The sequence below is a fragment of the Neolamprologus brichardi genome, chromosome 7 (assembly GCF_056152115.1).
Source record: "Neolamprologus brichardi isolate AB-2024 chromosome 7, ASM5615211v1, whole genome shotgun sequence".
NCBI lineage: Eukaryota > Metazoa > Chordata > Actinopteri > Cichliformes > Cichlidae > Neolamprologus > Neolamprologus brichardi.
This window is the reverse complement of record NC_142110.1, coordinates 58421705-58482652: the sequence shown is the minus strand read 5'-3', so window position 1 is coordinate 58482652 and position 60948 is coordinate 58421705. Positions and strand designations below refer to the sequence as shown.

Sequence of the window (60948 nt, the reverse complement as noted above, 5' to 3'; positions counted from 1 at the left end):
AAAACCATTTTATCTCTGTTACTTTTATTGCATTACTTTAATTAAGTTTGTATAATTTTTAATGATTATCATTAAAAACATTATGGCGTATTATCAACTTTTATTGATCCCTGGGGGAAATGTACAAGCTACCCAGCAGTGTATGAAGCAAATCAAAGTAGCAACATTAAAAGGATTACACTGATAAATGGGCATGTCCTGTATAATTAAGTGACAGGATTATTTGGGGGTTGCTCATTGTGCAGTAATGTGAGCCTTTTTGAATGCCTCACCTGTAATCAGGTTTCACAAGGTGACAAAATATAAACAGATCTTTAAGCTAAAAGATGAAAGTCCACCTATTTGTGTGAGTGTTTAGTGTGTGGGCAGATCTCTGTGTAGGGATGGGTCGGTGTGAGGAGGTGTGGCTTTTTTACTATTCTATCTCAATTTTCCCCAAGTGCTGTTCATTCACATAGGTTGCTTCCATTAAACACACAAGGTCACAGAGATGAGTGGACGAATAGGAGACCTGAGCCCAAAGCAGGCTGAGATTTTAGCCGAGGTAAGACATTTACAATTAACGTTATGCAGATATATATGTTCAGTTGAATGGTTTAATTGTTCTTATCTATCAAATTGTTGTATCTGTGGGCTTGAGGTAGTGTCATATGCAGTAAATCATTGACATTGGTCTTTGGTCTCATCAAAATTGGTTGATGTTATGCTGTGAGTTTACTGGGATGTATCTTTTTTTTTTTCCACACAACGAAACACACCACTTTATGTTAATGTCTTGTCTTGTAACATAAATTTAGGGTGGTTGGTTAAGCCTAGAGGAAAGTTTAACTATTCTCTTTTTGAATAAATTGAAACTACAAATAAATTTTTTAAAAAAATCATTTTGTAGCTTGAACTGATGCGGCCAAGTTAGTACTTTTTGGGCCATTAACAGTCTTTATTATGCGCTAGGTATCTCCTGGTTGTAGTTTCATATATTTGTATGACCAACATATATTTGATTGCCTGTTATTGCACACTGTTATGTACAGACATGAGAGTGGTATCAAACCTCTCTTACTTTGCAATAAAGCGACCAAGTCTAATTCTGCAAATGTAAAACTGTTCCTTAAATATTAAAATAACTTTGTCTTCTCTCTGGTTCTCTCACTTCCAGTTTCGGGAGAGGATTCAGGACATCCTTCCAAGCTTGCCTGCGCAGCATGATCACTACCTCCTGCGCTGGCTCAGAGGTGAGACTTGCATTTATGTACAACACACACTGAAACCACCTATTTATAGCAACAATCACCCAAGTCTAGAGTGACTAAAGACGAATGTAAAAAAAACAGAACCAGCTGGAAAAGATGAGTGACAATTAACAACAAAAAATCACGTGGAAAGGAGAGATCTTCGATTCAATACACTAAATGTATGCCAGTCTCTCTTTTAAAGAGGCTGCCATATGTTTAATAAATCGGTTTTACTTTGACACATATTTCATATATGTTAGTGTTCTGTGTATTTACAAATATTTCAATGAAAGTGCTTAAATATTGCCACTTACTGTTAATTTATTCTTCTGCCCTACTACAAGAATGACTTTGTCAATCCAATTACTTATCAGACTCCAACCCTGATATGAAGTGTGCATTCTCACTGTTCAGGTGTGTTGAGAAGCTGTAACTATCTTAAGATAAGAAAGATAAGATACTTAACCTTGAGTGAAACACAACAAACATATAACAAAATAAGTGGAAAGGTATGAGGGTCAATAAAAGTTAAAAACGAAACGTAAACCAAAGTAAATTGACTCAATTAAAATAAGGATGAAGTCGGATGCAAATATGAAATTATTTATTAAATAACAAAATAAAATGTTTCAAAAATCAACAAAGGAAAAATCTGATTTCAAACGGCTTAATGAATATAAACGGCACATATCAGATGGCCCAGCGTAACAGAGGCCAGAGCATTGTGTTTGCGTCTGTTCTCTGCTGTAACAGTGAGCGAAAAGAGGATTTTCTGCTACGCAGACATGTTGTATTTTAAGGACTATTGGGTGACATATTAAAGATTTCCTGTATCAGTACTTGTGGCAGCTAACAGACATAAAAGCTGTTAAAGACCCTCATATAGAGGCTAAATAACTAATAATGCTATAAATTAAAAGATTTCAGTAACAGGGGATATTTTTGCACAGAATGAAAGCTTGTGGTATACCACAAACTTTTCAAGGCTGCCATTATACTCTACAAGTATACTGGCAGCCTTATAATGCCTGGGGCTACCTTCAGTCTCTGGTAAACTTTGATATTTAAAGCAGTTGAGTAGGAATAATGATAATAATAATAATAATAATGGATTGGATTTATATAGCGCTTTTCAAGGCACCCAAAGCGCTTTACAATGCCACTATTCATTCACTCTCACATTCACACACTGGTGGAAGCAAGCTACAGTTGTAGCCACAGCTGCCCTGGGGCAGACTGACAGAAGCGAGGCTGCCATATCGCACCATCGGCCCCTCTGGCCAACACCAGTAGGCGGTAGGTGAAGTGTCTTGCCCAAGGACACAACGACCAGGACAGAGAGCCCGGGGATCGAACCGGCGACCTTCCGGTTACAGATACGCTTCCCAACCCCCCTGAGCCACGGTGGCCAAACAAACCTGTTCCGAACATGAAACTAAATCCAGTTTCAGTGCAAGAGTGTAGGCATACCAGAGCTGGAGGGTTCAGTATCGGCAGAATACTTCTTTCAAGGGACTGATCTCATAAATATAACCTATGCATTCATGTTGATTATCTATTATTGCCTACAAATTTGAGTTTTTCTTTTCTTTTTTGGGGGGGGAGGGAATACTGCATTATATTAAATTTCATGCCTCTAACACAAGAGGGGCAAAACGTTTTACGTAGTAAGTTTATTGTGTCATTTTACTAAACGATCTGAATCTGAAGTGCGTGGTATAAGGACTCCAGACTTTTAATAAGGTGGTTTTAAATCAGTCTTCTTGTTAATTTCCACTGCCAGTGAAATAAAAGTCATTGGGTAATGCATTAAACATGTGAGCTTAGAATGAGGGAGAAGGGCTCCCTTTCTCTGAATAGCATTGGAATTGCATTCTATCTGATGCTGTGTTTAAGGGTCCAGTGAGACCTAAAAAGAAATCAAACCTGACTGGAGATAAAGAAACATAGTATTTTCACATGGGCTTATACTTGGAAGGAAGTTTACTAACATACAAAAAATAATTAAAGATTTTATATAAAGGAAGTGGAGTAAATGAAGTAAACAAAATTTAAATGTGGAAATATACCTACCTCATACAGTACTCGAGTAAATTCAGTTATCGCAACTGATTATGTAAAGTGTAATAAATCAGAAATTAGAAGTAACTTCAGTTTTATTATGTTAGCTTGTGTTTCCAGTTATTAAGGTTTAATGAATGGTGATGATTTTTTATCACCATCTATTCTTTCCATACAAGCAGAGCAGCTGCAGGAAGAGCTGATATACATCAGAAACATTGTTTTGTTTTGTTTTTAAAAACAACCTTTTCTGGCTGCATTAACTGACTTTCCATTCTTTGGAAAGTCAGTTTATCGAATAACCTGTCAAATTAATATTACTGAATCATGGTTAGTGGTGGCTCAAACAAAAGAGGACCCTTCTATCATAGGAATGTATCAGGATAAATTCTGAATCTATTTATTTGCATGAATAGTAAATGAAAATGTGCTATATGTCCAGTTTTCACATATGGCACATATAATCATTTTGATTTTTTTGTACATTGCAGTTGATTGACTGAAATAAATATGACCCAAACTGTTAATATTCACATTTTCTGTTTCTACATTTTGAATCTAAATTTCAGATTGATGTAAAAATCAACCTGAAATTTGACCTCATTCACTCTGCATTCACTCTGAAAACTTCTAATCTGACATATTATTCTGTGGTTTGCATGTGACATTAGTTTCTGTTGATGAGTAACTTGTTCCATGTGTTAAACAGCCTGTAGCTCCTGGTACCCACACACCAAGAAGCACTGCAGAATGAATGTAAACGTTTGTATACTTATAAATACTAAATTAATTAATTATTAAGCATTTACTTCAGTGATAAAGCACAGAAACTAAGATCATAAAGAACTGTCAAATGAACATAATACCAAATGTGAAAAAAGTACTACCTAATTAGGATGAAATAATTACTAGAATGCTCAATTAATAAACAGTAGCTTTAAACTACCATCAAAATGGGTAAAAAATTGCTTCCCTAACCTTAAAGAAAAATCACTCATCTTGGGTTTCTTGGTGCCCTCCTGATCCACCACTTGAAACTGATACTTAAGCTGTCGGTTGCATTAGAATTTGCATTACTTAGGCTAGCTAGGCATGTCTTGAAACTAGTTTTTGTGAATGCAAAGGTGCTAATGACAAGGGGGGAGGGGGTCTGTATCAAAGACTGAAATGTTTTTTATTTCCCGTAATCTGATGGAAAACATGTATTAAAATGAAGTGCATTTACATGCTGTAGCTACAAATGTCACTCTTTTGTTTACCCTCCATTCCATGCAGCTCAAGAGGGAAAAACTGCCCAGAAAAACAGACATGAAAACATGTTGTCCCAAAGACACTTGTGTTTTTAACAGAACTGCATTTTAAATTTCTTGTACTGATAAAAGCTGGTAAAGACTTACTGCTCACTGTTGCACTCTTTAACTGAAACATGATGCTCAAACTTGAAAAGACTTTCCGATAGAACATGTCTCCTCCAGCTTCTTAGCATGGACAGGCTGTATATAAAATATGGGCATGGATAAACTTGGACTCTTTCTAATGGCCAGCAGTGAGCCATTACTGAGTCAGACTCAAAGAAGTCTAAGCTATTGACCCATCAACTCTTGTGATCTGTGACCTCAGTAAACAGTTTGTTGAACAGTTTATGGTTTCAGTGGCTAATTTCAAGGCTTACTGAACACATCATGATGTTTACTTTTAGTTCAAAGGGAGGATAAAGCACCGTGAAACTGACCATTGGGCTTGCAGTGTCCCTCTGTTTCTCAGTAAGATCCACTCAACTTTAATCATGACTGAGTTTAAACACCAAGATGGTGACAGTGAAAAATCTCAGCTTGAGTTCTCTGCTGCTCAGTTTTCTCAAAATCCTGTGCTTTAGTTGGTATTTGACGATGTAAAGAAAGAAATCAGTAATTAACTGTCCTGCTTTTGACTACTTTCATGTGTTCTGTGTCGGCCTCAAAAGGTTAACCATATATTTTATACTTGAACCAGAGCAGGATGATGCATTATGATGCATTCAGAAAAAGCCACCCCCCCCCCCCCCCCCAAAAAAAAAAACCACAGGAGGAAAGTTTTATTTTTTTGTATATGAAACATTCTTTTATTAGATTTGTTCATGTAACCTGTGAACTCAGTCATTCCATCTGTTGCCTCTCTTTCCGCTAGGCTAATGACCTACTGGCTGCCATCTTTACATGTGACCTGTTGTCTTATGTAATGTTTTAGCATTTAGTTAGATAAGCTTACCTTCCAAAAAAGTTGTGATATACTATTTTTATGTGACATATAAAGTGGCATATATGGCATAACACTCTCTACTAAAATGCGGTGTACTAACAACAATGCCCTTTGTTTTGTTTTTTAATCAGGTTATTTATGAAAGCCTTAGTCGTCTTTCAGTTAATCATTGATTTCTTACCTATCACTTTTGTCTGACAGTTTAAAGAGTATGAACATGGAGTCAATGCCATTCTCAGTGTAAATGTTTGTTTTCTGCTGTGCAAAACCAGACTTGGTCTTGGTCTCCAAGCTTGATCAAGAGTAAGCTTCAAAGCACTGACTGCTGCTGTTTCAGCTGAGCTACAAGTTTAATTAAGTTGTCCTGGTGATTTTTAAAAAGACTGTGATATTTTTTGTCTTCCTGTATTTAACAACACAAAAGTCAAACTGAGTTCTAAATCTTTATGAAGTATCATGAAATAGGTAGAGCTTTGAGGGCAGTCCCTACGAGAATCATAGTTTCTAATCATTTTGAGACTTGACACTAGCTTTAGTTTTGTCAAATTGTAAACTGCAGTAAAAGTATCATGTCAGCTGGTCAGTGCATTCACTCCATGATGCTACCATGTGAAAGAACACATCAGACTATACATTAGAGTTTGACTGATTAGTTTAAGGTATGGTTCGAGTGAAGAACAGATTACAGTCTGGGTGATCTGGTTTAGAAAGTTAGACACAGATTAGAATGCTCGTTTGTTGTTTTCACCTTTCACCAACTACAGCACCCATTGTACATGTGTACATGGGTGCTGGACGATGCTCCAACAGAAACCAGAACAGTTCTACAACAACAGCAGTTTGACACTGCATATTACCACCAAGGTCTAAATTCGCTCACTCCACACCACGCATGAATTGATTCCCTGAATCCAGGAGAACATCTGGATCTGAAAGCCTGTGATATGTTCTTGACAACCTCAAGAAAATGTCTCACAATTTTGCTTATTTCAATTTGATATGTATTTCAAAAATGGTAAATAAATCTTTGGTGAATTTGTTGATTAGGATTGCGTCCAAAAGTCACATTGTTATTCAAACCTTTTTTTATTATAATTTTTAAAATAATCTGACAAAGAAACTAACTAAAATACACACAACACCAATTAATTTCCCTGTTGAAGCTAATAATAGGGTAAAATGTTTGAAAGAAGACACTTTTCTAGCAATAGTCAGCTCTGACTATTTCAGATCTTTCTGAACAGAGAGCACAAACGCTCAGAAACAGTGTTTTCTTGGTTGGAGATACTGTTGCGGCATTTTGAATCAGTGACTTAGGTGATTTATGCTCTGATCAATAATGCAGGGCCCTGTCTGTTCACTCAGCTGTTTAAAGGTCCATAGTTCAGAGGGACTCAGATAAATGGGGTCGCTGTGTCTGCAGTTCAATATTTGTGTTAACCTTGGCCAGTCTCTTTGCTTGAGTAAAAAAAAAAAAAAAGTATCATAAGGTTTCTGTTTTATGATCATCAGATATTGTTGATGGTCTTTTAAGTTTACTTTCCTCTTCTGTATGCAGTCATGATCAATCTACTTAAAGGGCTAATTATTTGTATTAAAATGTTTAATATTGCTTGGATAGTATCATGGCTAACTTTTTAAGGATTCTTTTTGAAAACATTTTTTTCTTTCTCTTTTGGTGGTGATTTGTTGAGATGTTTGAGAAAAAAGGGGAGGGGGAAGAAAGAAAGATTTCTTTTCAGGTGTCCTGTAGTTTTCCATTTAAAAAGTAATAAACTGGCAACCCCAAACCAAATTTAAAAAAAAAAGAAAAAACAAAACTATAAAGGAAGAAATGTATTTTCTTTGTTCTTAGTTAAAATAGGTATTTTATTTTCCCAGAAGATGGTGTCTCCTCATAGTGTCTCACAGTAACCTGGCATTTCAGTATTACAGAAGTGGCGTTGTCAGTTTGATTGTATGTGGCTAATGTGGGATTTTTTTCTTTTCTTTTTTCCAGCCCGTAGCTTCAATGTTCACAAAGCTGAAAGCATGATCAGGAAGGTAAGCTCTGTGTTGTTCAGACAGTGAGAGCCTGTTTGCTCTTCAAGTACCCAACTAACACCTAACACGTATTTCTACCTGGTGCTGCTTTTCAAATCTCTGTACTAAATGTATTAAATCCATTAAAACTGTATTTACCTTTTAGATATTACATAAAATGATGAGTTTATATAACACAGCGCAATGTTAAAGATTAATCCAGTGTTTGATTTGTGGCCCTCTTTCTAGGGAATTTAGTTAGTGACTCTTTTCATGTTCAAGGACAAAGTAATATAGGACAATGTATAGTAAAGTAAATTCATGGAATTAATGGATCAGACTTTATTCCTATAGTTTTAGGGAACCTAGTGCACATATTTCCAGCTATATATCTTTTCAGGATTCACAGCTTAAAATAATCCTCATTGTGATTGGCTGAGTGATAAAGTGATAAAGGCACAGGTAAGTTGGGCTTATGAAATACACAACCAGAACTGTGTAGTTGAGATGATCATATTAGTGATATCTGCTCTCACTGACATCAAACAAATCCAAGAGTGGAAAAACTTAGTGAAAGCAGAATGTTTAGACCAGTCTGAGGGCTGAGCATTGGGCTCACAGAGGTTACTTAATGGACTCTTTGTCTGAAATTCTGGACATATTTAATATAAGCAGCCAACCATTGTAACAGTATATATACTGTATATATGAAACAGAAAATAAAGTAAAGCATGAAAAAAGCTTCTTCCATTTCAAAACATGAAATCATTTCTAGAATAATAGCTATAGAGTGTCTTTGACAGCTGGAGCATTTGTGGGGATAGACATTACTCTGTGTTTGTCTGGTTTTTGTAAGCTTTAGTCTTTAACTTACCCAGCCTTGTTGTCTTCGACCTCTGCAGCATGTGGTGTTTAGGGAACAGATGAAAGTAGACACCATCCTATCTGGCTGGAAACCTCCAGAGGTAACCTACTGCATTTTCTTTTTAGCTAATATTTGTGAAAAAGTAGTCTGAACTGAGGATGCAGGGGACTGTTGTTAAATGAGCAGTCTTTCAGACTCTTTAGTTTTTGAAGGTCACATTTTTTTCTTTATGAATCCATCTCTCAGGTGATTGAGAAGTATGTATCTGGAGGGATGTGTGGCTATGACCGTGAGGGAAGTCCAGTCTGGTACGATGTGATTGGCCCTCTGGATCCTAAAGGTCTGCTGATGTCAGCCACCAAACAGGACTTCCTGAAGACTAAAATCCAAAACACAGAGATGCTAAGGCAGGAATGTCAAAAACAGTCTGAAAAGGTCAGCCAGGAGTTCTCTGTTCTTCCCTTTCCACTCCTCTCTGCTCGTCTCTTCTAATGTTACTGTGTCTCTCTCTCAGTTGGGGAAGTACATTGAATCCATCACTCTAATCTATGACTGTGAAGGACTTGGATTGAAGCACATTTGGAAACCTGCTATTGAGACCTATGGAGAGGTTTGTTATCAGCTTTTGTAACAATCACCCACTCATACACACGAAACATCTATGTGTAATTACTGCTTTTGGCCATGTAGATCCTCACCATGTTTGAAGACAACTATCCTGAAGGCTTGAAGAGGGTGTTTCTCATCAAAGGTACATAAGACCATCTGTCTGCATATTTGATTTCCACGTTCTGTTTTAGTATTTTGGTTGATAATTTGTATCTTTTGCTGCAGCGCCCAAAATGTTTCCTGTGGCCTACAACCTGATCAAACACTTTCTGTGCGAGGAAACACGGCGCAAGATCATTGTTTTAGGAAGTAAGACAACTTTTCTTTATCCCAGTGTTCTCTGAGTCTTTACTTGATCTTGATGCTAACATTAGCATGCTGAAGTAACAAAGCATAAAAAAAGTACTTGCAAAAAGCAGAGATGGGATTCTGAGACCACCCATGTGAAAGCCTTCCATTATTTGGCTACGTCTAGAAATTCTGTCCATAAAAATTACAAACAGAATTGATGACAAAGGGCAGCCCTGGCGGAGATCATCATGAACGAGTCCGACTTATGCTATGCTTAGGCTATGCAGACCCAAGCTCTTGCAATGTTTCTATAAGGACTGAATGACCCGTAGCAATGTGCCAGACACCCCATACTCCTCCCAATGCACCTCTCACAGGACATTCCGAGGGACTGCTTTCTCCAAGTCTATAAATCACATGTAGACTAGTTGGGCAAACTCTCATGCACCCTCAAGTAGCCTTGAGAGGATATAGAGCTGGTCCGGTGTTTCACGACCACGAACCACACCACGGCCACAGCACAGCACAGACTTCGGCAGTGGACATGGTCTATTCTGACTCATAATGGTTTTGAAGCTCTGCTGGAGGTGTGTGTTGAAGATCTCGTGCACTGGGGCCTATACATTTAGGCATGCCAGGTCTGTCCAGAGAAGGGCTCGAGTTGTCAACTCGAGCCCTTCTCTTTACCCAAGTGTCCAGAACATTTGGCCGCAGGTCTGGTGATACAATTATAAAATCGATCATCGACCTACTGCCTAGAGCTTCCTGGTGCCATGTGGACCACCATGTTTTAACTTATGTTAAAACATGGTGTTTGTTTTGGACAAACTGTGGTTTGCACAGAAATCCAACAATAAAACACAGCTTGGGTTCAAATCCAGGAGGCCATTCCTCCCAATTATGCCTCTCACCCAGGGCAACTCTAGACTAACACAGAGTCCATCCCGGCTCCAGGAGACTGGTTCTAGAGCCCAAGCCGTGCGTTGAGGTGAGCCCAACTATATCTCATGAGGATGAGCTGGGATGAATCCTCCTTCCCCACCAAAGAGTTGACTTCCCATGTCCCAATCTTGGTAGCTGGGGATCAATCCACCAGGGCTTCTGTGCTACCTGGCACACATTGCACCTGACCCCTATGGTCAATATGCAGTCTTTCTTATATTTACTATTTAGAGTTTATAATTTTACTCTTTTAATCTACACGAATGTCAACCTATAAAGGAACTAAGGTCATGAAACAAAGCAGTCTTATTAAACTAAATTAATAACTTTAAATTACAATATTGTGTTTACAGGTAACTGGCAAGAAGTGCTACGTGAACATATTGACCCAGATCAGCTTCCAGTGGTGTATGGAGGAACTCTGACTGACCCTGATGGAGACCCTCACTGCAGAACCATGGTGAGAGCAGAGGGAAAGACTGATTAAATACAATGCTGTTCCTCTAAAATTGGAGACTAAAGTGATGCGTGTTTTTGTGTATTGTGGTTGCAGATCAATTTTGGTGGTACAGTTCCCAAGTCCTACTATGTGCAGGATTCAGTGAAGGTTCAGTATAACAAAAGTGTGACCATCAGCCGTGGCTCTGTCATCCAGCTGGAGTATGATGTTCCTGCAGCCAGCAGCCTCCTGAGGTACAGCAGGTTTATTCTGTGTTCTGAGAACAATGAATCACTGACTTGTAGTGTGTGTTTGTGGTGATTTAGTGATATAGACTTTAAAATAAAATAAAATAAAAAAAAATACTAAAGCTGCCACTCATGATGAATTCATTATTGCTTGTCAGGTGGCAGTTTGCCAGTGATGGAGCAGATATTGGGTTTGGAGTGTACAAGAGGACTAAAGAGGGCAGCCAACAGAAGATAGCTGAAATGCAGCAAGTTCTACCCAGTGAGCGGTACAATGCACACTTGGTCCCTGAAGATAGCTGCCTCACCTGTCCTGAGCCCGGAGTCTGTAAGTAACTCACAGCTGTGTGTACAGGTACTTTTGCAGTAATGTCTGCAGAATTAGTCTGTAACAATGAAAATTGCTCCTTTCATTTTGCTTCCAATGCGCCAGACTTTCTTGTTATTTTTTTCTTTAAGTGGACTTGAGCAACAGTTCTCCAGCTTTCTGAAGATCTTTCAAACTCTAGTCAAAGACCATTTATATAGGAATCCTTTTTGTTTGTTGAGGCACTTTAACAATTGACATGTGAATCATTTAAGCATATTCAAGGCTCCTAACTCAAGGGACATAACAGATTATTTAAATTCAATTTTAAATTGTAACTTTACGTACCTCGTTACTAGCAGCCTGTTGTAAAAACACAAAGCACATCATTTATTCCATTTTCCTTAGCTAAATGTCAGACTGCCTTTCAAATCACCAAAGATAACAGTTTAATAGGCATACAATAGTACTTTTGCACTAACAAGGTGATTCCCAAAGAGCTATAGGCCAAAAACTTGGCATATCTCAACATTGTATGCAGTGGGTGGAGGAAATGTGAGGAAACTGTCAAGTGGAGGACAAAAGAAAATGTGGCAGACCTAAAAAAAAATTACCTACAGCAGATGAGAAGTTGAGGTATACCAAATTACATAAAAACTGGACTGAAAATCAAGTGCCAATAAATGTGTAGTGATGACTCCAGATGTGAAATTTTGGTTTAAATTGTCATTAATATCAGGACAGAGGTACAATAGTGAGTGTCTTACAGTCATAAAACAGTGAAGGCTCTCGCTAATCCAGCATGACCTTTATGTGAAAGCAGTGAGGGATCATCTGGACAGAGAATGTAGCAAAAGGCTAGCTCTTCTTTGGATGCTATTGGGTGTTGACATATTCAGAATCAACAAAATTCTTATTAAAACACAACCTGTCACATTTATAGAGTGATTTAGAGGAGTAGCTGTAACGCGGTGATTTCCCTTGTGGGATCAATAAAGTATTTTATGTGTTTACAGGATGATAGCTTTTCTTAGCTGTTAGTGACTGTATCCTTTGCTTTGTGCAGATGTGCTGTGTTTTGATAACAGCTACAGCATCCTTCAGTCCAAGAAAGTGAGATACAAGGTTGAAGTTATTCCACCGGCAGATGTTCTGATGCAATATCCACGCAGCAGTGGTGATGGAAGGCTACAGTGAGGACACCCACAGCTGAGAGGACACAGTTCTGATCTTTGTTACTAGTTAGCTATGTCATCCCATCGGGGCTAAATTACCTCCACTTCTTCCACTGTGTTCAGTATGTATGAATTCATGATACACACATGCATACATTTGTTGTAATTTTATTACGAAGTGACTTAAAACCAGGCTGAATTTGGGGGAGTCACAGCTGAATCTGCAGCTTTCGTTATCTTTATAGAACTTTTCACTGATTAAAACTTGGAGTTTACCTGACTAATTGCTAAACAGCCCATGATAGCTGATTTTACTGGTCACTTTGAATCAGCAAAAAAAAAAAGTTTGTGAACACATGTCATTAACAATGTCACCAGTCAGACCAAGATGATCATGTATTTGGAGATGTTTTTGTATACATCTGATTCATTTTGAGCTCTGTTTTTGGTATCTACCCCCTCTCGAGGGAATTATCTGGGGGGGGTCAGCCCCATTTTGATCACAAACTTTATGTAATTCATCTATATGTAGTCTGTGAGTTAAGCTTGTGAGGGAAGTTAAACAAAATATCTAAATCAACAATCAATATATATTTCTCAATCAAACGCTAAATCATGAGATAACTTATGAACATGTATTTACACATACATTTAGGACACTGTACACATTATAATTAAACACTGTTAGGTGTGTTTGGCTTCTTAAGGCTTGTAGTTAATGTAACAGATGAGTTACTTTAATTGGAGAGTTTTTCACAGACTTCTGAAGGTTTACGTCAGCATCTTTTAGTGGTAGCTTTAGCTAGTATTGAGTGGTACATACAGTATTATTAAGGGAAATATTAAACAAATTGAGAGAAATAACAGGGTTGGTTTGCCCACGGTGTAATGTAGCCATTGTTTTCCACTGCAAAGAAGAACCATTCAGAACAACAGTGACAAAAAGAAATGTTTACTTTATACAGCATTTCAAACCAGAACCACAATTAACTGTACAAGCTCATCATTTAATACTGAAGGACCACATTTGTAAAGATTTACTGTGTTCTAGTAATTTTTGTAATTAATATGGTAATATATTAGTAAGATGTTAATATATACGTGCTTTGTGAAATATAGTATAATATAAGTGCTTTGTATAAGTGCGTCAGTTTGGGATGGATACGAGACAAAAGGCTTAAGTTTTAAAAGGCCCCCAACATCATGTTTTTGTTGCCATATTTGTCTCTTTATAGTCATCCTGTCTGTGTAGATGTGTTCAGCTCATTGTGGTAGTTTTGCATCTTGTACATAGTTTCTCTGTCTTAATATTGACATGTTTTGTTATGTAATCTGGGCCTGTTCTATGAAGAGAGTTGAACATATCCAGGGTGGCTTTTTGTAATCTGGATTCATCCACTAACCTGGTTATTAGCTGGTTATCAGCTTGTACATTTCATTATTTTTTTTAAAAGAGAGTTTTAGGTTTTATTCTGTTGCCTGGATTGTTATTAGCTGTTTGAGAGCATGTAAAGAATAAATATAAAAATAGAATTCAAATGAAGGCTTAGAGCTGGAATTTGGAACATATCCTGCTCAACAACAGTACAATTTACCATGGCAATATACCCTCATAAGAAGCTAACTACCTTCATGATACAAAACACGCCAGGATTAACCAGTGGAAATATGGTTAAAGAGGTTAAGTAATACAAACTTCCGTGTTAGAGGAAACACACTGTAAAGTAATACAGTATTACAAGTGTACATTTTAGGCACTTTGGTGGGTAAGATTGGAACAGAGCTACTACATTTAAAAAAAAGTTTAGCCTATTTGAAAGAAAGAAAGGTGTCATAAAAGCAGACTGTGTAAATTAACCAACTTAGCAATATCACAATTCTATCTTTTAGACATGTGAGAATAATGGATTGTAACCGACTATTTCTTTAAATAGAGTAAAAAAAATAAAATAAATAACACCAGAACGTAATGGGTAGGCTTAGTTTATGTGCAAATTGCATATAAAGTCCACAAGTACAAATAGTTTTTCTGGTTTGGGATTGTATATTAAAGCTTAAAGAACAATAAAATTGCTGTAAAATTGTTTGGAATTAAAAGAAAAAAATCTAATCTTGGTGTAGGCTCTGCTTGGCTTACCTCTACCTGTAGGGAGAGCCCCTGAGCAACCCATCCACTGACTGACGTTTCTGTATTTGACTGGTGTATGTGTTAAAAGCACATGATACTACAAACATACACAGAGGCAAAACAGTCAAATTACTTTCTGGGGCTATTTATCAAATCAAATTCTGAAGTTTTGTTTGATAATTGTACCTCCACTCTGCTCAAACTGGATAATAATGGCCTTTATAGTGCAGCAATCAGTAATTATAATCTCTTGAAATTAAAGATGTACAGAATTATAATTGATCCACAATCTAAAGAAGCATGACGTCATGATTTCTTAATCATTGGAAACTCTGTCATTGTGGAATTTTAATAAAGAAATTTTTATTCATAAATACAAACCTTTTGTACTGTTTTTTTAATACAGTATCCCATATGTTCAAGCACATGCAAGTGTGGTATTACAGAAACACATAATAATCAGTATGTGACTGCAAACTTTCAGCTTTAATTCTGTTTGTTTAACAAATACTTTAGATTAGACACTGTTTGGGAATTACATACATTTTTTTTTTTACATAGTCCCTCATTTTCTGAAGCGTCAGTGACTGCCTGAAGTCTATAAGCCATAGACATCACCATGAAATCAAACCATGTGAAAGGAACAAACGTTCACTTCTTTTTAAAATTCGCATGCTGTGACTAAAGAAAAATGTCTGTGTCCGTGCACATCACTTTAAAAGAAGAACTCGGTCAGAATGCTTCGTAATGTGTTCAGTTAGGGTTGTTCCCTGGACCCAGGCATCGGCAATACAAAATAACAACAAATAAACACAAAAAGACTCACATAAAGAGACAAAATAGACAAAATGGCACAGAGACAAGACGATATGATAACCATTGTATTTGTATTAATTTTGGCACGTTCGGCCCCTCAGAAATAATTTTACCTCAGACCTAGTAAGTACAGTTTTGATAAGTGGTGTGGCCACTGGGTGACGCTACAGGAAAGGACTTTTAACGTTATTGGCTTATTACATAACAGCTAATTAGCGAATATTAGGATCTAATAATAAATAAAGATGGCTAATAAACACTAAACACTGTGCACTGGGGAAAAAAATCCGTGACAATGCAGTGATGCAGTAATGTAATAGTCAACCTCGGAAATTATTAGGCTTTTCCACATCTTAACTGAACGGATGCAGACAGCTTATGTAATTATTATCATTATACAAACGGGCTATATCCTGGCTCCACAGAGTTTGTCTCTCAGGAAATAAATAAATAAATAAACGTCCCCTGCATCTAGCATCCCTGGCCGGGCATCGTGCCAGCGGGATGCAGGCTGGTGCAGGATGAGGATGGAGGGCGGGGTGTACACAGATGCCATGTGCCTTTACATAACCGCAACTGGCTTTGGATACAATTGGATGAGAAATCGGTGGCCAGGAACAGCCGCAGCAGCAGCAGCGTCCGTCCTGCTGTGTGCCGCAGTGCCCCGAGCCCAGCGGGGAGTAACTTGACCGGGGACTGAGGCGGGGGGAGTGTGAGTGTTGCTGCAGAAAAATGATAGCGAAGCGTCACCAGGAGCGTGTGTGACCTGCAAGGAGCGTGAGTGTGTTTGTTTATCAGCTCTACATGTCGCTGTCCGGCAGTCGGTGTTAATGTGTGTGTGTGTGTGTGTGTGTGTCCGTGTATGAGTAAGCGTACGTGAGAGATAGCGGGAATGGGGGGAGAGGGAGGAGCTGCTTGGACATGAGTAAATGACGTCAGCTCCCAGGTCGCCGAGCACAGAAACAAACATGGCGACAGAATGGAGTGGACAGCAGGGTTACATTCTCACCGTGGTTATCTGTCTGTGGAGCGGCCGGACAGAGTCGGTGGCAGCCGCTGGGCCCGGTGTCAGCGGTGGAAGGGGAGGCGGCGGCGGAGGCGGTGGGAGTCAGGTGCTCGGCATGAGGCTGGAGAGGAGCAACAAGCCGGCCAGCACCACTGACGAGGGTGTCATCCAGGTGACCGAGGAGAGCTCCGTGCAGCTCCGGTTTTACGGGGTCCAGCTTCACTCGGGCGCCTGGACTCAGATCCAGTTCACAGAGGTCAAGAAGGAGGAGGAGGAGGAGAAGGGGGCGGTGGTGGCGGCGGCCCGGGGCGGCAGCGGCATGATGGACGCGCTCGATAAAACTTGTGCGGATTTCACGCAGGACATCACCGTCGGGAACTTCATGAACGTGAGCAGCCGGGGCACGTCGGGACTGCTCAACGTGCACATTAAGCCGCTGCGCAAAAGCGACCAGAAGAAAGAATACGCTCTGTGCACGTTGAGCACGGACGGCAGGTGGGTGCAGCTGGGGGACAGCGATGGCCGGATGCTGGTGGTGGAGGAGAAGAAGTCGCTGCTACCCATGTGGCTGCAGGTCATCATGATCTCGTGCCTGCTGGTCCTCTCGGGCATGTTCAGCGGGTTGAACCTGGGGCTCATGGCGCTGGACCCCATGGAGCTGCGGATCGTTCAGAGCTGCGGCACCGACAAGGAGAAGAAATATGCGAGGAAAATCGAACCGATCCGCAGCAAAGGCAACTATCTCCTATGCTCGCTTCTCCTGGGTAACGTCTTGGTGAACACCACCCTCACCATCCTCCTCGATGACCTCATCGGGTCAGGTCTGGGCGCCGTGGTCGCCTCTACAATTGGCATTGTCATATTTGGGGAGATCGTCCCCCAGGCGCTGTGCTCCCGTCACGGGTTGGCTGTGGGAGCCAACACGATCCTGCTCACAAAGTTCTTCATGTTCCTTACCTTTCCTCTGTCCTTTCCCGTCAGCAAGCTGCTGGATTTCCTGCTGGGACAGGAGATCGGCACTGTGTACAACAGAGAGAAGTTGGTGGAGATGCTTAAAGTGACAGAGCCTTATAATGACCTGGTCAAAGAGGAGCTTAACATGATCCAGGGAGCCCTGGAGCTCAGGACCAAAACTGTGGAGGATGTGATGACTCCCTTAGCCAACTGCTTTATGATCCAGGCAGATGCTGTGCTGGACTTCAACACTATGTCAGAGATCATGGAGAGCGGATACACGCGCATACCCGTGTATGATGAGGAGCGGTCCAACATCGTGGACATCCTGTATGTGAAGGACTTGGCCTTCGTGGACCCGGATGACTGCACAAACCTAAAGACCATCACCAAGTTCTATAACCATCCTGTGCACTTTGTGTTTCATGACACAAAGCTGGATGCCATGCTGGAGGAGTTCAAGAAAGGTGGGTGTGCATTGACATAATCTAACACCTGATGATGTTTTGTTCTGAAAATCTGCAACCTTCATATCACCAGGGACCTAAACCTGTGTGAGCTCGACAGCCCCCCCTCTCTCTGTTCACCAGCACTATTGATTAGTGGAACACCACAGCCTACACACACACAAAGCACATTTCATCATCGGGGCACATGTTGTACTACTCTTATAAGGGGTCAGGGTTGAGCTTTTAACCTGCACACACCTGATAAGGCTGTCATGAGGGCAGTGTATGTTTATGCATTCACTTATTAAAGATTGGAGAGCTTTAATTGTCCCATGCACAACAATACAAGTAGCATAGCTGCAGTATAAAATTGAAACCCAATATGAAAAGGAATAAAAAGAAACTAGACCGCAAACACTTATTTGGATAAACTGTCATATAAATGACAGTTTATTTAAAAAATCCATAATATGTTTCTAACATGTGAAATAAGAAGTGCATCTAAGTTAATGTTATCATTGTGTCTGCAATCAAGTGATTAAGTCAAACATAAGGCCTAGATTAGTGGCTACGTGGCTGTTGGCCGTTTGGTGCCACTGGCTGATTTTGAAGGGTACAAAAATTACCAGTAAGGTACATACATACATTTTTCGCTGTATGTGAAAAAAGTAGTATCAAGAGATAACGAGATTAGCTGTGGTCCACCCACCCAATTTCTGAAATGCTTTTCTAATTCGGTGCACATCTGAATATTTGATAGTTTTCCCTTCATACTGGTGATACTAGGATGATAGGATGAATACTACCCAGAGCTTAAACCACAATAAGATGGTTACAGTCAATGTGCGCTGCTGGTGGTCTCTTTGATATCCTAGCATTTCTTTTGTAATGATGTTAGCCTGGCTCAGTGTGGAAAAAGTTATTGACCACATAAAGCTAAACTGAGAATCTAATTGAGCTTTATGTGGTGAGGGTGACACCCCCAAAGTGTTGGGTCATAAAATTGCTTAGCAATATCTTGAACCCGCAGTTCACACTGATGTAAAGAAATACTGCAACTTGCAGTTCAGACCTAAGAAAAAGTTATCTTTTCTATTATTTTTGTTTGAAAAACATTAACAATTAATTTCTAGAAAAACTGCTGATCTTGTCCTTTTCAGTGTCAGATAAGAAGTAGGGCAGCATTTACTTTTCTTATCAGTAAATACGCATATTTAGATAATTAATGGCGATTCATTTTTGCCTTCGAATAATTCAGTACACACTCTTCAGCCACTTGGAACACTAGAAATCTAATACACAGCTTATACTTTGTTTTCCAACATTTTAGTTCTTATGTCATATTCAGATATATATCAATACACTTTAATATAAGAAACAACAGTAAAAGGTCATGTTTCTGCTGTTATGATATTTTTATAACCGATAAATCTGTTCATCCTATATTTTTGCAGAGAATTGACTGACACATCACTATGCTATAAGAGCGCAGTTTCCTTGATTTCAATTATATCCACCCCTCATTTGTTCCAAGACACCATGATCGTGATGACAAAAATCTTCATTTAAGCCTCCACAGTGGAACTTAATGACTCCCATGGGTGATGTTATGGTGGCTATCTCCATCTTTTCTGTTCATGAACAATATGCCAAACTTTAGATGTTCTCAACATTTTATCCATTTTCAGTCATTTTCGGTTATTCCGTTAGCATTCTGGCTGTCTGTCAGGGTTATATTGTTGATTGTCATTTATGCTTAGAAATATGCTTAGAGGTGTATAATCGATTGTGTAGTGATAGGATGTGTGATCCTTAGTAGTCTACAAAGACTTTGTGTGCATTCCAGAGTGTTCTGGCATACACACTCACACCCTAGGGTCATGAGAGATCTCGTATCTTCTCTTACTGATATTCTGACCCCCCCCCCCCCACACACACACACACACACACAGACGGTGCTCTTTGTTCACATGTGTACCTATGTTAATGAGCCTATGTATATTCATGTAACCTCAATAAAAGAGCAGTGTTACGAGGGAGCAGACAAGAGCAACTGGGGTCAAGCGAAGGAACCGCGTTTGTCCAGTTGGTCTTCCTCGTATACGAGAAACATAAAGTACTTTGCCTAATCGTGTCTTGCTTTGCTGTGTAGCAGAATTGTCTTGAACGTTCCAGCAAATAGGTTTATGCTACGAACCTATCACTGTCAGTTTTAGTTTTTTGGAACCATAAGAGACTAGATTTAAATAGAAGCTGGCAGGCTTTATCGGTTAATGCTGTCAGGCTTGGTTAGAGTCCATAAACTGAACAAATTTATTGCACAGGCACGGATACCTGCTAATTAGACATAGGTTTAAAAAATCAAACTTCAGTCACCAAATGGTCTATACCCCACAGTTGGCCATATTATTTCGCAAATTATTACATTAAAATGCTCCAGAAGGGACAGATAGTGCAAAGATAGAGGACCAGTTCATTGACTCCAATTAATGAAGATGTCGCCTAGGAGATCCCAATCAGTTATACCTGATACCCAAATTAGCCACACCACTCCAGCATCCAAATGGATATATTGTTTTTTTCTTTTTTAATGTCACCCACAGTACAGTTTGTTATGAAGGAGGAAAGTGTTCATAAAGGACAAAACCATTTTTATGCTAAATAGTAAAAATGCTTTTGATAATGTAAAGTTGGGTATCAACCTCAAGTTACTTCTAGAGGAACTGCAGTTTTTGTCACTTCACATTTACTTCATTTTTCATTCCAAAGCTTCCCACTTGGTGTTAACATACTTGAGCTGTGCAAGTTTGCATATAAGCACAGCTCAGTGATAAAGATAAACCAGAATTCGCACCATTCAAAACAATGTCAGCAAAAGTTAAAAATGAATTTGTGGCAGGGCTGTGATGTTAGATTGCATTGAATCTGCCTAATAAAGTGGCTTTAAGTGAATGTAAAAGTAATTTTTTAAAAATGGGGAAAAATCAAGAATACAAATGTCACCATCAGAAGCATTTCAGCTTACCAGAAACGACAAACTAAAATATTTATAATTGTGTGCTGCAATGACTTAAACCTAAGTGGCCACAAGTTACTCATTTAATTAAATCTGGCTGTGGATACCACTGATCATCTCTAGTCAGAGATCATCTCTAGCCTAATCGCTCAAATCATCTGATTTGTGCTGTTTGATGGGACGAAAATCGGCACGTTCAGCCGTACAGGAGTAGTGCCAGAAATCCACTGATATACACACCTTGAAAGCTGAGCTTAATATCATAACAGCCTTGGCACTGCAGCTGATTGTGATGGTCTTGCAACATATCAATGTGTTTTTTTCCCCCAGAGACATTAAAAACATTGCATTTCATTCTTTGACATTACATTTATAAGACTGTAGATATGAAAACAACTACATTATGAAGCTCAGTCATTGTGGAACTGACTGCATGCCTCATTTCCACCCAAAATTGCAAACGAATTAGTGTAATTTCAGCTGTCATTGCAAATAAGCATCACCTTCAGCTGTGGCTTTTTATAGCATCAAAGCCTAAGTCCTGCATGCATGATGCATAGGCCTAAATAAAGTGCCATTTGTCAAATTACCATGATAATAGCAAAACAGGAAATCAAGGTCTCCATAGTATTTTAGGCAATCTGATGTCAATAATTCAGTTTAAAAAATTGGATTTTTATATTTCAGCCCATTAATCTTCAACAACATGAGCACATTTTTGATGAGAGACACTTTTTGTTTAAGGTTAGAAACTGAACTTGTCTGCTAAAAATGTGCTGCAAGGAGATGGCGTTCGAACCTCCTGTGGGGAGTGGGACTGATGGTGGTAGTAGTGCTGTCTGAAGTATGAGTCATCATGTCTTTGGCTGCTGGCTACCACATTGCTAGGACTGCACACTACAGTGCTAGCAGTCGTGGCTGAAGAGTTCCTGAAGGCTCTGGACGTTGTAGGGCTGTCTTGGTTGACACGTCTCTACAATGTTGCGCGGAGATCAGGGGCAGTACCCCTGGACTGGCAGGTGGTGGTCCCCATCTTAAAGAAAGGGGACCGGAGGGTGTGTTCCAACTACAGGGGAATCACACTCCTCAGCCTCCCTGGGAAAGTCTAAGCCAGGGTGCTGGAGAGGAGAGTCTGTCCGTTAGTCGAACCTTGGAAACAGGAGGAACAGTGCGGTTTTCGTCCTGGTCGTGGAACACTGGATCAGCTCTTTATCCTCTTGAGGATGCTTGAGGGTACATGGGAGTTTGCCCAACCAGTCTACATGTGTTTTGTGGACTTGGAGAAGGCATTCAACCGTGTCCCTCGGGGGTCCTGTGGGGGGTGCTCCAGGAGTATGGGGTGTCTGGCCCATTGCTACGGGCCATTCAGTCCTTATACAACCGTTGCAAGAGCTTGGTCCGCATAGACAGCAATAAGTTGACTCGTTCCTGGTGAGTGATGGGCTCTGCCAGGGCTGCCCTTTGTCACCCATTCTGTTTATGATTTTTATGAAATTATAATTTTTATGAACAGAATGTCTAGGCGTAGCCAAGTGGCAGAAGGCTTTCACTTGGGTGGTCTCAGGATTTCATCTCTGCTTTTTGCAGATGATGTGGTTCTGTTGGCTTCATCGGGTGATGGCCTCCAGCTTGCCTTGGAACGGTTCGCAGCCGAGTGTGAAGCAGTGGGAATGAGAATCAGCACCTCCAAATTTGAGTCCTTTGTCCTCAGCTGGAAAAGGGTGGAGTGCCCACTCCGGGTCAGGGACGAGTTCCTGCCCCAAGTGAGGGAGTTTAAGTATCTCGGGGTCTTGTTCACGAGTGATGGGAGAAGAGAGAGGGAGATCAACAGACCAATTGGTGCAGCGGCCGCAGTGATGCGCACACTGTACCGGTCCCATGTGGTGAAAAGAGAGCTGAGTGTAAAAGCGAAGCTCTCAATTTACCAGTCGATCTACGCCCCTACCCTCATCTATGGTCACGAGCTGTGGGTAGTGACCGAAAGAACGAGATTGCGAATACAAGTGGCGGAAATGGGCTTCCTCCAAAGGGTGGCTGGCCTCTCCCTTAGAGATAAGGTGAGAAGTTCGTCCATTCGAGAGGGGCTCAGAGTAGAGCCGCTGCTCCTCCATTTCGAAAGGAGCCAGTTGAGGTGGTTTGGGCATCTAACAAGAATGCCTCCTGGGCGCCTCCTGGGTGAGGTTTTCCGGGCATGTCCCACCGGGAGGAGGCCCCGGGGCAGACCCAGGACACGCTGGAGAGATTATATCTCCTGGCTGGCCTGGGAATGCCTTGATGTTCCCCCGGACAAGCTGGAGGAGGTGGCTGGGGAGAGGGAGGTCTGGGCTTCTCTGCTTGGGCTGCTGCCAACGCAACCCTGCCGCGGATAAGTGGAAGAAAATGGATGGATGGATGAATGGATGGTCCCGAATGTTTCCAACGTTATTGGCATGACTGGAGGTGTGGAGGTGTGGTCCAAAACTTTTAATCAGCTGTATAGCAGCCTGCTTCAGTCTAAGAGTTGTTTTCAACAAATTGCATGCTCAAAAAATGTTTTTTCTCTCTCCCATTTCTCCTTGCTGCATATTGATGCTCTACTTGGAACCTTGTTAAGATCCAAGCATGCATAATATGCTTTTTTTTGTTGTTGTTGTTGTCATTTTTTGTGTGGTCTTAATCTTTTGATTTGGGCTGTATCATCAGATTTTAATCTACTTTGCAATACGAACTGGAAAGTGTATGATGGGCAATTGCTTCGGTTTTCAGTATGAAAATTATCCAAAACATATTGTCAATGCAGTAAATGCATAACCTGGACATAAAGCACACAACACTTCAGTAAGTCACTGTGCCTATTTCCTTGCAAAATATAAAGAAATAATGGGTTGCTCAAGACCTTTTCAAAGCAGGTCAGGTGAAAAAGGCTGGGAATGAAACACTGTTTAAAGGTTCACCACTGGAGTTGATGAAACCTATTGAAACAGAATAAATGTTTTCTTGCTGAAAACAGATGTTTCTGTTTCTTTTACTTCATACAAAGCAGTGAGCACCATGGAGGCCACAAGTAGACAGTGCTTCTGCTTCTGCTGGTGTTTGATGACCATGAACTGTGACACGTTTCCATCCTGCTGACCTGATAATGTTTTTACTTAACTCTTACTGGCAGCCATTGCTAATCATGTTGTATCAGGTTTAGTTGTTTGCACACAGTCCTGCATGCAGTCGTGGGCATGTGGGGAGTGTTGTGAGAACAATGCAGAGTCATGAGTGCATTAATGCTTTGTGTTCTCTTGTTATATACCTCTTTCTACTTAGCTTCGTTCTCCTCCTGCCTCTCTCTCTGTCTCACTTCTCTTTATCTCATTCTGGCAGTCCTTCCAACTCTTTTCTCTTCAAAGCTCTTAGCCTAGTCTGGGCTATATTAAGGCATGAGTCTGCCCTCTCATCGGTCAGGATAAATCCACTGACAGATCGAATAGCAGTGTGACTGTTGTAAAACAAAAAAGGATGTTTTCTTGTAGCAGGAGCTAAATCTGTCTAAAGGCTAGATGCTGAAGTTAAAGACACAGCAGCTGCACTGAAACTTGCTAACTTCTTCTCCTCTGTCGTGTTTGATGCTGCCCCACTTTCCTGTTAAATGATTTCTGGAAACATAGGGAATTTAAAATGATGAGAAAAATGATATGCATGTTCTGCAGTGCTCTTGTTTCTCATAACCTTTAGGTGATCTGTGTCCTCACCAGGTAAATCTCATTTGGCCATCGTCCAGAAGGTGAACAATGAGGGGGAGGGAGATCCTTTCTATGAGGTGCTGGGATTGGTCACCTTAGAGGATGTTATCGAGGAGATCATCAAGTCAGAGATCCTGGATGAATCTGACCTCTACAGTGAGTCAGCTCTTGCTAATTGCTGACTGCAGCACTCACATAAATGTTATAACACATAAACACTCACTCACCGACAAAAGCACTGGTACAGTGATACAGCAGCACATGTACACAGGACCTGTACTTAGAGATGATTGCTGTGTTGTCCTACTTTGTGAATATAATTTAAATGTTAAATAAAATCCCCACAGCCTCTCATGTTAAAGTGTCCAACTTTATGATATTTTTTTTTTTAATGATCACATTAACATAACTAGGGTCTGAAAAGCTCAACCTTTAATAACTCACATGACTCACATTATTAACCCTAATAATTTGACTTGCTGTAAGTTACAGACCACAAAAGCTGTTCCTTTAGTTTTAATGAGTATATTTTAATATTTTATTATTCATTTGCCTGACACGTATTGCTTTGCGTTACACCTGTATAGCTTATGAATTCACCTTGGTAAACAAGCTTGCTATCATTACCTTATAACTTCTCAAAGTCAAAGTAAACTTTATTGTCATCTCTGCTATATACAGTACAGTTTAATAGAGAGACGAGATGACAAGGCTCCAGTTCCATTCAGTGCAAAAGACAACAATAAATATAAGAAGAGAATTACAATACAATTTACAGGTTTAATGATTTAAAGTGACCAGTGTAGCAGCTTGTAAACATGAGATTCTTGAGGGTAGAATTGTCCATAGAGCAGCATCTGCATTACAAAGGCAGTGGTATGTGGAGTGCAATAGAGTCAGTTAGTTAACGGTTTGTGTGGGACACCGTAAAAAAACACTGAATTTGCCGGAGTGCTATCAGCTGGTGCCTGCTCGTGCTGCCTCCTCCTCTTTGACTTTTACCTTTCTAAGTTTAAACTTTTTTGAAATTTTAACAGAGCAAAACATGACTTTTCATTTAATTTCATTCATTTTTACTATTATTTAAACTCCTATTTCTTTTCTTTCTTGCCACAGCTGACAACAGGAACAGGAAGAAGGTGGACCCCAACAAAAACAAACGCGACTTCTCAGCGTTCAAGCAAGAAGGGGACAGTAAGGTGAAGATCTCTCCTCAGCTCCTACTGGCAGCTCATCGTTTCCTGGCCACAGGTGATATTCACTAGGCACTAATCTTGCATTTAGCCAGCACACAATGTTTCAGTGCCACTGACTATTATCCTCTGCTGAATCACAGCCACTGTCTGTACATGCTATCTTTTAGTATGCAAATTAACAGGGCTTAAACTAATCAGCTGATTTTTATTTATTGACTGTAAAATGCTATAAAGTTATCTACTAAAAACCTCTCAGTCAATAATTAGTCCAAGGCCTGTATTTTCTGCTGTTTTAATTTGATCGTTTACAATGCCTTTGTTTCTCTCCCATTAGAGGTGAGCCTGTTCAGCCCATTCCAGATCACAGAGAAAGTCCTACTGAGGATCCTCAAACATCCGGATGTCATCCAGGAACTAAAGTTTAATGAAAATGATAAACGATCGCCACAGCACTTCCTCTATCAGAGAGGCAAACCTGTCGACTACTTTGTTCTCATTCTGCAGGTAAAAACACATTCATATAGTCTGTAGAAATGGTGACATCACCTATATGATTTGGTGGTAATCAGGAGTATGTCTGGGACTTTTGAAATACTGTTTCACAACCAGTTGGTGAGTAATTGGCGAGTGTTTGCAGACAAATTGTCATGTTCCGTACAACCTATTGACAATCTCCTGAACACCAAACACTGTTTTTGATGCAGCACCATAAATTTTTTTATGACCAAGTACACTTTGGTCAAGTTCTCTCAACTGGCTGTGGAATAGTCATTTTTTCCCCCCTAGGGACTGGTGGTTCCCAGCTGGTCTCTGTGAAATTTCTGCCCAAGTATGCTAATAAGTTAAAAACACTAAAGTTGCACACCACTCCAAACCTAGCTGACTAACCAAAGGTAAAGTGACTGTTATTGCTAACAGAGTCCGATGGCTTTGAAGCTAGAGATATTTAAAGCCTTGAGTTGCGCATTGGTGAAAATATTGCTCATAGTCTCCTCAAACCACTGAAAATGTGAAAGTTTATACATTTGTAAACCAAATGTAAATTAAATTGACACTAAATAAAAAGTACTCTACATTGTATTTTTGAGATTCATGATTTATTCTTTTTTGAGTCACTTATTGATTTATCGATTCATTTATCTATTTTCATTTTGGCAGTTTTGGTCCTCCATAGATTTCAAGGGTCATAATGTAGTCTGACTGGATGACGTAGATTGACCTGCTTAATCTGGTGACCAACAGGTTTATCTCTGGTTGTTAGGGTGTGTGTGTGTAGGGGTGATTTGCACACATGCAGGCTCTAAACACCTTTCGAGTCTGTACCTGACCTAAGGTACTTACAGTGTACAACAAAATTGTGCGTGCCCTTAGGAGGGTATTTGGAGAATTGAGTACAAGTTCTCTATTTAGTGTTTCAAAGCAAGATGCAGATGAATACACATACGATGGCTGTGTCTGCTGTGCTGAGGCGAAACTGTTGTTAGTTTCTGGAGGCTTTGTTGTTTGACACCTGAGGTGTGGATAGAGGGACTCTACATGCTCAGTGTGCAACCTGAGCAGAACTGCTCCCATTCCACCACTTGGCAGTGTGTGTGTGTGTGTGTGTGTGCACGCGTGTCTGTCTTGGTGAGGACCAGTTTGATCCTTAAACCTTGGAAAATGTAGATTTTAGCTTGTCTTTATTGACAGACCTCGTGGAGCTGCATTGAGTTTTAGGTTGGAATCAGATCAGTGCAGCATTTATGTTAAAGGTTAAATTAAGGCAGTGTATTATCGGGAGTCCTGAGAGCAAGGAAAGCACAAACGTCTATGTGTGGATTTGTTTGAGGTAAAGAGACACTGAACCCTACACTGGAGTGCCTGCAGCAGGATGTAATATTTATAGGAGGCTAAGGTGTTTCTCTTACATGCCATAAGACCCGACTCGTGGATTTTTCACTGCAGAGGCTCCAGGGCACACATGTATCACATAGACAGTCTGGTTCCTGCAGGTCCTGGAAAGCCTGAAAACCTTTTGAGGTTTTGATTTACTGCCCTGGAGGACAGGGCAGTAAATCCTGGAAATAAGGGAAATAGTAAAATGTCCTGCAAAACAGGGTGTGAGGAAAGATGTTCAGCAACATGATTAAGGTAATATAGCTGGCTGAGAGTATTACTGGAAATGTGATACATTCAAAAGTGCAAAAACATTTGGGCTTTTGCATTACTAATCATGCCAGTTTGGTAAAGGCAACATGGATTCCTCTATTAAAAGCAAATCATTAAAATGAAAAAAAAAAAAAACCCAAAACAACAACTAATGAAATGCTATGGAAGTAACTCTATTTTACGCCATTTTAAATTCAGTAAAAGGACTAGATGTTGTACTCCCTGATAATGCATTGCTTTAAATGGCGAGAATCTTGAGGGATGACTGTTATGAGGAAAGGCAACCCAGAAACTTTACCAGCAGCACACATCGTTGTGTGCCTCAACTTTTGGTCTTTTACCAAGCTAATCTGCCATTGTTTTTTGGGTGGGGGGGGAATAGAGATCTGATCTAGGTTATCATATTAAGATTTGGGACACATCATCAGTAGTGGACCTTGGATTCCTTGGGTGTTTCGGCCATTATCACTAGACACCCTCATCCAAGGAGGTCCTGCCAGGGTTGATCAGGCCCCGCAGTGTGTCACTGGTTTATGTTAAATTGTTATTTCTCCTATTCTTTCTTCTGTTTATTTTTGTACAGTTTATTTTCTCCTATCTATTCACTGCAACTGAGAAATAATACTTACCTCTTTAGCATTTATGGAGCTTCACTTCTTCAAAGGGATAGAAAAGGTACAAGATAGGAGAGAGGAGAGCCGGAAGGGGGGCATCCGATCTGGCTTCCCACACCTGCCCGCTGGATTGGGCTGTACGCTCTAGCTCCCCACTGCCTCCCAGAAAAGGGGAGAAGAGCGTAATATTTTCTTTTCTCTCGCGGTTAGCTGACTGCTGTAGCTGCCCAAGTGATGTCAGCCCTTTTTAACCACATCCAGTGACTGGTCCTCTCAGCAGTGTTAGCTAGTTCTCTTATAGCCTGCGTTGCGCCTGTCCTCTGATCCCAATCTCTCTAAGCAGTTTTGCTGTTGTACTGGCAACAAAGCCCGTGCACTCCACTTCCACCGGGCGCACCTTGATCTTCCAGCCTCTGTCCTCTGCCTCAGCTGCCAAGTTGGCATACCACAGCTTCTTATGCTGAAATGCTTCCTCTAAAAAAACATTTTGGATCTTTAAGACTTTATATATTCATAAAAACAAATTGACCATTTCTCATATACAGTAGACCAAGCCTAGCGTTGCTGACATATCGAGTCAGGATGTAGTGGTTTTAGATCTTAATGTGGTCTGCATGGTAGAAGTGGAGGCTGTGTGGTTACAGAAGCCAGTAAACAGGCTGATGCTAAAGTTGTGCACAAAATTTTCTGCAGGAGTCAGATGTGGTTTTCAAGGAGGTGTCTCTGTTATTGTCTGATGGAAAATCTCTTTTGGTCATTAAATGATAGACATATAGAACACCTTTCCACAAAGATAGTTCTTAGCTTAGCGGCCTGGTCCCCATCTAAGCCTTGTGTTACTGAAAATGTTTGGAATGGTCACTTCTTCATCAAAGATTTCTCTAGTTTGTGTTTGTCTGTGTGTTTGTGTATTTATGTTTGCATTCGTATTTGTATTACAGGGACGGGTGGAGGTTGAAGCCGGAAATGAGAACATGAAGTTTGAAACTGGCCCGTTCTCCTACTATGGAGTCATGGCTCTAAGCACACCAACAATGGGTGAGACACACGTATACCAACACATGTGCATTTACATTTGTACCATTTACTGACCCAAATACAAAATTGAAGCTGTGTTCTTCCTATCCCAGACAAACTTGTCAGTTCAGATAAAACTGAAGTCTCCGTGATAGTCACTGGGTTAGAGTGTTATAAGCTGTTTCTGCCCCTGTTCTTTGTGCCAACTTGGAGGTCTTGATATTCGTGTGTTTCAAATATGAGCATAAAAAGGCTTTGAACTTGTGCAGCACTTCAGTTTCATGGTCTGTAATGGAACAACCTAAGAATGAATTGGGAATTGATAAGAATTTAGCTATTCTGATTCCATCATCCATATCACTTATGTGTTGGCAGTATAATGCAAGTGTTTCTGTTCTTTACACTTTACCATTGCACTCTTGTAAAAATAAAAGTAATCTCCATATCCACACTGCAGACTGGGCCATTAATTTCCTTCTCCAGCAGACAAACTGAAACCAACTGACAGACTAAAAATTCCAAGGAATTGAACTTCTGGGTTCTCAATTTCCATCATGGAAGGACCGGCCCCTGCATGTTATGCATCACCGGCAGGTGGAAGAAGTGACTGACATCCAGAAATCCTACCAGGGGCTGGACTGAAAGACAGCACAGGAACAAGCTCTAAGTATAAAATCCATAGAGGCTGGAGTCTACCACACCAGGCAAGACCCCAGTTGCAGGCAGTGTAAAGATGCCCCTGAGACACTCCAGCACATCACAGCAGGATGCAAGATGCTGGCAGGCAGGGCATACATGGAACGCCATAAACAAGTCGCCGGCATAGTATACAGGAACATCTGTGTTGAGTATGGCCAGGAAGTCCTGAGGTCAAAAGGGTGGTCGACAATGAGCCATGCTAAGATCCTTTGGGACTTCCAGATACAGATGGAAAAAATGGGGGTGGCTAATCAACCAGACATAATAGTGGTGGACAAGCAGAGGAAAACCGCTGTAGTGATACCGAATGACAGCTACATCAAGAAGAAGGAACAGGAGAAGTTTGAGAAATACCAAGGCTCAGAGAAGAGCTCGAGAAGATGTGGAGGATGAAGGTAACAGTGGTCCCAGTGTTAATCGGAGCACTAGGTGCAGTGACTCCCAAGCTAGGCGAGTGGCTCCAGCAAATCCCAGGAACAACATCTGAGATCTCTGTCCAGAAGAACGCCATCCTAGGAACAGCAAAGACACTGCGCAGGACACTCAAGCTCTCAGGCCTCTGGTAGAGGACCCAAGCTTGAAGAATAAGGACCACGCGGAGGGGTGAGAGGGGGAATTTTATATATATATATGAGTCACAGCTCTAGCTGCTCCATTGCATTCAGAAAGATGTAGCAGCTGCTGAAACAAAAAACAGATTTTACTTGTAACTGCCTTTCCAAGGAGTACATCTTGGCACTGTCACAGATTATTTAAAATGAGTAGTTAGCACAGAATTCATGATGTAGTCTCATGTCAACTGGCAGCGAATTTTAGGTGAACTAATATATGGTAAATGGACTGGTTCTTATATAGAGCTTTTCTACTCATCTGAGCACTCAAAGCACTTTACACAACTTGTGCATTCACCCATTCGCACAAGCACATCTTTCTAAGTGCTTCATAGCTAACATTCACACACATTCATACTCTGATGGATGAGCAATTTGGGGTTAGTATCTTGCCCAAGGATATTTGGCATGTAGACTAGGGGAAGCCAGGAATCAAACCACCAACCTTCCGATCAGTGGATGACCTGCTCTACCACCTGAGCTACAGCCACCCCTATATATACCAACTCTTCATGTGAATCAAAAGGAATGTAATGCACATTGCAAGAACTAAACACATTTTCTTGGCTCAAAGTTTCTGGGTGATAACTATGCACATAAGAATAATTAGTCACATGTAATTATGTCTGGTACCTTATTTGATAGAGATCTTTATGTTTTCCTGGAGGCTTATGGAAGCTGAAAGTTTAGAATCCCAATTTCCCAATTCCAAAAGAATTTCGATGCTGCTTGAAATATTAAAAAAAATAATATTTCCGAAACTCATAAACCTATATTTATGTGTTCGCAAAGATTATGACATGTGGAAAAAAAAGGCAAATGTAAACATGATCCAGATCCTGATTCAAAGCTCATTTAGAATGGATTTAAGCAAAATCAAAAACTGTTTTGCGGTCAATGAATCGAAATGAGAAATTCTTTTGGAAAACATGGATGCAGCATTATTTTGAATTTTGTGCTTCATATGCAGGTAAAACTTTGATTAAATTTGAGTAAAGTTACGCAAGGCTATGTAAAAAATTTCTGAGTTCATGTAAAACTTATTGTCAGATAATGTAAAAGTATAGCAATTAAGGCAAATCTTATTTGGAGGTGGCACACAAATCATTTGAGGAACTTTACGTTACCTTGTTGAAAGGTAATGTTTGCAAGGTAACTCTAAAATGTTGTAGAGTTATGTTAAATTTACCATGAGGTTGTGCAAATACATTCCCATGTACAGATCTCTCACTTGGTTTTGGCTCTCACTTCACTATCTCATTACCTTCTTTTATAACTCATAGTAATGTTTTGTGTAGCTTCATCTGTGTAGATTAATTAATTTCAAACTTTCATATAGTGACTTATTTCATACAGTAACCTATATGGGATTTATCAGAGATGTTCCTATCATATTTATCAGCTGTACATTCTTACTGTTCACCTGTTGTGTCACAGGTAATATGGCCTGCAGTTCTCCAGCTGTAGACTCATCTGTGTGCTTCCATAGTGTTGTCTGTTTGCTACAAAGATTTAAATGCATGATGGGTTCGAAGCATATCTATCTGACAGATTCCAGTTTGTGTATGTAAATGGGGAGTCTTCTTTAACAGGGTTTTGTGCTGGGACCAGTACTTTTTACATTATACATGCTTTCCTTAGACAATACTATTAGGAAACACTGCATAGGTTTTCATTGTTATGCAAATGATACCCAGCTTTATTTATCCATGAAGCCATATGATACAAATCAGCCAGTAAAACTACAGTCACTTCTTAAAGATATAAAAGCCTGGATTGATCTGTTTTGTTTTTTTTTTTACTTTTACATTTCAATAAAACTGAGGTTATTGTGCTCAGTTCTGGGAATCTTAGAAACACGATGTCTCACTAAATACTTGAGATGATATTACCGTGGCCCATCACTGTGGCAGAAATATGCTGAAAAGCTAGCTTACATTTATTACATCTAGGCTGGACTGTTGTAATTCAGTATTTTCAGGTTGCTTGAAAAACTCCCTAAAAAGCCCCTCAGTTAATCCAGAATGCTGCAGCGAGGGTACTGACAGGGACTACAAAGAGAGAGAATATTTCTCCCATATTAGTGCTCTTCACTGACTCCTTGTTAAAATCAGAATTGAATTTAAAATAATCTTTAGATTCAAAATCTTGAATAATCAGGCCCTGTCATATCTTAAGGACCTCATAATACTTCAGATATATCATATCATATATCATCCTATGAAAGCACTTTGCTCTCAGACCGCTGGCTACTTGTGGTTCCTAGAGCTTTTAAAAGTAGGCAGAGCTTTTAGCTGTAAGGACCCATTTCCACGGAACCATTTCACAGTTTGGATTCAGAAGACAGATACCATTAACATTAAACTTAAAACTTTAATTTTAGATAAAGCATATAGTTAGGGTGGGTCATATGACAACAGGCTGAGGCTGCGGTGGGTGCCCATAATACATTTTTATCACTTTTTACTATCTGTTTTTATACACCACTTCTGTATTTATTAATTAGCAGTTAATTGAATTAAACTCTTGCGCTCTCTCTCTCTCACTGTACTTTGCCCTCACCCACAACCTGTTCCGATGAATTGCTGCTCCTTTTCCTTCCAAGTGCTTGCTCACAGGGGGGCTGTGTGATTGTAAGCCTTACTTTGAGGCGACAGTTGTTGTGAATTGGGGCTATTTGAATGGAATTGAATTGAATCTCATGTTCCATCCATCCTATAAATTGCGTCTGCTATTGTATCTGGAACCTACGTAGCTTGAATTGGATCTGTAGGAAATTGTCATTTATGTCATGAGTGTTAACAAAGGGTTGACAGGAGACCAACATGTTAGACAAGCTGCCTCTGACTCTGCTTGGAGATCAGTTACAATCTGCATGTTATTATTCAAATACACAAATATCGAAACAGAAGTAGCATTTGCAAGTAAATTAATCAGTTACTCAGTGACTTGTAATCTTAACACATGAGTTTTCTCATACCAAACATATTGGTTAAATTGTGATGTAGAGGAGTTAGAGTGTAGTCTATAGACGCTTTTAATAACTCTTTCAGCATAATATCTGTTTCTTTCTGTAAAACTCACTGCACTCCATCCTGTGCTAAAGTTGCAAGTTGACGCAAAATAATTATGTAATAATTCAAATGTTATTGTAGTAGTTATGCATGTCTTATAGCATGATAATGTCAAAGTAGTCCTCAAAAGAACTCTAGAAATTTGTTCTAGCTTTACATTTTTTCAGAACTTGTTGAAAATGTCTAAGAAATGAGAAATGGCCAAAATGAAGGCTCTAAACAAACCAAAAGAAAAACCAATAGTCTGGTGGTATTTTCTGTGGCCAGTTTACAGATTAGCTGATTGTTTCTCCTGAGTTGAACCTCCCAGGCTGTTGAGAGGATTTCTGTTATAGAAGGTTAAAAGGTTAATCCAGCAGTTTAGTACTGCACTTGCCCTGCAGTGACATATTCTGTCCATAAGTGTGTATCCCTATCCACACCTGCTCTTTTATATGCTTTTTGTTGTAAAGTCATGTTACTGCAGCCTAATTAGAGAAAAAAGCACCTTAAGGTTCACCTTTTTGAGAAGTTTACCTGAACTTGTGTGGATGAAAGAGAGTCCTTAACACTGAAGCCTGTTTTTCATTGTATAAAGGAAGCATCAAATACATTAACACTTAGACCAGAGCTTTAGTCCAATTAAATGGTGTCCCTGAGCTTTCTTCAGTGCTGTATTACAGGTTTTATGAACTAGGTCATGGGTTCACCATCATTGCTATAAAAACAAGGTATTTTTGACCAGTGTATCACAGGGCCAACTAACAAATCATTTAATCTCACTTTTATACCTATGGCCAATTTAATATTCCCGCTTAAGCTAATCTATGCATGTCTTTGGATGGTAAATGAAGGTTGGAGTGCCTGGAGAGAGCACACTGAAATAATTTCCTCTGTATTTTTGTAGGGTCTCTACCTTGGAATAAGCATCTTGAGGCTACTGCTGTTGTAATTCGGTGGTGTATAAATACAATTGAATTGAAACAATTCAACAATTGAAAGCACGGAGAGAACATGCAAACTTCACGAGTTGACGAGTGAATTTGAACACAGAACCTTCTTGCTCTGAGACAATAGTGCTAATGACTGTGGTTAGCACTGAAAACAGGTTGACTCAATGACTGCAAGATGCTCAGGTCCTATGGTTGCAAAACAAGTCCAAATCATCACTCCTCCACCATCCTTGACAGTTGGTATGAAGTATTCGTGCTGGCATGGTGTGTTTGGTTTTGTCCAAACAGTTCACTGTGCACTATGATCAAACATTCCTACTTTGGTCTCATCTGTCTCAAGAATATTGTTCCACAAGTTTTGTGGTTTCTTTAAGTGCAGCTTTGAAAACTGAAGCCATGTTCTTACTCTACTTACCCTCTTAATTCCTGTGGAAGCAAGTAAGGATGTACTTGGTTTTTCACAGGACTCCACAGAGTCATGTGAACCAAATAGACCAAGTAGATCATAAGAACAAAGTACTACAAAGACTGTAGGTGACAAAAATAAGGAAGCAAGGGATGTTGCCCTATGGAAAGACACCTACAGGCTCAAGCTAAGTTTACAAGCTGACATTAACATTTATTTCAAAGTTTGTAGTGGTACATAAGCTTTTATTAAACTTTGAAACAAATCTGCATAAGGAAAATGAGAATGAAAGATTTGTATTTGGAAAAAAAGATTCAACTTATCCTCCTTTCTGTAGTTTTCCATGCACACTTGAAGTATGCCAGCAGAAAATATATCTCATATATCTTACACTTATTATAGTTAATATAATCTATAGAACTGCAGAAGCTACAGAAACTGAAGACTGGATCAGTGCCAGCACCTTTTTTTTTTAGATCAGCAAGTCACAACAGTTTCCTATATAATGGCTATTAAATGTGACAGCTACTGTTTGTCCGACAGAGATGGAAACGGGGAGATGTATTAGCACACTTGAGTTGAAACAAAAGATCCATTTACAGTATGAGTCAGTGCCACCTTACATCCTGATAATATGTCCTGGAAATTTGCCTTGGGCCTCCCACAGAGAGAACAGCTTACCTCCTCATTGTACCACTGTGTGATATTCCAGTGGCATGGGAGGGTGTCATAGGTTTCCCTTAAAAGGAAAGTAAGTCTGGATTGTGGCATCCTCCAGATGTTAATAGCGGCATCCCATCTTGTCCAGGGTCCTTGGTGCCATGGAGGCAATGAGAACCCAATGACATCAAATCGATAAGTGAATCGGAATCACTAAAGTCTTAGCAATTCCCATCCCTCTAGGTAAGATTTTGTCCCACAGCTCCTTCAAGTGGCTTTCTCATCTGGTGCAGCTTTCCCCCAGTTCTGACAGAGCTGCCGGGTGTCTTTGATAATGTTTTTTTCTCTCTCCCCCAATCCCTCCATCCTTGGGGCTGTGGGCTCCATTCTACTAACCTCACCAAACCTCTCTCTGCATACCTTGAAGATGAACTTCCCAACCCTGTCATAATCTGTAGTAAATTAGAAACATGGACGTGAAGGTCTTAAAGTGGATATCCTACAAAGTACTGTTAAAAGTTTGTTGTCAGTGAGAACATATATCCCTAATATGGTCATCTCTAGCTGTGAGCACAGAACCTGCTTTTCAAAGCTTAAGTTTTGTAAGGGGCAGCCAATCAAAAGAAAGTTGGCTGAAAGCTTGAAAAGCTTGTGTCAAATAAAGGATGAACTGATGGGCTCCATCAAGACAAATTTATCTTAGACTTATTTTGAATTGTGAATCATGCAAAGCTACTCTTGTGCAATCCAAGAAAAATAATGTTTTAAAAAATGTTTGTCAGTGCAGTCATGTTTTTTGAAAGGCTTTTTTTTTAATTTAATGAATTTCTGTTCAGACTGTCCTTGACTGTCTATAGCAGGTTACACTGTGAAGATGTCATCTTTGTGCCACTGGTCACAAAATTCCAGACATTAAAGATTGAATCAGGTCAAAAATATCTAACACTGTCAGTGACTTTTGTCATGGTAATAAGATATCAAACACTTAAAGGGAGCTGTGATATAGCTACTGTCTCTTCTTCTCTTGTTTCTCTCCCTGTTGGCCTGTTTCTGTTGCTCTGTCTCCACTTGATAAACCGCTGCTTTATGTGCACGTTATCCACCTCAGTGTGTGGAATGTAAATGTCAAACACTTGACCATTTCTAATCCTGAAAACAGAGTAACTTTTGTTCCAGTGATGCATTCAGATATCATGTAATCTAGACAGAGAGAGAATTATAAACTTGAATATTCCATTTATGTAGAAATTGTGGTGGTGTTGTTTTTCTGTAGGACATTGTCTAATGCTTTGTCTGTTGTTGGTTGAATTTAACAATTCTCCCTTTTTAAGGGCTTTGAGTGACGCATGTGAGAACTCGGATGTTGTGGTGCGTTGCTGAATAAGTTGGAAGTTGAAAAATTCTGAGTCTGAATTTTTAATTAGTAATCCAAGATGGCAGCACTGAACATAAACAGTAGTCAAACTGTAAACTATTAACTGTCCATTTTCCCCAGTTGGGCACAAACCAACAAAATGAGCATCATGTTACATTTAATAGGACTTTAAACTAGCAATTGAGAGAATAAAGCCATTTAGAAAGTGTTCAATTATAGGTCAAGGGAGCAGGAAGACTATTTTACTGATGAAGAAGACATTCAGAGAATCTGCTACGTTATCCTCAGAGTTCAATGGAACAAACCTCCAGGCTCTATGGTAATAAAAAATGAGTACGTAGAGTGATCCAGTCTAACTAAATCAGGAGAAAAATCATAAATAAATAAATAAATAAACCTACTCATGTCTCTCTCTGCCCCCTTTCTTTCTCTCTCAGCTGTCACCCCTCCTCTTTCCCCGTCAGTGGCCTCCCCCCCTCCACGACGCCTCTCTCTTAAGAGATTTTCTCTGTTCTCTCGTTTCCCAGGTAAATACTTGCATGGACCTGCGGAGGCAGAGCCCCGGGGGCCTGTATTTAATCAGATTTTCTCACCATCACCCCGCCCCCTTTCTTTTCTTGCATCATGTTCAGAGTCCTGATCCAACAAGTCAACGTTTTAGAACACATGTTTTGTAGGAAGTAAAGGTGTTTTGTTTTTTTTTTGTTTTTTTTGTTTTCATGCTGTCCCTTTTTTCTGGGTTTTTACTATTTCTACCAACAATGATTATATTTCTAAAAGGGTTGTAAGGTGTAAGGTTTTTACACTGCTCAACCAAACTCATGCTTTCAAATATTTCAAACTTCTCCAAAGTTTGTGTCTTAAAACAAGAGCTGGAAGTAAGAAAATCCCAAAAAGGAGTTGGTTAGAAAATTTTAAATCATAAATGAACTTTGGAAAGATTCAAAGGTTCCAAAAAGCATGGTAAATTAAACATTTTTGACCTCTGATTTTTTTTTATTTAGCAGAAGAAGTTAAATGAAAACTGTTTGCTTTCAGCTTTGAAAACTCACAATAGGTATTTGTGATCATTTTCAGACATCTTATAAAGTAAGCTGATTAATATAATGTCCTAAAATGTTGACAAACAGCAGCTTATCATGTCTTCTAATTGCTTGTGTTGTGTGATATACAGTTTACATTATATCCCACTAAAACGAGATGAGTTTCATTTCTATAACACGAGCGAGGATATTAAAAAAAAAAACAGGAACACTGCAAAATGCGACTGAAAACTATGATCAGCTTGTAAATGGACCTTTAGTTAATATTTGGTTTTATTGTCCATATTCATTGATAGATAATTGATTATTCTATAGTAAAATCAGTAGCTGGGTGCTGCTGTATATTTTAAACTTGCTGAAGCGCTCACTGCTGATGCTGCATGTGGTCTGTTTGTGTCTTCTTCTGAAGGCAGGTGTGACAGTTAAATGAGCAACTTGTTGGATGGGATTCTTGACGCTGTGACCTCTAATTTCTAACCCTGTCAAAACTAACACCTCCTACTAACCACTGATCTACGTTCAGATGGTTTTCCATCACTCTTGTGATATTTATCAACAGCTACGTATCTGACTGCAGAACTCTGGTTAACAAAATAGTTTTGACACTTTGAAGAATGTGCTTATTTGTCTTTCTGAGGGCTGAATGAAATGGGCAAATCTCCTGTGATTTCGCCCATTTCCTCTACAACAGAAATGGGAATAGTATGTATTGTAATGGGAAAGCTTAAGAGCTTTGAACTGGACATCATTAATTTAATGGAAAAGCTCACCTCTCATCCCAGAGACTTTAGTTCTTCTTAACTGAAGAAGCTTCTCAAGCTAATCACACATGCAGTTTTTGCTAAATCCCACTGCAGGTGGTATCTGCTCTTTGCATCATCACACAGCATGTTTGGTGCATTCTTTGCGTGACAAACAGTCTCCTCACATTCATGCAGTCATAGCACAAGTATGACATTTATATGTTTTGTGTGTGTTTGTGTGATCTGTTGCAGTGTGTACTCATTACACCAGCCCTCACCACTTCATTCACCCAGCTGCCTTCACTTTTTCCTTGCTCACAATTATTTTTGTTTCCATTTTTCATTCATGTCAGCTTTGTTAATTTTTTTTTTTTTTAGAGACCCCTTGTCGTTTTTTGCTCACTGTTTTCTCTGTTAATCCTTAGAGTTCCGTTCTCCATCACATGGGGGCAACCTCAACCGCTCGGCATCTCTGAGCTGCACCGAACGGGCTCCAGAGAGTGGCTCCGTCTGTGGAAGCAACACTCAGATCCCAGGCACACCCTTCCAGTACATACCAGATTTCTGTGTTCGAGCGCTTTCAGATCTTCAGTTTGTCAAGGTAACTCCCTGTTTGACTGACAAACATTTTTATAAAAGGTGATTTTTAACTTACTATACTTCTGTATAACACAGACACCCATAGAAAATGAATTATTTATAATGGTTCTATTTCAAGTATAAGAAAAAAATATTTCAACTAAATAAATGACATAAAAAAATTGCTTCCCACAATGCAAAATGTAAACATTTCTTCTAAAAGCTACATATTGAACAGTATTTAAATAACACTGAGCAGATGGAAGAAATAAGATTTTGTGGCATATAAATCAGGCAAGTACAAATAAATGCTTGAAGTAGATGAAATCTTTCAAAATATCAAATTGTGAACCACACAATTTGTCGACACTCTCTCTCTGACATAACTATGTCCTTTTTGTGGATCAGTGAGTCAATGTCTCCCTTACTGGCGAATGGTTTGACATCGCTAGTGTTCACTCCACTCCTGAATCTATATATTCGTGTCCACTTTTCATGAAGAGGTGAATTAGGGGGTTACATTCACACAAAATGGCATAAGACTGGAATAAAATTTATCCATTAACTGGAAGACTCTATTAAAGAGACCGTGAGTTTACGCACCAAAACACAGCAAAGAACTCAACAACCTCTAAAAGCAACTGGCTCCATTTTATACTCTACCTGATTCCGGTGAGCATCTGGAATAGCCCAAGTCTAGAGTTAGCAAACCAAATGAAAACATAAACATCCACATGAGCCGTCATCAAACCACAATACAACACATGAAAGACACATTTCTATTTTTACCAAGTCCTATAAATAAATAAATAACATATAGACTTCAACCACTTCTTTATAAATTAAAACACCTTAACCACACTCCCCTAACCTGGGATATTGGTTTGCTCCAGGAGCTCATAAGCAGGTGATTGAGCTGCTTCTACTCTTTTGCTCCACATCCTGCAAAAGAAACAACCAGGAAAGGTGAGTACTGTTAACACACTTATCTTAATATTTATATAAAGAATTTAGGTTACAGACAAATGATAATGATAAAATGTGAACAGCTCTAACTAAGGTTCTTTTTCCTGACACAGGTCGGATGGCCAGTCCCCCTGTCTCTTCACCTTCCACAAGCGATTCACTTAAATACTAGAAAATGAACCTAATAAAGAATCAGTAACCACAAATGTGTTTTCTTTCTTTTATGTAGTTTTTAAATAAGTAGTTTTTAAATACAAATCACTAAAATAAATAAAAATACAGGTAAGGGCTTCCAGCACTGTCACTGTCCACAGTGAATTTCATTAGCTTTTGTGTATTTCTGTGTAGGTTCTCAGTTATCCAACTCATACTAGTTTAAGGAGATTAGTAAGAATGTGACTAGACTTTAGTCTTTAAGTTTTGTGAAACTTGCAAAAGCCCTGCTACTTTTTCCCTAAGCTCCTTAGAAAAGCTTACTTGTAGTCAGTCCAGGCAGTGCTGAGGTTGATATGTCTTGGGGTCCTGATCTACTGCTCTGTCAACCAGGAGCTGGTGCTTTGGTGTTGTCTGCCATGCCCTTTTAACTGTGCTGTGTGTTGACTTTTGCCCAGTCAGCTTGGTTGCTATGATAGGAGCTTCCATGTTGTGGAGAGGTAGGTAATTTGCATGTGTCATACCTTTGTGGGAAACCTTAATGATCCGGATAATTCTTCTTGTTCTAGGAAGTTGTTGTGCTCTTAGGTTATTCAGCTACTTTCTCTTAATTATTCTTACAGGATTGGTCAGTCTCAGCTCTGGGTGAATCAGTATTGTTCCCTTTCAGCTGAGAGTACACTTTGGATGGCTCTTTGGAGAACATGCTAGTTATTTTCTTGGCTCTTGATTTTCTGGGTATCTCTTCAACATAGTCACTATGGACACTTGTTTGGCCTCTGTTATGAACACATTATGGTGCCTGGTATTCATCCTGTTGTTCTGTAGCCTGTCTGTCATGATGGCATTTTGCACCCTCTGTTAGCTGACTAACATTCTTCTGGGCTAACAAGTTGAAATGAATGCAGGTAGAATATCACCCTTAGGATGTTACATGAATAGGAAATTGTATATTTGGTAGTATTTCTGATATAGCACAATATTTTAATAAGGAAAAAAAACTCAGTTATGTATGTAGCTACATTACGTTGAGCTGTAAATAAGGTAGATCTCTAGTGGAAACAGTTACATATCTGTTCTATGGGAAGCAGGGAAAGCTGTGATGAGAGGTAAAATAATTTCTTTCTCATCACATAAAAAGAAAGAAGAAAACAAAAATATTCAGGAATTAGAAAAAAACATTAAATCACTAGAAGAAGCCTACGCGTCCCACCAAGATCAGGAAACATTGAACAAAATACGCAAAACAAAACTAGAATTAAATGAGATAATTGATAAAAAACAAAACAAAATTCTTAGTACAAAGACTACGCTTACAAAATTATGAACATGGTAATAAATCTGGTCAATTTCTAGCAAACCAGCTAAAAATAAATAAAGAAAAAACAACTATATGCGCTGTTCAAGATTCATCTGGGAACAAAGTAACAAATGAACAACATTTTCAGGGATTTCTATAAAAGATTGTATTCACCACAAATAAACCCATCTAAAAAGGAAATTGATCAGTTTTTAGACAACATAACTCTGTTGAGTGTAATTATTACACTCAAGCACTGGATTCGCCACTGACATCAGGTGAACTCCAGGAAGCCCTGATAAGTATGCCCAATAATAAGGCTCCAGGTCCAGACGGCTTTCCTGCAGAATTCTACAAAGAATTCTGGACGATTCTAGCACCAGTTTTTTACAGAACGTTGTTGGAAATCAAAGGGCAGACTTCCATCAAATATGAATTCTGCAAACATTAATCTCCTGTATATCCCTCAAGCTATCGTCCAATATCCCTTATAAATGTAGACCTTAAAATAATCTGCAAAGCTTTCTCAAAGAGACTAGAGAAAATAACCCCCCTCTTAATTCATCCTGACCAAACTGGTTTCATAAAAGGTAGGCACTCATCAACAAATACACGTAGATTACTTAATTTGATAGACTACTCATACAGTAAAAACCTTGGAACATAAAATCAGCCTTTATGCGGATGATGTGTTACTTTTTCTCCAAAACTCACAGACCAATATCTCTGGGGTGATTGAATTGCTAAACTCTTTTGCAAGAATATCAGATTACTCAATTAACTAGTCAAAATCTACAGTCCTTCCGATTAATTGCTCCTTCCATAATTTTTCGTCTACACCACTGCAATCGGGAAATATAAAATATTTAGGTATTAATGTTTCTCCCACGCTTGCAGATCTAACTAAATTAAACCATATCCCACTTTTAAAGAAGGTAGAAGGCGATCTGGCTAGATGGAAATGTTTACCCATATCACTCATGGGAAGGGTTGCCGCTATAAAAATGATGGTCTTGCCGAAAAGAAATTATTTATTCTCAATGATCCCAACTAAACCTCCACAAGATTGGTTCAGATCTCTAGATTCATACATGTCCAAATTCCTTTGGAAAAATAAACCCCCACGTATAAGCTTAAAAACACTACAAAAGACCAAGGATAAAGGAGGATTAGAACTACCTAACTTTCAGCACTATTTCTTAGCCAACAGGCTTCAGTTTATTTCAAGATGGCTAAAACATACCTTCTTAGATGAACCTTGGCTAGATGTAGAACAAGCACTTTGCAATAATCTAGAGATTTCAGATCTACCATTTATCAGCTCAAACATCCAACGACATGAATGCTTCAAAAGCGTCAACATCAGTTCTTCTCTGACAGCATGGTGGGAGTTTCTAAAATTGACGGAGTCTTCATTAATCCCATGCAAACATACACCTATCTGGAACAACCCTGACATATTACATAACAATAATATGATAAACCTTTCAGATTGGAGTGGTAAAGGAATCAAATATTTAGAACATATATTAGAAGGAACAGAATTTATTTCATTCGACAGACTAGTTACACAATATGGGATCAACAAGAATTTTTTTTTAGAATATCAACAAATTAAATCCATAGTAAAAAATAAATTTAAACTGGGTCAAGTTGAACGACAAACACCACCAAGTGTGGTTCAATTTCTTGCTCTTAAAACCCCCAAATTACTTTCCAAAATATACAGAATGCTTTCTAAAACAGATGAATCAATATCACTTCCTACTGCAAAATGGGAAGCGGATTTATCAGTTAACTTAGACCAAAACTTCTGGTCTCAGATTTGCTTAAAAACCTTTCATCTAATTAGAAATCCCAGTCTTCAATTAATTCAATACAAAATATGCACTATACAGGTCATCGGATGTTCATGATGGGCTTTACGTCTACCAACAACTGCTCACACTGCCAAACAAATTCACCGGACAATTATATCCACGCTCTTTGGTTCTGTCCACCAGTTCAGAAGTTTTGGAGCGAGATATGTGAAGACTTATAAAAGTGTCTGAAATGTAACATTCCAACTTCCCATTTAGTGTGTTTGTTGGGCAGCTTAGATAATGTCACTACAGAAAAGAATATAGCCCATATGGTTTTCACTGCCCTATGCATAGCCAAGAAAACAGTCCTCATGAACTGGAAAAATAAAAATAATCTTAATTCTAACCAATACATAAATTATCTATTAGATTACATTAGTCTTGATACAGCCTCTGCCACCACATCAGATCAATTGCTCTGGGCTCCTTTGATCAGCTCCATCACCTAGTGGGGGTGGGGGGGTCATAGTTTAGTCCCACCTTCGCTGTTGTGATTGGTATGGGGGTAGGGACAGGCTTAGGGCGTCGGGGGATTCCCCAGGAGCATCTTCTTTGGAGGGCTCAACCCGGGGTAGCGGTCATGGCCTATTAAGGGCTCTGTTGGCTCTTAGGTGACGGTTTCCTCGTGGCTGCGTGCAGCGGGGCTAGGGGAGGGTCTGTGCTGACGGACGTGGGTTACTGACCTGGTAGCCTGGCTGCCCCTGGGTGGGTCCGGGACGGGCGTGAGGTTCTGGGGGCGCTCCGTCTCTGGGCTGGGGCCCTGGCTGGGCCTCGGGGGCTTGGGTCCTGGTTGGTGTGTTGCCGGGGTTGTGGGCGGGTGGGTGTATGGGGGCCCAGTCCTGGCGCAGGGTGCCGCCGGTGCATCGAGCCACCTGGGAGGCTCTTCTACTGGTGGGGGAGGTTGTTACATCTTGCAGGAGATCTCCTCTCTTCAGGAACTCACTATGCAGGAGGGGGAGATACAGGAGAGGTGGAGGAAGATCTCAGCCTGGGTGTCTATTGTCTTGTGTAGTGTGGAAGATGAGTGGATGACAGGGTGGGTGCAATTTTCTCTGAGGTGGGGTCGGGTGGGCTGTCCCGGGCTCTGTGGGGCCGGGCGGCGCTGCTGTACTGGGCCCCGGTCCGGATGGGCCTGGGCCCCCTTTCCCTGGCGGGTTGCAGAGTATGAGGGTGCCTACTGGGGTCAGCGAGGGAGCTGGCCCCAGGGAGGGGTCACTTGCCCCTCCCTTCCTTCTCTCCCCATCTCCAGCTGCCTCCCTCTTCCCGCTCCACCACAATCACCCACACATGCAGGGCCTTGGGGTAAAGATGTGTCACCAGTGTGCAGGGGAGGCATCCCCCCCTGTCCCCTTCTGGCTGCCTGTGCCTCAATTTTATCTCACAACTTAGACATTCACATTACTCACACTCTCATAACACATACATATAGGATCTTGGGGGTGGGCATGCTACACGGAATCCAAAAGACCATCAGGGTGTACAACCTCACCCCTGGCGTCGTTGCCCACCTCTCAATTTTAAATACACGTAGACATTGAGGGCTAGCAGGAGGGGCTATGCGCTTACCTGCTGCTCTCTGGCAGGTACAGTGGGGCAAAAAAGTATTTAGTCAGCCACCGATTGTGCAAGTTCCCCCACTTAAAATGATGACAGAGGTCAGTAATTTGCACCAGAGGTACACTTCAACTGTGAGAGACAGAATGTGAAAAAAAAATCCATGAATTCACATGGTAGGATTTGTAAAGAATTTATTCGTAAATCAGGGTGGAAAATAAGTATTTGGTCACCTCAAACAAGGAAAATCCCTGGCTCTCACAGACCTGTAACGTCTTCTGTAAGAAGCTTTTCTGTCCCCCACTCGTTACCTGTATGAATGGCACCTGTTTGACCTCATCATCTGTATAAAAGACACCTGTCCACAGCCTCAACCAGTCAGACTCCAAACTCCGCCATGGCCAAGACCAAAGAGCTTTCGAAGGACACCAGGAAAAGAATTGTAGACCTGCACCAGACTGGGAAGAGTGAATCTACAATAGGCAAGCAGCTTGGTGTGAAAAAATCAACTGTGGGAGCAATCATCAGAAAATGGAAGACATACAAGACCACTGATAATTAGGGGTGGGTTTTTATAATCGATTTATCGATTAAAATCGATTCTGGCTTGGATAACGTAAAATCGATTCATTAAAATCCTGAATCGATTTTTTAATATAAATTTATTTTGCCCGAAATGCCAGAATCTCTGGTGAAATCTCACAAAATTTCAACAACCACCAAACAGCTAAGACAGTAAATGAGAGCAGGAACACGGATTCTGCACAAAGACTTAAACACACAGCTCAACCCGCGGATCAGAATCAGTGAGATGTCGCCTTTCTCACCTGACCGCACGGACACGGTCGGGGGTGAAAGCCGACAGCTCGCTGATTCTGATCTGTCGGCGGGTCCGCGCTTTGTGTTCACGCCCTTTATGAGCTGATTCTAAAGCTGTTAGTTTTATCTCCCTCCAAACAATATTGACCGAACCAGCAGCAAAAGAAGATCCAAACTACACTTCACATAAACATCGTCAGGTATTCACTCTTACTTTTACTGTTTTGCTTCAACCACGATGCACAGCTCTCTCTCTCACTCTCCCCCTCTCTCTCTCTCTCTGTACTGTTTTCTGCATTATTCCCTTGCTTGTTACGCACAAGTCTACCGTTGTTTACAGCACTGTCGGCTGATGGGGTTTTTTTTTCGTTTTATATACAGTGGGGCAAAAAAGTATTTAGTCAGCCACCGATTGTGCAAGTTCCCCCACTTAAAATGATGACAGAGGTCAGTAATTTGCACCAGAGGTACACTTCAACTGTGAGAGACAGAATGTGAAAAAAAAATCCATGAATTCACATGGTAGGATTTGTAAAGAATTTATTCGTAAATCAGGGTGGAAAATAAGTATTTGGTCACCTCAAACAAGGAAAATCCCTGGCTCTCACAGACCTGTAACGTCTTCTGTAAGAAGCTTTTCTGTCCCCCACTTGTTATCTGTATGAATGGCACCTGTTTGACCTCATCATCTGTATAAAAGACACCTGTCCACAGCCTCAACCAGTCAGACTCCAAACTCCGCCATGGGCAAGACCAAAGAGCTTTCGAAGGACACCAGGAAAAGAATTGTAGACCTGCACCAGACTGGGAAGAGTGAATCTACAATAGGCAAGCAGCTTGGTGTGAAAAAATCAACTGTGGGAGCAATCATCAGAAAATGGAAGACATACAAGACCACTGATAATCTCCCTCGATCTGGGGCTCCACGCAAGATCTCATCCCGTGGGGTCAAAATGATCATGAGAACGGTAAGCAAAGATCCCAGAACCACACAGGGGGACCTGGTGAATGACCTGCAGAGAGCTGGGACCAAAGTAACAAAGGTCACCATCAGTAACACACTACAACGGCAGGGAATCAAATCCCACAGTGCCAGACGTGTTCCGCTGCTGAAGCCAGTGCATGTCCAGGCCCGTCTGAAGTTTGCCAGAGAGCACATGGATGATACAGCAGAGGATTGGGAGAATGTCATGTGGTCAGATGAAACCAAAGTAGAACTTTTTGGTATAAACTCAACTCGTCGTGTTTGGAGGAAGAAGAATACTGAGTTGCATCCCAAGAACACCATACCTACTGTGAAGCATGGGGGTGGAAACATCATGCTATGGGGTTGTTTTTCTGCCAAGGGGACAGGACGACTGATCCGTGTTAAGGACAGAATGAATGGGGCCAAGTATCGTGAGATTTTGAGCCAAAACCTCCTTCCATCAGTGAGAACTTTGAAGATGAAACGAGGCTGGGTCTTCCAACATGACAATGATCCAAAACACACCGCCCGGGCAACAAAGGAGTGGCTCCGTAAGAAGCATTTGAAAGTCCTGGAGTGGCCTAGCCAGTCTCCAGACCTCAACCCCATAGAAAATCTGTGGCGGGAGTTGAAAGTCCGTGTTGCTCGGCGACAGCCCCAAAACATCACTGCTCTTGAGAAGATCTGCATGGAGGAATGGGCCAAAATACCAGCTACTGTGTGTGCAAACCTGGTAAAGACCTATAGTAAACGTTTGACCTCTGTTATTGCCAACAAAGGTTATGTTACAAAGTATTGAGTTGTATTTTTGTTATTGACCAAATACTTATTTTCCACCCTGATTTACGAATAAATTCTTTACAAATCCTACCATGTGAATTCATGGATTTTTTTTTCACATTCTGTCTCTCACAGTTGAAGTGTACCTCTGGTGCAAATTACTGACCTCTGTCATCATTTTAAGTGGGGGAACTTGCACAATCGGTGGCTGACTAAATACTTTTTTGCCCCACTGTACTTCCGAAAAGAAAACCTAATTTCTGCCATTCAATACTGAACAAATTTAAACTTTTTAGAATTATGCAAAATGCAAAACGCTTAGCCGTGTCTCTAATAAAACCGCTGTAACTTCAGAGGTAATGTTCACGTGTTGATTAATGGTTTTCTTTCGTTTTTGATGTACTGCAGAATATTTTTATAAAATCCCAGGCCAGGAAAATCGCCTTCATGTTTTTCTGTGCTTTATCCTCAGCTACTTTGACACAAAGGCATCTGCTGTGATGCTCACACCTTTGATAAAGTCAGTGTGTCAGCTTCCTTTTTATAGATACAAAAATATGTAACTGTACTGATCTGAATTATAATATTTCTGACTGTCAAAATTTACCAGATTCAAATCGCAGTGAATCGAATCGAATCGAATCGAATTAAATCGAATCGTGGATCGAATCGATTCGGAACCTTGTGAATCGGAATTGAATCGATTCTAGAAATCAGTGACGATACCCAGCCCTACTGATAATCTCCCTCGATCTGGGGCTCCACACAAGATCTCATCCCGTGGGGTCAAAATGATCATGAGAACGGTGAGCAAAGATCCCAGAACCACACGGGGGGACCTGGTGAATGACCTGCAGAGAGCTGGGACCAAAGTAACAAAGGTCACCATCAGTAACACACTACAACGGCAGGGAATCAAATCCCACAGTGCCAGACGTGTTCCGCTGCTGAAGCCAGTGCATGTCCAGGCCCGTCTGAAGTTTGCCAGAGAGCACATGGATGATACAGCAGAGGATTGGGAGAATGTCATGTGGTCAGATGAAACCAAAGTAGAACTTTTTGGTATAAACTCAACTCGTCATGTTTGGAGGAAGAAGAATACTGAGTTGCATCCCAAGAACACCATACCTACTGTGAAGCATGGGGGTGGAAACATCATGCTATGGGGCTGTTTTTCTGCCAAGGGGACAGGACGACTGATCCGTGTTAAGGACAGAATGAATGGGGCCAAGTATCGTGAGATTTTGAGCCAAAACCTCCTTCCATCAGTGAGAACTTTGAAGATGAAACGAGGCTGGGTCTTCCAACATGACAATGATCCAAAACACACCGCCCGGGCAACAAAGGAGTGGCTCCGTAAGAAGCATTTGAAAGTCCTGGAGTGGCCTAGCCAGTCTCCAGACCTCAACCCCATAGAAAATCTGTGGCGGGAGTTGAGAGTCCGTGTTGCTCGGCGACAGCCCCAAAACATCACTGCTCTTGAGAAAATCTGCATGGAGGAATGGGCCAAAATACCAGCTACTGTGTGTGCAAACCTGGTAAAGACCTATAGTAAACGTTTGACCTCTGTTATTGCCAACAAAGGTTATGTTACAAAGTATTGAGTTGTATTTTTGTTATTGACCAAATACTTATTTTCCACCCTGATTTACGAATAAATTCTTTACAAATCCTACCATGTGAATTCATGGATTTTTTTTTCACATTCTGTCTCTCACAGTTGAAGTGTACCTCTGGTGCAAATTACTGACCTCTGTCATCATTTTAAGTGGGGGAACTTGCACAATCGGTGGCTGACTAAATACTTTTTTGCCCCACTGTAACTCCATGCCCTCCTCGGTTTTAAAGGTACCTTTGAACACACATGCATCAACACTACATATGAGCGGGTGGAGGGAGGTTTGGGGTCTTCCTTGGTCTCTTGTGTTCTGGGGGCCTCTGGATGTCTGGAGTTTTGATCTCCTCCATACCTGCTTGATGCCCTGGTGGACGGGCTGTGGCTCCCCACACCCTCTAGCAGATCATTACATGAAGGAACCTTTTAAAACAAGCGCGTTCATGCTCACAGGTGTACACACGGGTGCTCACACACACAAACTACACCCTTATTGGCTCCTACCTCAAAGCCCACTGTGCGCTGTCGATCTTACGTGCTGCACAATAATGTTTAATATTTAGTATTTACAGTTATATTCCCATATATCATCGTGATGTTGTTTATTCTATTGCTCTCGTTTTCTTCTGCTTGTTTTCTTTTTTCATTCTCAACAGGTGAAATTAAAAAAGTATCTACTGTTATCTATTATTAGCTAATTTATTGTGATGGTGTTGTTTTTATTATGTTGCTCTTTAGTGATCGTGGTGATCCAGGTGTTTTGTTTGTTTTTCTTTTTTTTCTTCTTCCCTTTCTCACCATCTCTTCTCCTCTCTATTTTTCTTTCTCTCCCTCTCTTTCTTTCATTCTTTCTCCCTGTCCTGTCCCCCAGTCATGTCTGTCCCGTCCTTAAAAAACGAAAATAAAATAAATACATAATTATAATAAAGGTCAATCAAATGGACCAATATGGCAAGGCCATGATGATCCACTTGGTAAAGTAAATCCACTTGGCATCTTTCTTGGCTTTCAGACAACAATTCTGATAGCTAAAGATCCAAACGGGACAGGCAAAAAAAAAAAAAATCTATTCACCCTTGTTTTGTCTTGCATAGATCACTCGTCCTCAGTACCAGAATGGCCTGCTGGCATCGAGGCTGGACAGCACACCACAGTCTCCAGAGGGCAGTCACACACGCCTAGACACGTCGGTTTCTTTGCCCCCTTTAACGCCACCAGGGCCACACACCCCACTGCCACTGGCCACACCTCCTGTGAAGCGCCCTGCATCCAATTCTCAGCCAACACCTCTGAGTGACCGTACCACACTGCCCCAAACCACCTCTTCTTCCTCCAGCAGAAGGCCAAGCCATTCTTTGCCCCAGGCCACTCCATCTCCAAGCAACCACGCCCCTATCTCCCAAACTCCTCCTTCCTCCATGAGCACCGTCCTGTGTGCCCAAAACCCCAATCTAACTCTGAGCTCCACCCTTTCCTCCAAGTCTCCGCTATCTCCGCCCTCTGTCAGCCCAGAGAACGGGCCAGGAGAGACTACTTCTCTGCTCAGTGACCAGCAGAACTGCATGGGCCCCCACCGGCCCAGCCATCCTCACCCACATGTTCACACAATCAGTCACGCACATACTGAAAGCACCATCTAACTCAAATCCCTCTGGGATTACCAAAACTACCTGTGCACTCACTATCTCACATTACATACCACACGGGCACTAATTCTGGTTCCTGTTTGCTTGCTGTCACCTGACCCTTCCTTTTGACAAGAAGCTGAGGAGCTCAACAGTCTGTGAGACCAACAGACTTCCTCCTCTGTACCTTCCTGCATGTTTCCCTACCAACACTGAAAAAAGACCAAGGTGAGAATACAAAGAGAGAAAAAGGAACCCTAATGAATATTGTATTCTTTACATGTTAAAATAGTATAGCAGAGGAAAAAAGAGCAAACAAAGCAAGACAGAAGGAAAACAAAGCAATAATAATTATAAATAAATTACATGTTCATAAAGGAGTAGGAAGAAGCATAAACTTATTTAATCCCACTCACTTTACAATATTTAGTAATTAATAGTCTACACTTTTTTCTGTTTATGCCCTGTCCATCAGAAATTCTTCATTACAATTACTTTACATGTTAAATGTATTTTTTAAATTATACATCTATATATGTATAAGTATATATATTAGTATAGTATATATATATTTCTTTTAATTATATATATTTTTTATTTACACAGGGTTGCGTCTGTACATCTTTTGAAGATTACTTCCCTTAAGTTGTATCTGTTATGCATATAGTTGTGGGTTTTCCCTCTCTCCAGGTTTTTGACATTTTTGCTCTCACATTATTATAATAGGGTAAAAGGAATTGGGCCCAGGCAATAAATACAATTTTATTTTTGCTCATAATTTTGGATTCTAGCAGTTATGGAAGCAGAACAACAAAAATGAGCACTACATGTGTTTTGAAAGAAAATACTACAAAATCTCTTCAAATAGAACTAAAACTTTGGCTGTTAACGTCATCACATTAATAGAACAGACATCCCTACTTTAATCCTTATCCCTACTATGCAGTTTAACATAAGACGTTTTTGCTGTTGTTTTATTTCAGCTGCATGGACGTTTGAGTTTATCTTTATCAAGACTGACATTTCCAAAAGTACTAGAGTTAATAGTTGAGGTTTATTCCATTAGTGATCATTTATTCAGTTTCTTGTTAATGACAGCCTTCTTGACTTGTTTTTTGAAACTGAGGCTGATTCTAAGAAGTCATTGTTGTGACAGATGAACACTTTTATTTTTCTTATTTCAAAAGAACCAGATTCACTGTATTGAACCGCTTCTTCAGTATAAGTTGACACATACTGAAAAACTGGTGGTGATGCATGTTGTAACCTGTTTTAAACCAAATAGACACATTCTATTATTATTATTATGTCTGATCTTTTGGGGAAAAAAGGCTGGACTTTTCCTTATTTCAGGAAGCCAATGGTTTTGAAAAAGTCTTTATGTCAGGTAAATCAATCAGCACAATGGCGAAAATTACTTATGTATTTATTTTATAAAACAAACAAAAAAAAAACCCCCGTGGCTTCCTGAAAAAAAGCTCAAAAATTGTAGCTTCAAATTTGTTAATTGGTAATAAAAATCACGAATTAAGGTGTAATTAAGGTGCTAAAACACTGGTACAGTCCTTTAATGCAGTGTCACTAGATCTGTGAAGGTGGGTGTCGGTTTGTGCCTACCTCCTTTAAAATTTATTTAATTTCCAGGAGCAATATTAAAATATTTATTTTGAATAATATCAATCTATGAGTATTTGACATTTAATTTGTTATTTATTTGACTTTTATTTATTTTTTGCTTACTTTTACTTTTGACAAGTTAGAGGACAGGCAGGACAGATAATATTTATCTTGACTGTCTTCCACTTCCAGTACATATCCCTCGCTGTGAATATAGCGTCCATCCAAAAGAGGCTGAAAGAACTGGACATCAACTGTTTGCAACACTTTGTGTTCACTGATATGTCTGATCTCTTTGTTATAAATTCTCTACTAAAGCTAAGTTTGATGCTGCTTAAACCTCAACAACATTGAGATGAGGATTTAAATATTCCAGAGCAACCAAAGTCTGTGCTAGCTTCGAATGATCTTAAATAGGACTATAGTTAATTAGAAATATTGGTGCAATTTTTAGAATTAAACATTACATAAGTAGGTTAAAATCTGTTAGCTTTGCAAAAGACTGGAAACTGACTACCTCTAAACATCTCTGAAGCCTTTGGAATAAAACAAAAACAGACTAACTGGAATCTACAGTGTATTTTCCTTTAAAACTGTAGTATGTTTATTTGGTTGGTTAACATTGTTTAGTTTTTAGCACCTTTAGCATTTAGGTCTTATAAAAACACAAAAAGGCAGATTTCCATTGTGATTTTTTTGGTAATGTTTTCAAATGTAAGTCTATTTTCACCCGACTACACACTGCACTGTAATCAAGTACATTTGAGATGTAGTACAAAGTACAGTTGTACAGTCAGACACGGTGTAGATCAGTTGTAATCTCGAGGTGCTGAAACACAGTCTCAAACTAGTGCTGCCCCCACTTCGCTGCTCTAGAAAATTGTTGAGTTGCCAGTAAGCACAAGGTTAATAAGCGATGGGCAAAAGTCGGCTTATGACTTGATCTTAGAATGTAGCTTGTTTGAATTTAATGGACAACAAACTTCACGGTGATTCACACCAGTAGTTTTAACCTTTCCCTTAAAAATCCTCTCTGTCCTTGTTCAGTATTCTAGACCAGAGATACATTCATATCCTTGATACAATGTGAACTACATTTTAAAGTGTATTTGTAAATAGTACTGTTCAGCCCATGTTAAGAAGAATGATTATTTTCCGCTAGATGAGGAGAAGGGTGAGGGTTAAGTACAATGTTAAAGCTGCTAGCATGTAATCTATCTTTTTTCCCATCTGTCTAAAAGACAGTTGAACTGACTTTAACGATAACATAAGAGAGACTATTTTTTTGAAGATCTAGTGAAAGATATTTATTTGAAAAAATACCGACGTATAAGCTAGTTTTACAAAAATGCATATGAGTTACGTAGCATAAAACTCTACACAGATTCACTGTGAGTCAGTTGTTTTGGGATTGAATTAATGTTTTTATTCCTCAATCTTGCTTTGAAGTGGATTCCATTGTAGTTTAGACCATATTCTTAGGGCTGTAAGGGTACACAAAACTCACTGTTGGTCACAAGTGCAAACGAATACTTTGTTTAATTTATACTTAAAACTAATAAGTGTTTAACTCACACAATTTCCAAAACCAAGGAAGTCTTATCATGAAATGAACTTTGTATACCCTTACACCCATATTGTCATTATTTCAGTTTTGTACCTCAATGATGCATATTGCAAAACTGATTTTTTATGGGCTCAAAATGTGGTCATAAATATTTTGTACTTGTAAATCGGTTTTGTACTTGTAAATCAGGATTTGTATGTGTAAAAAAAAAATTGTGTGTGCGTAAAAAAGGTTTGTATGTGTAAAAAAAGATTTGTGCGTGCGTAAAAAAGATTTGTGTGTGGACTTAGCCAAAAAAAACCCTGCAAGTTACAAGTACGAATTTTGACCCTATTTTTCTTCCTTTCATCTGATTGGTCAATGTCATGTCAATCACAAATGTAACAATCCAATCAGAGAACAGATGGGTTTGGCTGTCAGAGGGGCACTTTTTTGAACTGCAGGTCCTTGAAGGGTAATACAGGTTGAAGCTGGAGGCAGTGTTGCCAACTTAGCGACTTTGTCGCTATATTTAGCGAGTTTTCAGACCCCCTAGCGATTTTTTTTCTAAAAAAAGTCGCTAAAAAAAGACGTGAAAGCGCATATCGCTTTTACTCTCAACAAGCAGCGGGTGCTGTAACACAGTCAGTTCTTCTTTTACTCTTTTACTCTTATGCTGTTTTGTGGATCACAAGGTTTAAAACTACTTATAAACACACACACACAAAGTAACTCCACCAGAGTGCCTATTTCGGGTCACTTTTGCCAGTCCAAGCCTGGGTAAAGGAGCAGGGTTGGAATTGTGACATTAAAAAAAAACAATAATTGCTAAAAGAAATTTAATTTGTAGTTCTAAATAAACTCTAAATGCATTTAGGACGTTTTTTACTCACTTTATGTCTCTTCCACGATGTTATTTCTCTCTCCAACAACATAGGTTACAATTACATTAGCATGACCAATTATGCAAATTAGGTGATGACGTCATTTAGCGACTTCTAGGACAACCAATAGCGATTTTCCTTACTGAGGAGTTGGCAACACTGGCTGGAGGATCTCTATATAAATATCCGATAGCAGCTAGGTCCCCTAACTTTCAGTAGCTGTTGAAAGGATAAAGTTGTGGTATATCAGTGGTTAGAAATACCATTATTACTTTAGGATTAGTTTAACACAAAGTCAGGGCTGACCCGGGACCATTGCTGTGAGTCACAGTGCGCAGCATAAAAGTCCTTTCAGATCTGACGCAGGATGTGCTGCTAATGCTAACTGCTAACTAAAAGCAAAGGATCCAGAATTTGTTGCTGGCTGCTGAGCTCTGTGGGTTTTTGCAGCAGCTCTACCTGTACTAGATGCACCTGCTCCTCGTCTTTTCTATCTCTGACTTTATGTCCTCTACAAGAGTTTCTGGTTTTTTTTGCTAGTTCTTCAAATGTTCAATAAAAACATCTATGCTAATTCATAACGAAGAAAGCTTTGTGATGAAGACTGTCATTTCCAAAACACTGCCCGCCCCCACCCCGCGGTCCGCAGCGCTGTTGAAAAGGCTGTGGAAGTCCCTATATTAAACACGTAGACCTGTGACACAAAAATCACCAAACTCGGACGACCACAGACTGTTTTCCTTCGTGGTGATGAAGGAAAACGCTGGGTTGGCATGTAAAAGGGCATTTATTCCCTTCAAAGACCTGCAGTTCAAAAAAAGCCCCCTCCGACAGCCAAACCCATCTGTTCTCTGATTGGATTGTTACATTTGTGATTGACATGACATTGACCAATCAGATGAAAGGAAGAAAAATAGGGTCAAAATTCATACTTGTAACTTGCAGGGGTTTTTTTTGGCTAAGTCCACACACAAATCTTTTTTACGCACGCACAAATCTTTTTTACACATACAAATCTTTTTTACGCACACACAAATCTTTTTTACGCACACACAAATTTTTTTTACACATACAAATCTTTTTTACACACACACAAATTTTTTTTACACATACAAATCCTGATTTACAAGTACAAAACCGATTTACAAGTACAAAATATTTATGACCACATTTTGAGCCCATAATTTTTGAGCATAGAACAAAACTGTAGCCTTGCAGTATTCCATTATCAGCATACCAGACACTAGGGGAGGTCCGGGCAGCTAATTTTTGCCCAGGGGACAAATATAAGTAAAAACTAGCCATGGAAAATAGCTGCACTATGTGAAAATATAGAGTTTATTTAGCAGGATCTTTCTGACCAGGGCAAAAAAACCTGTCTGTTTAAAGCATATATATGTATAGTCAAACTAGCCTTATGTTCTGTTTCAAGAAAATGTCCATTTCTGGTTAATACATGTCATGTAGCAATTAGTTTTACTGGTTTCCAGTAAAGCCACTGGTTGGCTGTTTGACTACCAGTTTGTGTACTGGGAAATGTGAAAACTTACTAAGTAACGTTGTATTTATTGTAAACGTTCTATTTATAATTTGTTTGTTTTTATGTGCACAAGGTATCTGTCAAAATGGGCTTCCGGCTGTAACACGCAGCTTTTATTGGGTTACTTTGCCCAGAAACACTGTGTTCATTTCTTCTTATTGTTGCTTGTGTTATATTACTGTAAATATTCTGTACATGAAGAGGTGCTGGGACACATGGAAAAAAGAGCTTTACTTGTAATGGAAGATGAAACATGATTTTTCCCCTTGTTTTACTAGGAAGGCATTGCATAGCAATAAACAATGCACAAAGTTGGCCTCAATTAATAATTTACTTCTACTGTCTTCTATAGTATTCTTCATAAACGGCATGAAAACCAAAGCTAATTTTCTCTGCCAAAATCTTTCTTTTATTTTCTACTCTCCTCCTACACTTCCTTGTCACTTTTCCTCATCTGTTTTTTTTTCACCCTGTCTTATTTCTGTTCATCTCCTGCTGGATAAAGCTATTGAAATTCCTTTGGCTTCTGGCTTATCAAGAACACCTGCTGTGTTGGTTTTAACACTGCATTAGTGCTGGGATTAAACCCACACAAAGCTTAAACGTTTTATGAAGCACAGTGAGGTTTCCTGCATTGTGTATCACTTGAAATTGTTTGAGGTTTCATGCATTGAGGGTGAAATACATTTAGCAAATTCCAACTGCATGTTTGCTGTTTGATTAGTTTTTCTGAGTTGCAGAGCAAATGTAAGAAAAGTCAGTGACAAACTGACAAATACAAAACTCCAGGCCCTGAAGGCAAAAAAAGTCTGCTTTCCCTTTCCTTCTGTGCCCAGAATACCTGTTTAGCAGGTTTAAGTGTAACTATACATTTTTCTTTTATTGCAAGGGTTGAGCAGAGATGGAGCACTTCCAAATAAGGATTGTGTAATTAAAGCAATGTGTATATATTATTTTCTAACTACTGTAAGGCATAAAAAGCAAAACGAAATCTGAGGTTAATAAAGCTGAGATATATTTCTCTACAGAAAATATGTCTGACTCTGTGTCTGCAGGAAAATGAGCTTATTTCACATTAACTGTTGTGAGAATTGTTAGAAGACATCTGAGAAAGTCACGAGGCAAAGTCCAGTCCAAACAGTGGTTGCAGACATGAAGCAAAAGAAGATTATTTCCATCTTCCAGTGCCAAGGCCCCAGCACAGAACAGAACAGGCCTCGGTGACAACAGATATGATATTAAGTGTGAGGTAGTACAAAATAAGGATCTGAGGTGGGCTGCAAAGTGGATTGCAAATGTATAGCAACTGTGTGCACACTGAGGCTAAAGCAGCCTAAGTAGCACGTCCTATCTGAGATTTACTGGATGGGTGATTTATTAGTTGTGTAGAAGGTCATAACCGAAGTAATCAGCTATTACTCTCCCCAGCTGGCTCCCTCACACCACCACAGATGCAGGGTCTTGAGGTACAGGTGTGTCACTGAGGTGAAGGGGAGACATTCCTCCTCTGTCCCCTTCTGAGTGTGTTAGTGTGTGTACAGTGTTAATTTTTGTGTGTCTCCATGTTGGGCAAGTGTTGAGTATTTGTATATGTGTGCATAAGGGTGGGATTGCATGTTTGTGTCTGCGTATGCCTGTTTATCTATGTTTATGTGTCAGGTTGGGTCTTAGACTATCTCTCTGAGAACATTTCAGGACCCCCCATATGTGGGGACCTATCTCCCCCCACCACACTCCGGTGATTCCTTCTTGAGCTCTTGTGCTCTGGGGGGCCTCTAGATGTCTGGGGCCTGGATCTCCTCCAGGTCCTGGGGGCAGGGCTATGGCTCCCCACACCTCAGCTGTTTGTTTGCTGGCATTGAGAGCAGCTGATTAACATGGATTGCACCTGAGGTTGATTTTGTGGCCTACCTGAAATACTTCTTTGTTTGATTTACTGCACAAATATAAAAGAAAAGGAGAAAAGGGAGCACACATTGCAGGGCGGCTTTTATTCCTTTATGTTAAACAGCATGAGAAATTAGTGAAAAATCAGTGACTTGAAATAAATAAAATTATTAAAAGCTTTACTGAGACACAAAATCATGTCACCAGGGGCACTGCCTGAAAAATAGAAGATGCTAGAATATTATTTTAGATTATTAGACATTTGTACGGACTTATGTGGTAGGGGTCATCAAGTCTGAAGTCTCGCACTATGTTGAATTCAAAAAGTTCATTAATAATTATGAACCTATAAATGCTGCTGTTGACAAAGCTGATTAGAAATAGGGTTATCTGAAGTTCAGGGTCAGGACCACACGTCAAACATTCTCTACCCTATAAGTTACAGTTGTGTTTTCATGCCATAGGCATTCCAGGGATCTGCAAGAAGCCCCCCCCCCCCCCCCCCCCCAAAATGTCTTAAAATGCTTTAACATGTGTGGTGTTGTGGTCCTTATTCATAATTTTCTGATTTCCTAATCACTGATAAGTCTGCTCATGGTAAGTAAAAAAAACAGCAGTACAACCTAACAGGGATGTGTAATGTGAGAGTGTTCACATTCTCTATCACAAGATTAGACAGTTATCATGCCTGACTTTTGCCCTCATCAATCCTGTCTCTCTTTAGGGCTAGTTAATGGTGTAGTTATTAGTGGATAATACTGATACTGAAGTTGAGGCTGCTTTGTTCTTTGCTACATTTAGAGATGCATGAACATTCTCAGTGCAGTTGCTCAAGACAAAACTAGACCTACAGTCAGTGTTAAAATAAAATTGCTATAGTTTTTATTGTTTGAATGGATAATGTGCAGACACACAGTCACAAAGAGTATATATATCTATATCTATCTATCTGGTTTGTTCCATGGTTCATCAGTTCCAAATGTCATTATAATGAGTTTTGTTACTAACTTCTTATCACACTACGTGTCTGCCGCTGCTCTTTTTAAGTCAAATGTTTTTCATAAATGAGAGAGGTTTTCATACCTTGGCTTGTTTGGAACAGGATTTGTTTGGGCATGTTGAGAGTATGATAGCAAAGGTTGAAAGGTTTTGGCCTGAAGAAAGAGAGGTATGACATTCCTTGCTGCTTTTATCAGGTAGGCTACTGCAGTTTGTCAAGGAGCAATGAAAAAAGGGACTGGAGGGTAATGCAATAATGCTGTGGCTCTGACAAACTGACAAAGTAGACCTGTATAATGGTCACACTGGTTGCCTTGGATTTATATTTGCATTAGTTCTTGGTTCAAATGTCACATTATTTACAGAGTGATAAATTTTTCACATTAAATAAAAATCAGTTTTAGATTCTCCTCATTTCTTATTTTTGGAGAAGAAAAACTGATGGCCTTAAGTTTTATTAAATTCTGACACATAAGTAATATACTCGAAACTGTAAATCATTATTTCTTGTTAGTTCCTTCAGTTCTTTAGGTGAAGACTGAAGGCTCTCAAATAATTTAGAGCTAGTTTTTGTATAAAAGCGTCAAGAGTTTGAGTATTATACTATGTACTATGTCCTCTGGTAGCTAGATAATGTGTTAGCTCACTTTCCCTTTCTAAGGCTATAGCAATGGTTGCAGGTAGGTCTTAAAATAAAAGTTATTCAGTTTGATTGTTTTTAGCAGAACATTCTCACCAATGAGAAAAAAATACAAAGGTTTACACAGTGTAATAAACAGCATTATGTTTGCCACAATGGATGAGTCATTATTAAAAGGAAATTATTTTGTGTAATTATCTCAAACAGAGCCTCTAGCTAGCTGCGATCACTACATTCAATTATGTGTTAAAGAATGTTGTTCTTTTTTGTGTTTCATTTATTTATTTATATTTAGTATCTTTTATTCAGATAGATGGTCTCGCTGAGATTAAGACATTTTTTCAAGAGACACCTGTGTACAAAAAGCACATAGAAAAACTGACAAAGACAACTCAAGACATATTATACATGATCACAATAAAGAAAAAAGTAGTTGCAGACAGACAAATACAACTTTTTAAATGCTTATAGGGAGTTTTTTCCAAGTCCAGTGTGAACAAGAGGCATGGCTAATGTTCTAATGTCATGCAACCTGACACGGAAATGTTTACCCTTTTAACTAAACATCATACAATGCTACTGTCTTTGA

The 60948-nt window shown here is 39.8% G+C and overlaps 2 protein-coding genes across 3 annotated transcripts; both read left to right on the top strand.

The window, feature by feature from the left end:
- The first annotated feature begins 438 nt into the window (after positions 1 to 438).
- sec14l8 (SEC14-like lipid binding 8) lies at positions 439 to 14937 on the top strand. The gene is made up of 12 exons (XM_006797282.3): positions 439 to 544; positions 1157 to 1232; positions 7531 to 7574; positions 8456 to 8518; positions 8665 to 8853; positions 8933 to 9028; positions 9109 to 9169; positions 9253 to 9336; positions 10614 to 10720; positions 10814 to 10953; positions 11106 to 11275; positions 12321 to 14937. Exons 1-12 carry the CDS (start codon positions 491 to 493, stop codon positions 12449 to 12451), a joined length of 1215 nt encoding a protein of 404 aa, XP_006797345.2. The 5' UTR covers positions 439 to 490; the 3' UTR covers positions 12452 to 14937.
- Positions 14938 to 15955: 1018 nt separating this feature from the next.
- On the top strand, positions 15956 to 54705 carry LOC102782454 (cyclin and CBS domain divalent metal cation transport mediator 4b). 2 transcript variants are annotated; one of them, XM_006797280.3, is made up of 8 exons: positions 15956 to 17800; positions 24521 to 24664; positions 25625 to 25759; positions 26039 to 26208; positions 29408 to 29504; positions 37678 to 37767; positions 39452 to 39627; positions 50716 to 54705. In XM_006797280.3, exons 1-8 carry the CDS (start codon positions 16303 to 16305, stop codon positions 51259 to 51261), a joined length of 2856 nt encoding a protein of 951 aa, XP_006797343.1. In that variant the 5' UTR covers positions 15956 to 16302; the 3' UTR covers positions 51262 to 54705. The 2 variants fall into 2 exon arrangements, with proteins under 2 accessions (XP_006797343.1, XP_006797344.1); XM_006797281.3 differs by lacking the exon at positions 37678 to 37767.
- Positions 54706 to 60948: the final 6243 nt, after the last annotated feature.

Excerpts from the sequence above, each read along its gene's own strand:
- sec14l8 (XM_006797282.3), top strand. The coding sequence starts at position 491 with ATGAGTGGACGAATAGGAGACCTGAGCCCAAAGCAGGCTGAGATTTTA. Across the intron at positions 9,337-10,613 it reads CAAGATCATTGTTTTAGGAA|GTAACTGGCAAGAAGTGCTA; the intron begins GTAAGACAACTT and ends TTGTGTTTACAG. Across the intron at positions 10,954-11,105 it reads GCAGCCAGCAGCCTCCTGAG|GTGGCAGTTTGCCAGTGATG; the intron begins GTACAGCAGGTT and ends ATTGCTTGTCAG.
- LOC102782454 (XM_006797280.3), top strand. The coding sequence starts at position 16,303 with ATGACGTCAGCTCCCAGGTCGCCGAGCACAGAAACAAACATGGCGACA. Across the intron at positions 25,760-26,038 it reads TCATCGTTTCCTGGCCACAG|AGGTGAGCCTGTTCAGCCCA; the intron begins GTGATATTCACT and ends CTCTCCCATTAG. Across the intron at positions 29,505-37,677 it reads TCTAAGCACACCAACAATGG|CTGTCACCCCTCCTCTTTCC; the intron begins GTGAGACACACG and ends TTTCTCTCTCAG.